Source organism: Mesoplodon bidens, assembly GCF_964165515.1.
Source record: "Mesoplodon bidens genome assembly, chromosome: 2".
NCBI lineage: Eukaryota > Metazoa > Chordata > Mammalia > Artiodactyla > Ziphiidae > Mesoplodon > Mesoplodon bidens.
This window is the reverse complement of record NC_138177.1, coordinates 15,646,878-15,718,966: the sequence shown is the minus strand read 5'-3', so window position 1 is coordinate 15,718,966 and position 72,089 is coordinate 15,646,878.

The window sequence follows — 72,089 nt, the reverse complement described above, 5'->3', positions numbered from 1 at the left end:
TGAGATGCTGGTGGTCCCTGTGCTGTGGAGAACTAGGAACTGGGAACCGGAGGGGAGCCACTGATCCATTTCCACAAAAGAAAGCCAAACTGTGGTCAGTTACAATGATTTTTGTTCACTGCCGAAAGTCTGGACTAAATGTGAACTGGTGACTCTGAAGTAGGTGACTCCATGGCCCATTACCAGTCCCCTGAGATGTGTAATCCACTTTAAAGATACATTTAAATAGCCTACTATGGGAAATGTAGTCAGCAAGCTCAGAGATACGCTTCCATTTCAGAACTCTCAGAAATGCACTTACAGATTTAAGAAAAAAAAAATCTTTGCAAGAAGTAAAATGCGCATGAAAGAGATGATTCATTGTATTAGAGCAATTAAAACATTGGCTCCTGTTTGCATCCATCATCCTCCTGAAATAAAAATATATTGGAGAAAAAGCTATATTTACCTGGAGATACAATTTAAAAGATAAGGAAGATAAAAGTCCATTTTTCTGAAAGAAGTAACTGAAAATCTGCAGTACGTTATAATTCAGGCAGAACCTCATCATTATGGACCAGGAGCCTGAGTGAGATCATTGTGGAACTGGAGCCAGAGTAAGCACAGTCTCTACCCAATATTTTTTTGAGGCACAAATGTAGCCAGGAGTGAGTCATTCAACAGGGTACCTCAGAGGTGCAGCATCGTGGATATAAATGGGCAAGACTTCGGTACCGGAAAATCCGTCACCTTAACCTTGGATGTGCCGTCATCATCTCCTGGTGAGTTCACAGAAATCAACTTCCCCGATTCTGGTTCATGCCTTAGGCCAGGTCCGCGCTGCAGTGATGCTTCGCGTGACTCAGAGAGGACTCATAAATCTGACGATCTCTGCTCCCAGACTCCAAGTGATATAACCTTTCCTTCTTGAGTTACAAATACGTTATATAAAAGTAACATGGGAAATGGTTACTCTGTGTCGACTTTGCTCATTGCCTTCCTCTGAGAATGTGCCAGGGAGGAGAGAACTGGGAGACTTTGGTCCTACCGAGGAAAGGTAGGAGAAGCGGGGTGGGGTGGGGTGGAGGGAGGGATGGCTTTCCCTCACCATGTTTGTTTATCCAACATGTGTCGGTAGGGGGTGCCAAGAAGAGGGTGGGACTTAGGGAAATATAGTTGCAGTCTCTTGGGTCTAAACATAACTAATTTGCAGAGTTGTCTTAAAGGGTGAATGAAATCATTCATACATTCATTCACTAATCAACTGTTCACTGAGTCTCTACTAAACTGCCTTAGAACCAAGAGTGAATAGTATGAAGTCACTGCCCCCCTGGAACTCACATTCTAGTGGGTAGAGCTAGAGTTAAGAAGCAATTGAACAAATACATATTTACAATATCAGCAGGTGGGTGATAAAGCAAGGTAAGGAGTGAGAGGAACCAAAGAGTGGTGCTACTTTTTTTTTAAATTTATTTCTTTGAAGTATACTTGATTTACAATGTTGTGTTAGTTTCTGGTATACAGCAAAGTGATTCAGTTATACATATATACATATATATTCTTTTTCATATTCTTTTCCATTACAGTTTATTAAAAGGTATTGAATATAGTTCCCTGTGCTGTACAGGAGGACTTTGTTATCTATTTTATATATAGTAGTTTGTATCTGCTAATCCCAAACTCCTAAGTTATCCCTCTCCCCCTCTTCCCCTTTGATAACCATAAGTTTGTTTTGTATGTCTGTGAGTCTGTTTTTGTTTTGTAAATAAGTTCATTTGTGCCATATTTTAGATTCCACATATGAGATAACATATGGCATTTGTCTTTCTCTCTCAACTTACTTCACTTAGGATGATAGTCTCTAGGTCCATCCATGTTGCTGCAGATGGCATTATTTCATTTCTTTTTTATGGCTGAGTAGTATTCCATTGTATATGTGTACAACATCTTCTTTATCCATTCATCTGTCGATGGCCATTTAGGTTGCTTCCATGTCTTGGCTATTGTGAATAGTGCTGCTACGAACATTGGGGTGCATGTATCTTTTCCAAATAGAGTTTTCTCCAGGTATATGTCCAGGAGTGGGATTTCTGGATCATATGGTAACTCTATTTTTAGTTTCTTAAGGAACTTCCATACTGTTCTCCATAGTGACTACACCAATTTACATTCAAGTGGTGCTACTTTAGACGTGGTGATTAGGGGAAGCCTCTGAGGAAGGAGGTGCCATGATGCAGTGACCTGCTGCGTAAAGCAAAGAGTATAGGGAAGCATCTAGCACAGTGCTTGGCAGGTGGTTAGTGCTTAATCAGTGGTCACTGACATTATAATTCCTATCATCATTATCCTGAATAACAATGGTGGCTGCGTGCCCTTTCAAAATTTGGGGAGCCTGTAAAGTCTTATAGGAAGCTTGGTTTAGAGCGTATGTATAATGGAATTCTCTATCTGTATATATCAAGATGTTTTATTTTCAGTTACAATTTAACTTTGGAGATAGCTAATAATGTTTAAAGGAAAATCAACAAAAGCTGATTGTTCTGTGTGGTTAAATATCTTGCCATTTTTCCCCTTCAGTACCATTAAACCTATCTTGCTCACCTACTTGTGTCAGACACTGCGCTAGGCACTGGGGAAACAAAAACATAAAACTGAGTCTTCGCCTTCAGGAAGCTTAGAATCTTAATGTTTTCCCTAAAAATTCAGGACTCATGCACTCCTTGTTTGACTGGAACCTGCAGGAGAGTTGATATGCTGACAAGGCTCTGCAGAGTTTAGAAAAAACAAGTTGCATTTGAGTGTTAACTTTGATGTTTGTTTAGTTCTATAAAATATGTAAGAGGCTTTTCCATTAGCGAGTAAGACTTTCAAAAAGCTTTCAGAATCTCATGTCACAAGTCGTCGTTAAGTATTCCTAAAGGGGAGTCACAAAGACTGACAGCTCGGAAACTTAGCGCCGTATGTGGTTTAGGATGTGTGGCCAAAGCGAAGCCCCCATTCCCATCTTAACTGAGGTCATGCAGGGCCAGCTGATTCATTTGGTCTGGAAAGTCCAGACTGCATGGGAATCTACAATCCACTTGGCAACATTCTATTATCCTTTGGCCTTTATAAGCAGCATATCACACCCTGTCTGGGGAAAGTTAGGGATGAAGATCTCAGCCTAGGTATATTTCAGTGATGGAGTGAAATGGGATTTGGGAAAAGTGATTTACACCTGAGAGACACATTTGCGGTGCATTAAGTGGCATACATAAAACACACCTGGAGATTGCTTTCCAGAGTCTATTTTTGTTGTGAGTCTATCAGTTTACTTTGGGACCAAACATGGCACCTACCCAGAGAGGCCTATACTGATTCTGTTACTGAACCAAACTTGAGTCCACCCTGCATGCAGTAAAGCCAGTCTACGGACACCAAGTTGTAGTGAAGGAAAGTGCAGTATTTCTTACAGGGCGCCAAGCAAGGAGTCAGGTACCTAGTGCTTAAAAGGCCCGAACTCCCTGATGGCTTTCAGGGAAAGGTTTTTAAAGACAGGGTGAGGGAGGGGCTTTCAGGGTGTGTGATCAGCTCGTGGACATTCTTCTGATGAGTTGGTGGTGAGGTAAGTGAGAGTCAACATCATCAATCTTCTGGTTCCAACCGGTCTGGGGTCTCCATGCTTGTGGGCAACATACAGTTAGCTTCTTCCACCTGGTGGTGGTTTCAGTATCTGCAAAACCGCTCAAGGATATGGCTCAGAATATTATCTATAGCTCTTAAGGAGGAACTAAAGGACTTTGTTTAATGGATAAACTATTATTATTTTGTCTTGCTTGACTGTTTTCCTCTGCTTCTGCATTTTCTCATTTCTCTGCTTAAATTTATTCTTTGGAACTTGGGGAAAGCCTGGGAGGCTAAAGTTCTTCTACAGACAAGAGGCAGGCGGAGGACATGGTGGGGGGTCTGTCCTGGGAAGGCCCCGTAGGGTCCTGCTCGGTTACAGCTTTTTTTTTTTTTTTTTAATTTATTTATGGCTGTGTTGGGTCTTCATTTCTGTGGGAGGGCTTTCTCTAGTTGTGGCAAGTGGGGGCCACTCCTCATCGCGGTGCGCGGGCCTCTCACTATCGCGGCCTCTCTTGTTGCGGAGCACAGGCTCCAGATGCACAGGCTCAGTAATTGTGGCTCACGGGGCCAGCTGCTCCGTGGCATGTGGGATCTTCCCAGACCAGGGCTCAAACCTGTGTGTCCTGCATTGGCAGGCGAACTCTCAACCACTGCGCCACCAGGGAAGCCCCTCGGTTACAGCTTTTAACCACTGCTCTTCACACTCTGCCTCCTTTCTCTGCTTTTTGCTCTTCAGGGGAACATTTTGTTCTATTCAGCTACCCTACCCTATCCTATCCTACCCAGTCCTATTCTGTAGTTCCCTATTAGGTATGCACTTGCATATTCCTTGGCTGTCTCTCCCATTAGCTGTGTAAGCCTTGTGAGGGCAGGAACTTCTTGTTCACATTTGTATACCCAGTGCTTGGTGCACAGTAGACTCCCTGTGAATATTTGCTGAATTCATGAGTTGTAGCAATGATGGCTGATGACAGCAACAGTAACAACAGTAAAACCCTTAAGGTTCAGGAGAGCAGTCAAAACTCTGTGAAATCAGAGCAAGGTTTCTAACATTTGTTTAGATGGCAGAGAACTTGACGCTCTGTGGAGGACCACATGATGTGGTGATGCATGAAATTAACTATCTTTCTAAACTTGATCGTACGAAAGCAGTACTGTGGCCGAATGTTAAAGGAACTATAGGGACAAGGCTAGTAAGTTGTGTTTCATTGATTGTTTTAAAATATGTATACTTTTATTAATTTTTTTTTATTTTTTGCAATTTGGATAAGGGGTGTTATTATTCAGCTTTAACAATAAGACTCATTGATGCAGATTGCAAAACATCCATGTTCTGGGGTGTGGGGTACACACTGATTCAACACACCTGCTGTTTTAGAAACATTGTCTTTGCCTTTCACGCTATCCTTCAGGTTATATGCTTCACTGACACTATGGACAAAATCTGGATGGTTTGACCTAAGAGTAGCCCCATGTTGGAAACATTTCCAGTGACATTCCTTTGTGAGTTCAGATAATTTTAAGAGAATTGTTGGATATAAGAGATTTTCTTAATGTTACTGTAGATTATTTACGTAGCTTGTTAATCATCCAACTACTCCAATTACTCTTTCAACTAAGAGTCATTATAAAGGGCTCAGGATAGGTCCTCTCCCCCTGAACTTCACCCCTGCACACACCATTCACCTAGGTTAAAGCCAAATCACCTTTCTCGGAAAGTAAATTTCAGGAAACTGTTCAAACATCTCAGTCATAACTGTTACAGAAGAACTTTCTTCTCACCAACTCTTTCCAGTGGAGGATGTCTTGTAAACATCTACTACTGAAGCACAGGTAGAAACCCATGAAAAGCAAGACACCCTGCCTGGAAGCAGAAAACTGCAGGAACACCTTTTACTTCTGAATATGAAGGACAGTGTGAGCCATTGCTGACTTAACTGGGTATAAATGAATAATGACTGGGAATGGGACACCACATGAAGGAAATCTGGTGCTGGATTTAAACACACACTCATCTATACATGTCATCAAAGATTTGAGTTGAGTTTTTTGATTGGTGGTATCTTTGAAACCACAGTTTTACCTATTGCATAAAGATTTTAACTGGAGAAAGGGTGATACATTACATAAATCTATAAATCTCTTTGTGAATAAAAAGATACTCATATCTGATGTTTATTTCATCTCATTGACAGAAATTACCCACTCCTCCCTTTTCAGACAAGTCATTAAATACAAACAGTAGACACTCAGGTGGACAAGAAAGACTCCATCTGCAACTTCTGCCTTTCACGTCTCATGGCAGAAGTGTGATTGTTGCCCTTCCAGTTAAAGGGCTATGGCTGAGGGGCTGCCGTTTCCTCTTAGCCTTCACGCTAGCAGAAGAGAAAACTTGAAGCACTGCAGAAACGCATAGAAGGCTTTTTCTTGTTCTGTATGCACGTTTATCTTCTCATTCATTTTTGTCTGAATAAGTATGCATAATAGACGTTTCCCTTGAGCATGTGGTAAATTACTAGGGATAAACAGGAGGGCTGTCCAGAAGGGTCTGATCCTGTTCTCTGAAAGGCACAGGTCAGCTGGGAAGATTCCAAGAGTAGCCAAGTGTAGAGACCAGAATCGGAGCCAGGGAAAGGTACAAACATGAGGTTACCAAACACAAAGAGTTACCCAAGAAGAGGAGCCAGGTATCAGGTGAATAGTCAAGCCATCAAATCAGAGCCCGCTGGATCTGAGGGCTGAGGTTCTCAAACAAAAGGGCAGCAGCTAAGAATGAGGCCAGGGCTTCCCTGGTGGCGCAGTGGTTGAGAGTCCGCCTGCCGATGTGGAGGACACGGGTTCGTGCTCCGGTCTGGGAAGATCCCACATGCCACGGAGCGGCTGGGCCCGTGAGCCATGGCTGCTGAGCCTGCACGTCCGGAGCGTGTGCTCCGCAACGGGAGAGGCCACAAGAGTGAGAGGCCCGCGTACCGCAAAAAAAAAAGAATGAGGTCAGAACCAAGTGCTAGCCAGACGGGGAAGCTGAGCCCCGTAAAGCAGGCAGGAGGTGGGAGACAGTGGGCTTGTTGCCTAGTTCCTGTGTCCACGGGCACAGGCATAACCTCCCAGCCTTGAAAATTACAGTGAGGAAAGCAAAGGGCAGGTATGAGGGATCGTGGGCAGAAGTCGGGGTGAGATTAAAAAATGGTCTTTCACAGGTGGTCCAGAAAGTCTTTACAGTTTTCATGGAATCCCTATATCCTATTGCTGAGTCATTTCCCCCCTGAGTTTCTTATTCAAACAGAGATAATGATAGACACATATAGCCCTGGAGTTGATTATAATAGGTAATGCAGTAGTAATTATGCAACTCTGGGTGTGTCTTTACTTTCTTCCAAATGTGTTTTCTTTCTAGAGGCTTAACTATCTCAGAGCCTTAGTTTGAATTCCAACTGAAACAGACTCCAAGACAAAGATTCAAGGGCAAGTAATTTATTGGGGAAGCAATCTCAGTAGAAAGGTGAGGAAGTAAGACAGAGAAGAGAAGGCAGCCACTAAAGATTTTCATTATCAAGGAAGTTATAACTAGAGCTCAGTCCTGCTGGGAAACTGGGAGGCCTCAGAGGGATCCCTGTGATAGGTGATGGAAATGGAATATTTGTACACCAATGCTCCTGTCACTCATTGGTCAGGGCTGCCATAGGATGTTCATCCCCTGGTACATCACCGCTGCCATGCAGGCAAGCAGGCAAAGACCATCATGGCAGCCAGAGAATGCCTCTTGGCAAAAAAGCCCCCAAAAATCTACAGACGATGGCAGTTAAGCCAGACTATATGGAATTGGTAAGGGAAGGGGTATGGGCAAGGTGGCCTCTGCTATACCCAGGGAGTGCTTTGGCTAACTGTCCTGGTCTTAAGCTCATATAGCAAAAATATGGTAGATAGGAAATGAGTATTCTCATCAAACTCTTGACCTGGACTCGCCTGCTGGGTCTAGATGGAAAGCTTAGAAGAAACCTTCGAGATTCCTTCACATGCTTTTCTCCCCTGAAATTAGATTTTCCCCTTAAAGAGGAAATAGGATTGTAACGGAATCACATATTTTATTAAAGCACACACTCACTGAGAAGTTCCAAACCTTTAGCGCTGGAAAGATATTTCCAAGCAGAAAGGGGAAGCTGGACCAGACAGCTTGTAATTCAGTCATCAAGGGAGCAACCTGGACTTTGAAATGTTTGGAGAACATTCAACTGCTTCCTCCTTCTCCAGCCTGGGTCTGAGGGTGAAGTTTCCAGCATATTCCTCTGAGTCTTACCAGGCTCTTCCAGGGTGTGGAGGTTCTTTGAGGGAGGCGCACCTGTGAGGTCAAGAATCTCTTTACCAGGGGTCCTTTCCTGCGGTGGGTGGGAAAAACCAGAAGGTGATTTAGAAAGCTGTCCAAAAGGTCTTCTTGCCCTACCCCATCAGCCTCTGGTACTAATAAATAGACTTTAAAGTTCAGAATTGTCTCCAGATCTCTCCAAGTGATCTTTTAGAGATTTGGTTTTGTGAAAGTAGCCTTGGGATCTGGAGCTGTCATAAAAGGCTTCCACCCTGGCAAACGCCACCATGATTCTGAAATTCGACTCTCGCTTTTGCCCGTGAGGAAGCCGTTGTAATAATAAGGAATAATCGTTACAGACACTGGTGATTTGTATGAAATTTTTCTTGAGTTTATTATTTAATAAAGAACATTCAGAAATAGGCAAGTAAAAAACGTCATTTATGTCACAGATGGAAAAGCCACATATATGTATTAATGGAATTCATTCACTGGTTTATGGACCCAAACTTCTCTTGGGACTCTACAAATCCACATGCATATAGACCCCTCTCCATTTGACAGGAATGCAGATTAGACACCAGATAGTATGTGTGACTAGCCCAGGATTATTCAGAATTCTCTAGTGGGCTCACTAAGGGACTTTCTTTGGTAGCGTAGAGCTTAGAAACATTTTGAAGGAAGAGAGCTCAGAGGTCTGCGGCAATGTTGGTTGGTTGTGCTTTTGCTGAACAGACGATTTTAGAGACACCTGGGCCATCCTCTCTGCACAAAGAATCTTTGTAAACGTTTCCTCTAGTCAGCACTTACCCATTATAGGAATGGTTAAAGTGATCAGGTGTCCTCCCCCAAACAGATGTTTATTTCTGCCAAAACTCTGTAAAGAGCATCCAACTTGAAGATGTTAGAGGAACAAATACTTGCAGCTGAAAGGTGTACTCGGCTTGTTAAGACTTGGCCAGATAAACCTTTTATGTTTAGGGAGTTATTCTGCATGAAGCTACTGCCTGGAGAGTGTGTGCGGGTCATTCCCTACATAGTGTGGATGCAGCTTGGGGATGAGAAGGTCTTAAAGGGGTGGTAAGGATTTATTTTGAGCTCCCAGTTCTTCCAAAGAAAAAATATACAGAAGAGTATATTCCTGCCAGAGGTTCAGAGAAACCTGGACATAGCCGTTGTTTCTTTTGTTTCAGGAAACAAAGCAGGAGATTTGCCGGAGCCCTACGCACGGGAAGCTCTAAATGTGGTCATGCTCTTTGGTTATTTATAGCCCATGGGCTCCGCCCACCCTCCCTCCTATTATCTCCCAGCCCTCTCCCCCCAACCATGCCATATTTAGATCTTAAGCATCATCTTCAGACTCTGTGTGACCACAGCAAGGTTGTGCCTCTGAGAAGCATGGCAGGATATTTTTTTGTTGTTTTTGGGAGGTTTTTTTGCCTAGTGGAGGAGACAACCATTGGGATATTTTCACCTTCTGGGGGATAAGGCTTGGCTCTGTGTAAGAAACCCAACTAGCAGGCAGGATCTCTTTGACGTTATTTTATAGAAGGATGTATTTTTGTCACAATCTGGTATTTGTTGCAAAAAAGCACTGCTGTCATATATTACCAACTTTTTTGGAGTATATTCTTTAAAAAATGGATGTCTATCCACTAGAGAGGCATTATTTTATTCATATTTGGGTAAAATAAAAATTTTAGTTAACAACAACAAAATTTTTCATCCAGAAAGATCTATGATACCTGAAAAAGGAGATATTGAAGATATATCAGGTAATATCAGGAAATTACCAAAACAAAACAAAACAAAACAATACCACTGGGTTTGGTACTAATTTTAATAATAGCTAAATAAGTGCTAAGCGTATTTCATGTGTTACTTTGTTTTATCACCAGGTTACATACCAGGTGTGTAGTAGCATTCCCATTTTACAGATAAGGAAGCTGAGGTTTGGAGAATTAAACAACCTATGTAAGGTCCCTGAGCTGGCCAGGTTTCAGACTCAGGTGGCCTGACTCCTGGGCCAGTGCTTGTAACTATTTTCCTAATGCCCTTAAATGCAGTTCTCTGATGTCTCATGTTATCTTGTGTGTGTGAAGGTAGAATTGATGATGATTGTGACCTAGGCATCTGCAGGTCACTGGAAAGGCCAGTGCATGTGATGTCACCCATTATAAAAACAGAGTCCTTATTGCTCATTAAACTCCAGGTCTTGATTCAGAAATATCAGCAGAGCCTCTTTGTCTGTTGCTTATGGTGGAACAGAGTTCTCTCCTACATTCTCTTGCTACTGAAAGCCAGTCATATGGCTGAAAAGCATAAGTTTGCAAGCCACAGATCGGTTTTAAGTAAGGTGTTCTTCTGCTATCTACGATTTTATTCCATTAGGATAATTTCCTTTCTTTCCCTTTTCTCCTGAAAGCACTTTATAAAACCACAGCTCTGCAGAAACTGCCCCTGTCCCCCTTCAGTTGCATCCCTGTCCATGAGTACAGCATCGGGATGAGCCGACACTCTCTGTATGGCCGGAGTGGGGAAGGATACACTCCAGGTATGGCAGGGGGAGTGGGGGAGGGCTTTGTTTATGGGGGATAAAAAAAAAGCAAACAGTGAGAGATAAGTTCTCAGGTCTTCTGTTGAGACCAGCATATCGTTGTCCATCTAGGACAAATAACTTTAGCCTTGTCCCTTTTCAGAGCTGAAAAAATACTCTTTTCTTAGAAAATACCCAACGGACACCTGCGTGTTTTCTCTCCAGCGAAAGGTGATACTGTGGGGTTTGTATTAAAGAATTTAACATTTCACTGTCTTCTTCTTCTTCTTCAAGTGGTACTGGGTGTAGCTAAGCTGTTGCAGACTTGCTGTCAAGGGTGCATGTTTTAAAAAAAACACCCGTTTTCTTAAAACCGGGGCAAAATCCTGGCGTTTTTAGGGACAGGTTTTCTCTGAAGGAGGGAGGAGAAAAATATGGAGAATAATGAATTCATCAAGCTGAAAATGCACGAGGCAGTGAAGCGCTCATGCTTCAATACACGCCAAATGGAAAGAGAGCTCCCATTACTGTTGAGATGCGCAGACACAGCCCTGCTAATCGCTTGGTCATGCTTGGGAGACACTAAGTCGTCACAGGCCGTGACATGGTGAGAACAGGGTGCCAGGGGTTTGTTGTAAGAAAAAATTGTTGATTTAACATCCATAACCAGCAGCATTGCCTTCCCCGACCCTCATCCTCAGATGGCAAGCCTTAGTGGGAAAAATGCTTGTGTGTCTGTATGTTTAACTCTTTAGGTTCAAGCCAATTGGAAATCATATGGGAGGTAAAAAATTGTGGAGTAAGTGACTACTTGAACTAAGAGATTAATTTCTGTTTATTTCCACAATTTGCTGTTTCTTATATATGTAGGTGTATAGTATTCAATGTAAAATCATAATAGTTAACATTTATTGAAGAGTTGATTTCGTGCCAGGTACTGTTTTGAGTTATTTACCTGTCATGAGGCTGTCCTCACGACAGCCCTAAGAAGTAGGGACCAGAATTGTCTCTACTTTATAGAAGATAAGTAGCCTGCCCAAGGTCACATAGCTAATGAGTAGTGGAACCAAATTGGGAACTGAGATTGTCTGACATCGAAGCCTCTACTGTTGACCACTGTGCCTTGTATTCGATTATGTCCTTTGAGAAATCCAATGAAACCAGAGGACAAATTAGTCAAAGGGACATAGTGTACTTTTTCATTCTTTCAACATACATTTTACCAAATATTGTGCTTATGGTAGAGTGGAAAGACAGACACACCTGTAACTCCAACGTAATGCTGTTCCTGCTGTAATGGAAAGGTGCATCGGGGCCACGGTTGGCATGGAGGAAAAGTCAGCTCATCTTTGGGAATTGCTTTCATGGGCACGGCTATATAACCAGTGACTAGCATGTTATCTGGCTAGATCTTACTAGGTACTCAATACATAGTATAGTCAGGAAGGGAAGCAAATACATAACATTTGAGCCGAGACTTTATGGGTTAAGAATAGTTTTCCTATGGACAAGGTGAGAAAAGGCATTACAAAACGAGAGAAGAACAGGTGTAAAGACAGGAGAGCACCGGGGATGTTTTGGAAACTGTGCTGGTTCTATCGAGCTGGAGTACAAAATGGAAGATGGCTGCGTGGAGGCAAGAGAGGAAGCCAAGACCGTTCACTTAACAGGCAGACTTGTTATTGATATTGTGTACCATGCAATGGGCTGTGGGTGTACCTGGAGGAGTGAGGGATACCACTGAAGCCATGTGAGACTCTGGAGGAGTGGTCCAGTTGAGGTTAGGGAAGCAGTGCCTTGGATGATGGATTGAAGGGTTGAGGGAGTGGTCAAGAATGGAGTCTATTGGAATAGTCTTGGATAAGATCATGTGGGTGTGAACTGGCATGGTGCCTGCAGAGTTGGAGTGGTGGGATATGCTTAAGCACTCTTCAGAGAGACTGGTCATTCATTAGATATGAGGAAAGAGGAGATGGGAGGAACTGAAGGTTGATTTCTGGTTTGAAAAAAAATTAGTAAGCCATTAATTTTTTTATTGAAGTATAGTTGATTTACAATATTGTGTTAATTTCAGATGTACAGCAAAGTAATTCAGTTATACATACATATTTTTTTCAGATTCTTTTTCATTGTAGGTTCTTATAAGATATTGAATATAGTTCCCTGTGCTACATGGTAAATTGGTGTTTATTTTATAATATATACAGTGATGTGTATCTGCTAATCCCAAAGTCCTAATTTATTTCTCCCCTCCTTCCTCTTTGGTAACCATAAGTTTGTTTTCTATGTCTGTGAGTCTGTTTCTGTTTTGTAAATAAATTCATTTGTATTATTTTTAGATTCTACACATAAGGGATATCATATATTTGCCTTTCTGTGTCTGACTTACTTCACTTAGTATGGTAATCTCTAGGTCCATCCATGTTGCTGCGATTGACATTATTTCATTCTTTTTTATGGCCGAGTAGTATTCCACTGTGTGTGTGTGTGTGTGTGTGTGTGTGTGTGTGTATGCCACATCTTCTGTATCCATTCATCTGTTGATGAACACTTAGGTTGCTTCCATGTCTTGGCTATTGTAAATAGTGCTGCTATGAACATTGGGGTGCATGTATCTTTTTCAGTTAGAGCTTTCTCCAGGTATATGCCCAGGAGTGGATTGCTGGATCATATGGTAGTTTTATTTTTAGTTTTTTAAGGAACTTCCATACTGTTCTCCATAGTGGCTACACTAATTTACATTCAAGTGGTGCTACTTTAGACGTGGTGATTAGGGGAAGCCTCTGAGGAAGGAGGTGCCATAATGCAGTGACCTGCTGGGTAAAGCAAAGAGTATAGGGAAACATCTAGCACAGTGCTTGGCAGATGGTTAGTGCTTAATCAGTGGTCACTATGGTTATAACTCCTATCATCATTATCCTCAATAACAATGGGGCCTGTGTGCCCTTTCGAAATTTGGGGAGCCTATAAAGTCTTATAGGAAGCTTGGTTTAGAGCACACGTATAATGGAATTCTCTATCTGTATATATCAAGATGTTTTATTTTCAGTTGCAATTTAACTTTGGAGATAGCTAATAATGTTTAAAGGAAAATGAACAAAAGCTGATTGTTCTGTGTGGTTAAGTATCTTGCCATTTTCCCCCTTCAGTACCATTAAACCTTTCTTGCTCACCTACTTGTGTCAGACACTGTGCTAGGCACTGGGGAAACAAAAACATAAAACCGAGTCTTTGCCTTCAGGAAGCTTAGAATCTTAATATTTTCCCTAAAAAGTCATTAATTTTATGAGGGTTATAAAAAATGGAACAGATTTGGGTTAAAAATTGTGCATTTAATTTGGTCAGGTTTGAGCTTCCTTTGGGACATGTATCTGGAGGTATCTGTAAGACAGTTGAACACACACGACTCAAAGTTAGGCAACAGAGCTGTGTTTGGACAAGACCCATGAGCAGACATGGAGGTCATAGCTAGTGAATTTTACTAAGCAAGGTTATCATTCCATGCATGGTGGAGTAACACAGAGGGCAGGCATTAGTATTACACCAACAAGCAAGACAGAATAGGGTTTAGTAGCCGATAGACGGGGTTATTAAAAGGACTTCATGAAAGAAGAGATTTGAGACTAGAAAGTTAGACTTTAACTGGGTGGAAAGAAAAGAAGGGGAAATATTAATTTTGTATGGAAAAGTCCTCAGGTTTAGCAAAGTGATGTTTTAGAAGCTTCCCTTGGGAGATACCCATTTCAAATACTGGATTGTTTGGTTCTGGAGGGTGCTTTAGGAATTACTTTAAAAAGAAGTAGGGCCTCAGTGAAACACATGCATGTGTGTTAAATCACTATTCAACCTTTCTCTGAAATTGGACAGCTGACTATGTGTAATGCGTTGGTAACGGTTTTCCTCTAAAACAAAATTTCAATTTTCATCCCAATTATGAAACATTTATTATAGTTCTTATTATGGTGCCAGTCATAGTTCTGAGTACTTTACACCTATTACCCATTCAGTTTTCACAACACTCCTATGAGGTAGGGACTCTTATTGTCTCCATTTTCCAGATGAGGAAACAGAGGCACAGAGTTTGAGTGATTTGACAAGTGGCTGCTAAGTGGCTGGTTCTGGACTTTGAATCTGGAAGTTCTGGCTCCACTACTTACTTCACTTAGTATGATAATCTCTAGGTCCATCCATGTTGCTGCGAATGACATTATTTCATTCTTTTTTATGGCCGAGTAGTATTCCATTGTGTGTGTGTGTGTGTGTGTGTGTGTGTGTGTGTGTGTCTCCCTGATACCATGACCAGAAGACCGAAGAATCTAAGAATCCGGCTGTGACCGACCCTCTCTTGAGAACACCAAGTGATACTTATGCCTGGCAAATCACAGGCTAGTGGGACTAAGTAATACTGTATTGGGATGTAAGTATGGTGCCAGATCCCAAAGCAGAACTCTGGGAAGTCCAGAGGAGAGGATGATTGTCCATAAGCCCAGTCCTGAATCACACCTTTACCACCTTCAAGGAAAGGCCCGTGCGGGACGTCCCCACCATGATCTGAGGGGCTGGAGGAAGTAGTGCCAGAGAAAGGGGAGTGCTAGAGGGGCTTTTCTGTTATCAAAATCAAGCAGTCTAAGCTACATCTTGAGTATACCTGGCTAGCTCCCAGGAGAAGAGGAAGGAGGGAAGGGAGAGGGGAAGGGAGAGAGAGCAGGGAAGTGACTTCTCTTCTCTAAGGTGGGCTGGCTATTCAGACCTAACCAGTAGAGGAAAAGAGGCTCCAGCCCTTGTGTACTTGGTCACTGTGGCCTTTACCCACGCTGAGTGTTTCACCTCTTTAAGCACATAGCCTAATCAGCCCCAGAAAAAGATGGAGGAGAGAAGAAGACAATAAAGGAAAAAGACTTTGGACTTCTTCAAAGGACACAAATGGCCCACAGGTCTCACTTCACCACTGGCTACACAGAAAACAATTCCTTTTCAGTGCAAGGTAGCTGTACATTAGGGAAGCAGCTTGGGGTTCATGCACCAGGATGGCTCTTTCTGCCCTGTCATCAAGGAGATTGGCAGTTAGTAGCCTTGCACACAGCGTTGGGGAACTGAGCCCAATGGGGGGCTGGCCACGGGGTCCAAACTGTGGATAAAGATTAAAAGATGGATACTGGATGTGCCTTTGCAGAGCTGAGCCCACGATGTCCAGGAGATCTTTCTTGATCCTGGTAAAATTAGTGTAGCACATTTGAATAGATGCCATTTTATTCCCTGTGTGAGAAGAGTTGAAAGATGTGGGTTTTAATACCAAGTTTAACTCTAACTGGCTAGCACCTAGCACACTTGTTCTGTGAAGGCCAGATGGTAAATGTTTTCTGTTTCTATTCACCTCTGCCATTGTAGTGCAAAAGCGGCCTTAGGTAGGTACGTAAATGAGTGAGCTTGACCGAGTCCCAGCAGAACTTTACTTTAAAAAGCAGGTGGGGGATGGGAGGATGGAAGATGGGAGAGGCAGATTTGGGCCGACTTCATTGTCTTGCCATCCCTTGTTTTAGGCAAATGACTTGACTTACCTAGTGTCTCAGTCCCCTCATTCCTCCAGTTGGTTGATTATTCTCACCCAGCAAGTCAGGAGGTTGCAAATACCTGGCATAATAAATAGTTCATGAAAGAAGGAAGGCTGGATGCAGAGGTGCCAGCCAGCTGTGGGACCTTGGCCTTGTACTTACTCTCAGTTTTTGAGGACTTTTTCAGCTCTCACATTCTATGTAGAAGAGTTTGAAAAAGTGCTTTGCAAATATAAAGTAAAATCAAAGCCATAAGTGTCGCTAAAAATTTCTTTAAAAAACTAGCCCACTTCGGACTTCCCTGGTGGTCCAGTGGTTCTGTGTTTCCAGTGCAGGAGACATGGGTTCGATCCCTGGTCGGGGACGTAAGATTCCACATGCCTCGCAGTGCGACCAAAAAATTAAAAACAAAACCAAAACCAACCAAACAAAAAAACTAGTCCACCTCATTCCTTAGGTTATAAAGCATAATCCTCACTGGAAAATTAGTTTGTGTACTCTTTAATTTGTAAGAATTTTTCCTCCTAATATCATTAGGTTGTATTAGAACTTGACTCTTATGAGCTTGACAGATAAGATCCAGTTCCCTAGCAGGAGGCAGAGGAAATGTGACGGTCTGGAGGATGGCAAAGAAAGTGTCTCCTAAAAACATTTAAGCCAATAATGCATACTTGCTTCAATAGTATTCCCAAAATTTCTCTAAACAGTACAAGAAACAGACGTAAAAGAAAAAGAGATGACATTCCATTGCCTTTAACCCTTTTATGAATATAAATGTAAAAAGTACTGAACATAGTATAGGACAGATAATGATTCCATCTTCACTCTAGGTACTATATCCTCTGGGGTCCACTGTGATTAATCTAATAGAGAGAGGGGGTAGCTCCATATTCACTTATTTCCCCTCTAGTGCACTTGATTTCAGGCAGGATACAGAATGGGACGTGCCTACACACTCTCCTTCCTTATGAAAGTCATAAGAGTAATAAGGAAGAAAGACAGATTCATGTGAGTCCAATCCATCGTTTAAGCACAAAACAAAACACAAAGCTCATTATTGAAGAGTAATAAAAATGAGTCTATGTGGCAGTTAGGTTCCTACAAATAAAAATTACCACCAACGCTGCCGTGGCCTGTCTTTGTGAAATGAAGAGATGAATGCTACCTTTGTTCAGTGAGCCCATAATTAAGAGGTGTTTAACACTGAAGGCTATTGCTTTAAAAAGATATTGCTGTGTAAATGTCAGACCAGGGGAGACGCTGGGTTATGAAGGTTACAACAGCCAAAGGTAAGCTTAATGAAACAGCCAATGGCACTGACATGGTTTAGCGATTCAGCCAATAGCTTAAGCATTTACAGCCTCATGGAGTAGCATCCTAGTTTCTTTCCAACTTCTTTTTATTTTAAGCTGGGAGTGTTGGAGTGGATGGGGGAGGAGAGTCATCTGTGTGGTGTACACACACACGTACATGCCTTTTTAGGAGCATTTGCTCCTTGGATATACTGAGGGATACTTATATATAGCTTAAAGTAAGTATTAATTTATAGTTATTAAAGTGATTTTTATTTTGCATATTTGTACATCTTCAGTACCTAACAATTTCTTCATACTTTTTTGTATTAGCACTAGCAATTTTGTTGGATACACTTTTCCAAGTAACTTGGATTGGATGTTTCTATTAGTTGGTGTTAGATAAATTGCAAGACATGCCCTGAAGTAGACTTCATCCCTGCGAGAACTGCAGAGCAAACAAACTTCCAAAAGATGGTTGGCTCTCTCATGGAGATCAGTCCTTTTTGCAATATTTGTTGTAGGGTAAGATGATTTGATGTTGAGCTTTTGGGGTAGGAGGTTAAGGTGATCTGTCCCAGGAATCTGCTCCTTGAAATGGAATATCTAAAGAATCTTACAGGGGATGGCATACAGTAGATGCTCAACTAACATGGTGCTTTCATATTGAGATACCCTCCTTATTCCATCAGTTGCCTGTTTTTGAATCTCTTAGGTTAAGGATAGCTCTTTGTAGTCAAAGAGACTAGATCCCAGGCCTCTGTGTCTCTGGTATCTCCCCTCAAGGCTTAAACATGGAGCAGCAGGATACAGAAAGGTTGAGTATTGAAGTGAGTAGTTTCAGAATTCTGTATGTGCCTTTTTAATGAGCAATGCGTATTTCCAACGTGTCTGAGAATCATTGATTTCTCTGACTAAGTAGAGACCAGAGCCAGAATAAAAGAAGGCCCCCTCCAAGATCCTCCTCCGAATTGCAGGACAACCACATCACTATAGAAGAATTTATGGCTTCCATCACGGGAGCTCACCCTTGCTCCAGGCTTTCTGTGCTTCCTGGTTTGCTTCCTTTGGGATCTTGCCTTTACCAAAAATTAAACAGAAGTTGCCTTTTTTGTCTCCCCTTTTCCAAATCTGCCCTTGATCTGACCATACTGTTGTATTAAAAAGGTGGTAAAAGAGTATGGAAAGAAGAATGTAGAACAATGATTATTCCTTGGATGATAAAGTAATCTGGTCTCATTTCTGAGTCCCCACTCAATGTTTGTTTTTATAAAATACATCTGTAAGGGCAACTGTTCTGAGTATATTACCCAAGATTCCAAGATGATAATTAACTAGCTTTGCTGCAGAATCGGTAGGAGGAACAAAAATATACATCTGCTGACTAAGAATGACACAAATTTGTTAACTAAAACAGATAGTCTTGATAGTTTAAGCAAATATCATATGGTGTTTAAATCCTATCTGCGGTTCTTATCTTTTGGGGGGAAAAATCTATAAATTACTTTTTAAAGTATGTTGGTAGCCTGCTGAGAAAATTCTGGAAAAAGAAAAGGAAGGGTAACCCAGAAACTGCCCTCCCTGTCCTAGGAGGGGAGAGAAAAGAGAAAGAGAATGATGGGGGGGGAGGGAAAGAGACCTGTGTACCTCGTCCAGAGAAAGTAATTGAAAATGCTAATTCTGTGCCCACAGACTACAACTTTGAAGGACAGGCCCTTGTCATTGGACTCCTCGAGAAACAGCAGAGCAGAAATAAAAATAGATCATTGACCAAAAATATCCCTTTCCAACTGAGAAGTTTTAAAGTGCTGCTGCCCATTTTTCTGTTTAAAAAATTATAAACCAGCTCTTTTATTCTTTACCATGATTTAGAGAGTAATGTATATGTGGCTTAGGAATAGAACTATTATGAATCTCAGTTTACAGAATGTTGAAATATTTTTACGGCTGTTCTTTATCTCTTTGGAAAAAGGAATTATCGGCAAGGGTCAAGTTCAGGTTATTGTCAAATCAGGAATTTCAGAGGCTCAAGTCAATTAGCAATTTTTGGAAAGATGAACATAGATGGAAGTTACCTACTTTTTTCTTTAAATAAACAGAAATGTTAATGATAATGATTGCAATTACAGTAATAATTCCTTTGCACTTTAAGCTCAAGAGTCACACTGGGGTTTATAACCAGTGGGGTGGGAATAGTCACGGCAACAGAGTTTTGGAAAGTGCACTGATCATATAGTACATTAAAAACTAGCCATATGTTGCCTGGTACTTTCATAGGCCTACTGGCTCATGAGAAACAAGGATGTTGTTAGGAACTTATGGTTACCAAAGGCGAAAGCGGGTGGGGAAGGGATAAATTAGGAGTTTGGGATTAGCAGATACAAACTACTATATATAAAATAGATAAACAACAAAGCCCTACTGTGTAACACAGGGAACTATATTCAATATCCTGTAATGAACCATAATGGAAAAAGAATATGAAAAAGAGTATATATGTATGTACAACTGAATCACTTTGCTGTACAGCAGAAACTAACACAACATTGTAAATCAGCTATACTTCAGTAAAAAAAAAAAAAGAATGTTGTTAGAAGGCAGAGCTGGATTTGGAATCCGTTCCTTCTTTTTTTTCTTTCTTTTCTTTTATTCTTTAACATATATTTATTGATCCAGCACTGTTCTGGGTAAAGAACAGGGAATGTGAGAGACAGAGCCTCTGCTGGCATAGAGCTTACACTCTAGTAAGAAAGAGAACAACTGAGGAAAGATAGCAGACAGTATATGCAATGGAAAAGAATAGAGTGAGGGGAGGAGGGTTGGGATTTGAGTTTACATAGGGTGGTCAGGGAAGACTCCATTGAGGTGACATTTGCAAAGAGACCTGAAGCCACTGAGGGAGTGGTTATGTGGATGCCTGGGAGGGGTGATTTCAGGTGGTGGGAACAGCAGATGCAAACATTCTGAGGAAGGGTGGTGCCTGGCATGTTCCAACAAAGCAAGAACAGCCATGGGACTGGAGTGAAGAGAACTCAGGGAAGAACAGTGAGACGGGGTGTCAAGGGAGACACGGGGGTGGGGCTCCGTGGTCATTTAGGTCACTGTCATGGCTATGGCTCATACTCTGAATGAGATGAAGCCAATTACAGGATTTTGAGGAGGAGCATGACATGATCTGACATTTATAGAGGATCCTTCCAGCAGCTGTTTAGAGAAACCAGGGCAGAGACTGAGAAACTCCCTAGGAGGCCGCTGTTACAATGCAGGGAGAGGTGACAGTGGCTAGGACCCTTGAGGTCCACATGGAGGCAGTGGGGGAAATGGTTGGGGGGTCTCTGGATATACTTTGAAGGTAGTGCCTACAGGACGTGTGATGGCTTAGATGTGAGGTCGGAGAGAAAGAAAACCTTTGAATTGCAGACTCTCATTCCACAACCATCAAAACCTTAAACAATTTCTCGCTCTGATATCAACTATAACAACAAAAACATATATGTGCATTGGACTGAATTTAAAACCTAAAATGCTTTTATTTATATTATCAGTAGGTATTCATGCAGTAGGTATTCATTCATCTTTCGGACTAACAGAGGCCCTGTGATGTTAAATAATCCGGCCCGGTTTATATAGCCTGTCAACGGCAGAGTAGACTCTTAAATTCATCTCCTGCAGAATTGCTCTCATAAAGATCATCTTCCTTATTAAGTGCTGGGACCGTAGCTTATGGGGTTCCAGCATTTCAGTTATCCAAAGGGTCCTTTGAGGAGTTGAGTCAGTGCAAAACATCTCAAATACTGTTGTTAGGAGTTATTATAGTATTGAAAATATATAATCTTTTGTGTATGAAGAGAGAGGTGCTGACCTACAGAGAAGAACATTTGGCCATGCACGTAGCATTCTTTTTTTTCTGGTAACTAGCGATTAATTTACCCAGTTTTGGCCACTTACTCTTCTGTAACCAACCCATCGTCCATTATTTGCGGCTTAGAGATGCCTTCTGAATTACTGGAATAGAGCAAGACTAATTAACCTAACCAACAATTAAAAATATGACTTCAACCCCTGACAGGTTGCTGACCAGCTGACTAACCAATCACAGTTACAGTCTTTTACGGATGTGGACAACTGGCATTGTTTTAGCATATCAAGTGCTTTGGCACTTGCAGAAGTCAACTGGCCACATTTATTGATCTGATGGATGGATCCAAGGCTGAAGAGCAAGTTGGATGATCTATTAATAGACAATAATATAAATAGAAGAAAAGCCCTACCAATTGAATTCATCAGAGGTAATAATATCTAAACACCTTAACCTCAAATCATTAGTCTGGAATATCTCAATCAATATGGATTCTCTCAAAAATCAGCTTGCTGCTACAAATATGATTAATAATTCACAAGTTATAGGGCTTCAGGCTAGAAAACGTGAGCGTAGCTGAAGGAAAAGAGGTAATCTCTACCTCAGATAAGGTTTCAATTAAAAGAAGAGAAAGTCTACAAAATATAGTTTAAAAATTTTAGGTGAGACATGACGATCTTTTATGCATGTGTGTTTTGAGCTGGGTGTCCTACTGGGGAGATATCAAGTTAGTTTAGTTTCCTTGTTCACTTTCAGATCAGAGATATTTAGCTCTTTTCCTGAAGATCATAAATATTTTATTAAAATAAACCATAGCAGATTTCTGTTTTACTTACTAGATTAAAAACGATAATTTAAAATGGCTAATGACTGATGTCAAATCATACAGACATTCTTCTCTGTAGTACTAGAGAGCAAGGACATATGAATCTTATAAGGCATTTTGGTAACTGTTTCGAGCCTTTTCTGTTTTATATCAGAGAAGGTGATATCATTTTGTAAATTTTGCCTTTGGAGTGGTCCTTGCCCAGAGTCATCAGTTTGCATTGCGTGAATTCCCAGTCCTTGTAATTCTTCCTAACATGTCACTTTCAGGACAAATCTGTTCTCTGAAAAGATGTTTTGAAGCCTGGCTTCATGAGAGCTCTCCCCTCTCCTGCAAGTTTACAGTGTGGGCTACAATGGCCAGTGGGTTTCCAAGAGTCAGTGGATAAGAGTGAATTACTAATAATTCTTATAGGTCGTGTTTTGATTCTCTTCACTCTCCATTCTCCATCAAGAGTCTTCTGTCCCAAGAATCTCTTTAAACTGTTATGAGAAGAGACCGTTGTTTATTTTTGTTGTGGTTGTTTTTCCCTCGAACAGCAATTTTTGCAGCCTCTGACTAAAATGTTCTTCTACATTATTTTATAATGGAATAGATAACTATTGGAATGGGGGTTGCCAGGGTCACTGCTGTACACCCAGGAGAATGTCCTGTCGCCTGAATGACTTGGTTCTGCCCTCACCCTGGGCCACACCCCCATGTAGGGCTGGGTGACCTTTCTGTCTATTTGCATAATCTTCCTTCCTTGGATTTATTCTCCATGCCTGGGTCAAAAAATGGGGCTCATTAATAAACATTTATTGAGCACCAACAGGGTATTATATTCCAAATATATTCCCTTCCCTGTAGACTTGGAATCCACAATTTTAGCACCCAGAGTCACCTCTGCCCTGATTTTGAGAAGAGTAAGTTATCTAAGCAATTGAAAGGACATTCAAATATTTGTGAACTTCAAAGGGAGATAGTCCTTCGTCTAAAATGTCCTTTTAGATGGTCAAAATTTCCAAATACTCCACTTGTCCAGGAAAGTCCAGTGAACTGTGAGTTCCTGGGATGCAGATAAGCCCTGATAAGGTTAAAAATATTAACACTCATAAGGTAATAATTTGATTATCAAGTTAAAAGCATCTGTGCAGTTAGGTGTGAGGACTGTAGAGAGAGAAAAGAAGAACCTCATAAAAATTAAAGAACATCGTCAAGGTCATTGGCATATAATTTTTAAAGTCATCCGAGCTAGGTGTCGTTGTGCTAAAAATTCGATCAGTAGGCAAAGTTGAAGAAGACACTGTGCTGTTAGGATGTGCGAAGCTTTTTACTGAAGCATGATAAATAATTGAAAATGCCTTTAGGAAATTCCTGTTTTAATGGGAAAATACTTTGTCATGCCGTTTTTCAATTAGAATTCACTACTTCAAATTGGTTTATCATTTAGCCAACTGCACATTAGATTTTTAGTGATGCATTTTCTCATCTTCATTTTTATGCGTGGATTTTCCAGTTGATAGTAAAACTTCTGGTGGCTTCAATAACATTTCTAGTAGTGGTTCCCAGTATTTTTCTGATGAACGCAATACCCTAAGGATTAAATTAAAAATCACCATCAGTGATGATTTTTGAACCTGATCGATTGAACCTGATTTTGGTGAAAGTCTATAAGATTGTAGCAGTTCAAATTAGAATCTGGGGTAGGGAATAGGATACATTTTAATTTGAAATAAAGAAAGTGGTGATTCTTTTATGTGCCCATGCTCCTTCCCTTCAGATTCAAAGGAATCCACACATGTCAGTTTTGAAAGGCATTCTCCATTTCAGATTTAACATTCTTGTTTGCAGATTTCTATAGAAGAGCCAGTAGTCTAAAATGTGCTTCCTGAAACATTAGTCAATCAGTTATTTAAGTATTTCTTAAGCACTGAATGTACACTCATCTTTGAATTAGTTCAGGGGCTGCAGTCAATAGAAACGTAAAACAGATCCTCTATCTAATATTTTTGTTTTCAATTTGTTGAAGGAAAAGTCTAACCAAAAATAAAGTTCCTTGGTCTTCATAAGGGAATTCAACATTCCTTCATTTGTTATTTAATGAGTACCTCAACAAGTGGGTTACTGCTGTCAAAGAGATTTTTTTGTTTACGTTTGTTTGTTTTGACCCCTTCCCATTAGCCTATATTCTACGAGGATAGAGAACTTTATGTTTCTAACTTATCCCCAGAGCTTAGAATAACAACTGGCACGTGGTAGAAATTTTAAATATATTTGTTAAATGAATGCATGAGAGATTGAGTGAATGATTAAGTATGTGCTTAAGAAAGATTTCTCAAAATGACAGGTAGTCTGAGGTCTGAAGTTTCATTAGGGGTTAGCCTAAGAAGAGGACTTGAAGAGTAAAATTAGAAGGAGCAGATTCCTTGCAGGAAAAAAAAAAAAAGTGGATGGTAATTTACCTTAGCATCCCCCAAAATGAAATACTTAGGTAGAAATCTAACATACTAGGTAAAAGAACTCTGTGAGGGAAACTACAAAGGTCTGATAAAAAGAAATCAAAGAACTAAGTAAAAAGAGAGACATCCCATGCTCATTCCTGGGGACTCAGGAAAATGCTGGAATGAGGAAACCAGAGCCAGAATCTCGAGCACGTGAGAGAGGAGGGGCAAGGAAGGAGACTGTATCTCAGGGCAGCTAGGTATCTAACTCACAAGTGAGCCTGCACCCATGGAAGGCCTACATCTTCCCAGATAGGAGTGGCAACTACTCTCTGATCTCCTTCTCCCCGTTTCTATTTGCAAGATGACTACTGGGAAGTAGAGATGGAGCCAAGGACTTGTGAAGAGTGCAGATAACCAAGGAAGGGTGAATCCTCACGTTGTTCACAGCATCAGAATAGAAACTGTGGGCAGCCTGGGCAACTCGCTGGTGCATTGTTTGAAGCACAGTTATGAGAAGCAGTTCATCCTTGGTGGAGACTTTTTGTTCTTCATCCTAACTCTTCCCCTATGATGAGATTTCTATGAAATCTGCGGGTCACTGATGAAAGAGGAAATGCAGGCCTGTCTCTAGCATTTTCTGGGCTAGGACAAGAGTACAAATGGAGGCCCATGTACCACAATTGTTTGAAAGCTACAAATCAAGTTAATAAATTGTTAAATAAAACATCTTCTATTGTTCTATCTTGAGAAATATACCTTCACAATCCTTTTTACTTAAATTGTGGTCCACATGCCAACAGTGTCAGTATCATCTCAGAGCTTATTAGAAGTACAGACTTTCAGGCTCGACCTCAGGTTTACTAAATCAGAATCTACATTTAATAAGACCTCCAGGTACTTTGTTAGCACACTGAACTTTGAGAAGCACTGTTCAGAATGACCTGAAAGGCCAATTCTAGTATAGAACCCACAGATTTCTTGGAGTACTGCCCCAGAACGTGGCAACATGACAAGAACTGTGTCTCAGCCCCGAACCTCTATCCCGACCCCCTCCTTTTCCCACCCCCAGCTTCTTCCAGCATCTCAAGGTGCCTTGTCTTCAAATGAATGGATACTCCAGTAGACACAATCATATCCCTTTAAAATAGCTGCTCTTTGGCCTCCCCTCGGGCCCAGAAACATACCATTGGCAGAACACTCAGCCATTGTGAGGATGGATTCCAGCCTGAAGTAAGCTTAGGAACATTGGGGTAAGGGAATCCAGAATCCCAAGACTTCGAGGGTCTAGAGGTGGAGACTGGTCACTAGGGAGACACATCCTCCTGCCCTATAGGCTTCTCATACTGTAGAGAAGGGCACAGCCAGAGAAGGGGCCATTAAAGTGCAGGGCCCAGGTAAAAGCTCCTCTTGCTCTGGTCTAAGAGTAGGAGTAGATAAATGTCTCTCTCTTTCTGCGTATAAGATTATTGTGGTGATGGCATTTGCGCTCGAGTGTCTTCATCCAAATCAGTTGATGAATAGATGGACATTTGCATTAGAAAACTCATCTACACGTTGAAAACGCATGCAACTGTTGAAAAGCATCCAGGGTCAAAGAACACCTGAGGGGTTGACAGCTCTAACTGAGGTCTGAGTTTCCTGCTGTTGGGGATGGTTTAGAGGAAAATGTATCCTTAGAGACTTAGGACACTGACCCGGACACAGTGAATCTGAGGAGGGGGGCGGAAGGCATATGTGCAGCTTTTCAGTTGCATAATATTGGATGTGTCCATAGCAAATTTAACTTGCATTTTCACAGTCAGTCAAAAAATCAGCTTCCTGAAAGGTATTTTGTACCCTCTTTCAAAATCTGACTCTCCATCAAATGGAATTTCTTTCAAAAAAAAAAATGTAATGAAATGTGATTAGTGCAGACGTCTGTGAAATTAATTGTACTATTAAAATCCTATTGGGTCTTTGTTTATGAAATGTGTTTTACTGTATTTGAGGTTTAGGGAGGCTTGTTAATGAGGCTTTCAAGATTCATGGCCTCTTTTCTATGGCTTAATTTAGGCTCTATATCAAATATGTAAAATAACATTCTATCTTCCCACCACCTCTGTGGATCATACATTTTGTTATTATTTCCCTGCCAGAGTTTTTTTTCTTCTCTTCTCCTTTTATAAATACAGAACTACTAACAGTAGGGACATTTTTAATCGAGAGAGTCATTATCTAGAGCAGAAAGGAGTAAGTTTGGATGACAGTATTTCCTTCCAGATCTACCTTCAGGGTTGGGTAGACACGTACTGACTCACATTCGGGGTCAGCTGCCCCCCTCACCACTCTGCATCCTCACCCATTCTACATGTATATTCCATCAGGTAGTGCCAGCACCTGAACTCCCCAGGGCCCATCATTCAGTTTCTGTGGGTGGGAGATAAATGACTTGCTCAGCAGAGCTGCCCATGGGGTACAAAAATCGAGATGATCAGACCACATGGTCCACTCTGGGGGGAGATAAGACTGCTGGTGACTTAAGGAACCATCCAGTGCTTTTTGATCCTCTCTCCATTTCATCACAAAGCAGTTAAGCCCATTCCTTATCTCTTCCACAAGGAATTCTTAGCTCCTGTGATCTGTTTTTCTCTTAAACTCCATTGTACCAGTGGCTTCACCTTGTTCTAAGGATAAAGGCCAAAATCCTGAACATGGCTTAAGAGTCCTGGTCTGGTCTGGCCCTACCCACTCCTCTCACCTCATTTCACCCCAGGCTCCCTGGCCTGTGCATCTGCCCAGCTGCTTTCTTTTAGATGCTTGGACTCATCATTTTCCTTTTGTCATAGGACCTTTGCACCTGCTCTTCTCTCTGCTTAGAAATCTCCAAGTCCTATGTTTGCTAGTTAATACTTACTGTGTCCTCAGGTATCTGCTGCTTCTTCTCATCCTTAGGTGACCCTACTTGGGTGCTCTGAGTTGGTCAAATCCCTTTATTGTAGACTTTCAAGGCACTTATTTTCAAGAATGTGGCTTTGAGTAATATCTGCCTCTCCCACTGCACTGACACTCCTTGAGGGCAGAGACTGTCTGCTTTAGCTTTTCCTCTGTCTTCCTAGCACTTACCACAGAACCCTGCCCAGAGTGGGCCCTTAATGTCCCTTGTGGGAAGCATCAGAGAGCAGGATGATTCTTCTCTTCCCTGGATTGCCCCAAGGACAGCCCTGCATGTTTAATATTTGGCAAAATTCCATCCAATTACTTTTATCGGTTGGTGGCTCATTTAAAAATGCTTTATTTGGGGATAATGGAGGGGGACAGACAGATCTTCATTCAACTTTTACAAGCGGGAGTAAGCACATGCTTTAGAATTACACAGTTGGATGCAGTTAGATTCTTTCAGGTCCCAGGAAACATGGTAGTAGACTGACTTTAGAAAACTGAACTGGATAAGGAATTTTATTAACTTTGAGCTCAACTTTTATCCGACGTGGCACCAGAAGGTGTCACATACTCTGTCACTTTATCACCAGGCAAGTTTGTTTTAATTCTCTCAAGCAGTAGTGGTTTTACCTCGAAAGTAACTCTGTTCCCTCTCTTACAATCAGTGTCACAGTCAGGATGCTTTTCCTGCTGCCTAATAGAAATTCCTCTTGCTATAATTTAATAAGCCCATTTCCTCTGTTCTTTCCTTGGGGAGAATCTATTTTGATAATTATTCTTTTATTTATTATTTTTTTTCTGCGGTACGCGGGCCTCTCACTGTTGTGGCCTCTCCCGTTGCGGAGCACAGGCTCCGGGCACGCAGGCTCAGCGGCCATGGCTCACGAGCCCAGCCGCTCCGCGGCACATGGGATCTTCCTGGACCGGGGCACGAACCCGCATCCCCTGCATCGGCAGGTGGACTCTCAACCACTGCACCACCAGGGAAGCCCTATTTTGATAATTATTCTTTAAATAGATGAATCACATTTACGTAGTGACGTACGGTTTACAACGTGTTTTAACTGTGTCATCTCATTGAATCTTCCAATAGCTCGGAAGGTTGAATATTATTTCCTGTCCTCTCACAAAGCAGCCCAGAGAGAGGATAGAACTTGTTCACGATCACATGGCTTGTCCATGACACAGATGGACAGTTGGCTCTCACACTTAGGTGTTTGTGTTTTCAAACCCCAAGTTGTTTTCACAATATCAGGAACCACCATCTGTTTGTGAGAAGAGTGAGATTCTACCTAGTTTTTCCTCTGGCTTATCACCATCTTCTTATACTAATGTATATGTTTTCTCAGTTGCTGTTTTCCACACCTGTGTTTATTTTCACTGTTCTTTTCTGAGCTCTAAGTTTTCAATGTATAATATTGGTTATATAGACCTAAAATAGAGTGTCTTTGAAAAGAAACTTTCAAATGATAAGATTTCAGTGATTCCTTAAATAACATACTTCTATTCATACATTCTGGTATTGTGCTGGCTTCTTTTTTTTTTTTTAATTGAAGTATATTTGATTTGCAATGTTGTGTTAGTTTCAGATGTATACAGCTAAGTGATTCAGTTATACATATCTATATTTTATTCTTCAGATTCTTTTCCATTATAGTTTGCTATAAGATACTGAGTATAGTTCTCCATGCTATACAGTAGGACCTTGTTGTTTACCTATTTTATATATAGTATATAGTTTGTATCTGCTAATCGCAAACTCCTAATTTATCTCTCCCCTCCTCTCCCTTTTGATAACCATAAGTTTGTTTTCTGTGTCTCTGAGTCTGTTTCTGTTTTGTAAATAAGTTCATTTGTATCATTTTTTTAGATTCCACATATAAACGATGTCATATGGTATTTGTCATTCTCTGTCTGACTTACTTCACTTAGTATGATAATCTCTAGGTCCATCCATGTTGCTGTATGGCTTTGTTTTTTAATGAAAGGATTTATTAGCCTAACAATGACTTTTTTGTATTTAGCAAAACAAAAACAAAAACACACAAAAAAACCAAGCAAACAAAAAATCAAAAACAAAAAAAAAAGAAGGTACCTAGTTGTGGGAACTCAAGATTTAATGGATGAGATGACAGATGCCAGACTTGACAGATTAAATATCTAGTTTGAGACGTGCATTCACACCCCTCTCTCTGCCATACTTTTAGGTGGGAACACGTTTTTAAACATTTACAGACAAGGGGATTTTAAATACTTAGTAATACTAAGCCCTGTCTTCTTGGAATGAAAACAGAGAAGAAATCAGGAAAAGTCAAAGACTTTCCCAGACATCCCTAGTTGGGAGGAAAGGGCCTCGTCATCCACATTCAGTAGCGCTTGGACAGCACGCTGTGTGTTGCCCATCTATACTAAGAAGGCTGCTCCCCCAGATTCTTGCAAACCACTTCCTTCTTCTCTTGTTCTTTTCATTCCTTTGTGTTTATTCCATAGTTTAAAACTAGAACAAAGCTTAAAAATTGGACTTTTCTGTTTGTGGTCAAAAAGACAGTAGAAAGCACTGACAATTTTCTTTAGTTGGGCTGTATAAATTATGTCATGTTTGACTATTGTTTCAGAATCATTAAAATTTTTATTAGGTAAAATAATTGCAATAATGATCTTGTAACAAGAAGCAGGCAATTCTTTTAAAATGAATAATCTGTACTACAGATTATGTCACAATTTATTTCGTGTATAGATATGTGTGTGTGTGTTTTTCTCGTTTAGCCAAATGCTTTTCAGTAGCAATTACTTAAGTGTCAATGACCTTCTGGTTCAATTGAATTAAAAAACTTAAATGAAGTTTTACTAGTATCACTCTTTGCTGTCATACAGGTAATTGAGAACATGATCTATGATACAACAATGCCACCTATAGTTAGCAGCCTTTGTTTAAAGCAAGGTAAAACTTTATGTGTACTGAAACAGAAGACAGCCTAAAATAAAAGTCCGTTAGTCAGAAGTGTTTATGGAGTCCCTAATTTTCTTTTTTTTCTTTTTTAACATCTTTATTGGAGTATAACTGCTTTACAATGGTGTGTTAGTTTCTGCTGTATAACAAAGTGAATCAGCTATACATGTACATATATCCCCATATCTCCTCCCTCTTGTGTCTCCCTCCCACCCTCCCTATCCCACCCCTCTAGGTGGTCACAAAGCACCAGGCTGATCTCCCTGTGCTATGCGGCTGCTTTCCACTAGCTAGCTATTTTATGTTTGGTCATGGATATATGCCCAATGCACTCTCTCACTTCATCCCAGCTTACCCTTCCCCCTCCCCGTGTCCTCAAGTCCATTCTCTATGTCTGCATCTTTATTCCTGTCCTGTCCCTAGATTCTTCAGAACGTTTTTTTTTTTTTTTTTTTAGATTCCATATATATGTGTTAGCATACAGTATTTGTTTTTCTCTTTCTGACTTACTTCACTCTGTATGACAGACTCTAGGTCCATCCACCTCACTACAGATAACTCAATTTTGTTTCTTTTTATGGCTGAATACTATTCCATTGTATATATGTGCCACATCTTCTTTATCCATTCATCTGTCGCTGGACACTTAGGTTGCTACCATGTCCTGACTATTGTAAATAGAGCTTCAATGAACATTGTGGTACATGACTCTTTTTGAATTATGGTTTTCTCAGGGTATGAGCCCAGTAGTGGGATTGCTGGGTCATATGGTAGTTCTATTTTTAGTTTTCTAAGGAACCTCCATACTGTTCTCCATAGTGGCTGTATCAATTTACATTCCCACCAACAGTGCAAGAGGGTTCCCTTTTATGGAGTCCCTAATTTTCAGAGCACTAGGAAGAACTAGACAAAGACATAGTAACAGTAAGGTAATCAAGTAGTGACTATTTCAGGGAAGATAGGACTATAATTAAAAAGGAAATCCTTAATAAGAAATAGATAAATGCATTCTAAATATCTTCTGAGAGTTGTGGCTTCTCCATTTATTTTCTTTATGGTATTCTTTGATGAAAAGATTTTCTTACTTTTAGTTGATAGAATTTATCAATCTTTCTTTATTGTTGACACTTTTTGTGTTGTCAAAAATATTTTTTTTTCTAACTGAAAGTCATGAAGGTATTCTCTTATACTGTCCTTTAAAAATTTTAGAGGTTTGCTTTTCATAGTTTTTAAGCCATCTGAAACTTGCTATTGTGAATATGCACTATAAGGTAGGATTCCTTTTCAGGATAATCAGTTGTCCCAGTGCCAGTTACTATAGTTCATCTTTTCTCCACAGATCTGCAATTTACTTTTTTTAGATACCAAATTACCATCTTGTGTGGTCCTGTTTCTAAGCTCTCTGTTTGGTTCTGTTGATTAATTTGTCTATCCTTGTATAAATATCATACTGTCTCACAGTAGCTTTATAATATGTTTTGATGTCTACAGAAGAAGTCAGCAGAAGGCTGGACAAATAAATTTGGTATATTCATAAACTGAATATGATAGAACAGTGAGATCAATGACATCATCTGTGTGCATTAACATAGATGAATCATAGAAAGGTAATATTTAATGAGAACACATAAAACAACCAAAAGGGACTATATACTGCATGATACCATCTCGAAATGTCACGTAGAAATAAATCTAAACAATATATTATTTAGGGACAGATTCTTGTGGTAAAATTTCCAAGGAAAACAAAAGGAATGATATGCACACAATTCAAGATAGTGTTTACTCCTGGTAAGGAGTGGAGCTGAGTGCGACTGAAGAAGGGTCCTTGGATAGCCTTATCGGTTTTGGCATTGCTTATTACTTTGCTCCCTTCCTTTCCTTCCTGTGAAAGAAGGTTCGTGAAGGTTCATTTTATTATGTTTCATAATTTACATATATGATACATATATTATTTTATATTAACTATTATAAAAATAAAATTGAAAAACTATAAAAGTATGTACATTGTGATAATTTTATAAAAGCATATGCGTATTAAGGGACTGGAATTGTTACCTTTTCTCTTCTTTAAATGCTGGCTCTGTGATTGACTACCTATAGAATCTATCTGTGTAACTTTTCACTTTGTTCTAGACAGTCTATTTGGTTCATGTGTTATTCAGCCTCATAAAAAAAAAGTCATGGATTTTTAGCGCTGAGTTTTAAGGTTTTTTTTTCTTTTAAATATATAATTGCAGCTTTTTAAGTAAACGTACTTGAAGACTAAAAATTCATGTGTTTAAATTTGCAAACAGTCCAAATATACAGTCTTCTCAATACTTTTAACCAGTAAAAATTTGTTCTAGGATCTGGAAATACAGTAGTGAACAGCATGTTTGTGGAGTGAATGGACATACGGCAGTGAACAAAGGCTCTGTGTTCTCACAGAGCTTACATTTTATTAGTGGGAGATAAATAATGAACTAAAGAGGGGAAGGAAGGAAGGGAGGGAGGGAGAGAGGGATGGAGGGAGCAGAAAGGAAAGGAGGAAGGAAGAGGAAGAAAGGAAGAAACAGAAAGATGAAAGAAAAAAGACAAAGGAAGGAAGGAAAGGGAGCAAAGTGAGTAAAAAATAAGTTTAAAAATAATCATATATATATATGATTATTGTATATGATTCATATATGTGTATCTATATGAATTCTACTCAGCCATAAAAAGGAATGAAATAATACCATTTGCAGCAACATGGATGGATCTAGAGATGATCATACTAACTAAAGAAAGTCAGACAGAGAAAGACAAATATCATATAATATCACTTTGTGTGGAATCTGATACAAATGAGTTTATTTACAAAACAGAAACAGACTCACAGACTTAGAAAACAAACCTATGGTTACCAAAGGGGAAAAGGAGGGATAGGGATAAATTAAGAGTATGGGATTCGCAGATACACACTACTGAAAGAGACAAACAACAAGGTCCTACTGTATAGCACAGGGAACTATATTCAAAATCTTGTAATAAATTTTAATGGAAAGGACTATGAAAAAATACATATATATATATATATATATATATATATATAACTTAATCACTTTGCTGTGATTAAGAAACTAACACAACACTGTATGTTATACTTCAGTGAAAAAATCACATCTTAATGCTAAATATTATGGAAAAAATAAAACTAGATACAGAGAATAGAGAACACTGGACATGTGGTTACTTTTTTAGTGGGAATATTCCAGAAGTTACTAAAAGAAGTGAGAAACTGGGCAGGTGGGTATCTGGGACAAGAAACTTCCCACAGAGGGAACAGCAAGGATGCTCTGAGATGGTCCTCAGTTGTTCGAGGACACAGGAGTCTGCAGTGGCTGGAGCAGAGGGAGGGTGACAGGAGGTTGCAGGGTTCCTTGAGGGCAGACTGTGTTGCACCTTAGTGGGTGTTGTTAAGATCGTAGCTTTTATAAAGTGAGCTGACATACTGTTGAACTCTGAGCAGAGGAGTGACAAGATGTGACTTAGTTTTAAAAGATCACTTTAAGAGTGAGCAAGGGCTTCCCTGGTGGTGCAGTGGTTGAGAATCCGCCTGCCGATGCAGGGGACACGGGTTCGTGCCCCGGTCTGGGAGGATCCCAAATTCCATGGAGCGGCTGGGCCCGTGAGCCATGGCCACTGAGCCTGTGTGTCCGGAGCCTGTGCTCTGCAGTGGGAGAGGCCACAACAGTGAGAGGCCCGCGTACCGCAAAAAAAAAAAAAAGAGTGAACAAAAGACTTGAATGGACATTTCCAACCATAGGCAAACCAACAAGCACATGAGAATTTGTTCAAAACCATTAGTTATCAGAGAAAGGTGAGTTAACACCACAATGAGATACCACTTTATACCCACTAGGATGGCTAAAATTAAAATAAACAACAAAAACAACAAACCCGATGGACAACGATGAACTGCTTAGAAGTATGCAAAGCAACCTGACCTCTTATCCACTGCTGGTGAGTGTGTGAAATAGAACAATCACTTTGGGAAACTGGCAGTTTCTATGAAATTCAAAATTTCTATCCTGTGACCCAGTAATTCCACACCCAGGTATTTACCCAAGAACAATGAAAACATGGGTCTAGAAAAAGTTTGTACAGAGTGTTTGTGGCATCTTTATTCATAATGGCTAAAAACTGGAAACACTTGTAAATGTCCATCAACAAATAATGAATCAGTTATGGTATATGTATACAGTGGAATACTAGTCATTAATAAAATAACATGAACAACTAATACACTCAACAGCATGGATAAATGTCATAAATCTAATACTGTGTAAAAGGAAACCAGGTGCAAAAAATAGTGTGTAGCATCCATAAGTTTTGGTCATGATAACATCTGAAATAGGCAAAACTAAGCTTTGGTAATAGAAATCAGAAATTTAGTTGCCTCTATTTGGAAAGGAATCGACTAGAAAGGGACATAAGGGAAATTTTCTGGGATGATGGAAATAATCTATACCTTGATTGAGATGGTTTTAGGGATGTATACATTTGTCATAATTCATCAGTTCATACCCTTACAATCTGTTCATTTCATTAGAGATAATAATTAGTAGCAGTACTTTAATTTAAAAAAATTAGTATCACTCTGACTTCTCTGTAGAGAGTAGATTGAAGAGGGCAAGTGTGAAAATAGGAAGACCAGTCAGGGTGCCACTGCAGTGGTCCTGGAGAATGATGGTGGTGGTGTGGATGAGGGTAGTAAGGATGAAGTGATGAGAACTTGCCAGCCTCTGTATATATTGGGTTGGCCAAAACGTTTGTTTGGGTTTTTCCGTAACATCTTACGAAACAACCCAGTCTTTTGAAGGAAGAACCAAATGGATTTCGTGAGCAGTGTTAGAGAAAGAAAGAATCAAGATGTCTCTAAAGGTTTTGGTCTGAACAACCAGAAGATGGAAAATACTGGGGACGTATACATTTTTTTTTTTTACATCTTTATTGGAGTATAATTGCTTTACAATGGTGTGCTAGTTTCTGCCTTATAACAAAGTGAATCAGTTATATATATGTTCCCATCTCTCTTCCCTCTTGAGTTTCCCTCCCTCCCACCCTAAATATCCCACCCCTTTAGGTGGTCACAAAGCACCAGGCTGATCTCCCTGGGCTATGCGGCTGCTTCCCACTAGCTAGCTATTTTACGTTTGGTAGTGTATATATGTCCATGCCACTCTCTCACTTTGTCACAGCTTACCCTTTCCCCTCCCCATATCCTCAAGTGCATTCTGTAGTAGGTCTGTGTCTTTATTCCTGTCTTACCCCTAGGTTCTTAATGACATTTTTTTCTTGAATTCCATATATATGTGTTAGCATACGGTATTTGTCTTTCTCTTTCTGACTTACTTCACTCTGTATGACAGACTCTAGGTCCATCCACCTCATTACAAATAGCTCAATTTCGTTTCGTTATATGGCTGAGTAATATTCCATTGTATATATGTGCCACATCTTCTTTATCCATTCATCCGATGATGGACACTTAGGTTGTTTCCATCTCTGGGCTATTGTGAATAGAGCTGCAATGAACATTTTGGTACATGTCTCTTTTTGAATTATGGTTTTCTCAGGGTATATGCCCAGTAGTGGGATTGCTGGGTCATATGGTAGTTCTATTTGTAGTTTTTTAAGGAACCTCCATACTGTTTTCCATAGTGGCTGTACCAATTCACATTCCCACCAGCAGTGCAAGAGTGTTCCCTTTTTTCCACACTCTCTCCAGCATTTATTGTTTCTAGATTTTTTGATGATGGCCATTCTGACTGGTGTGAGATGATATCTCATTGTAGTTTTGATTTGCATTTCTCTCATGATTAATGACGTTGAGCATTCTTTCATGTGTTCGTTGGCAGTCTGTATATCTTCTTTGGAGAAATGTCTGTTTAGGTCTTCTGCCCATTTTGGGATTGGGTTGTTTGTTTTTTTGTTATTGAGCTGCTTGTAAATTTTGGAGATTAATCCTTTGTCAGTTGCTTCATTTGCAAATATTTTCTCCCATTCTGAGGGTTGTCTTTTGGTCTTGTTTATGGTTTCCTTTGCTGTGCAAAAAAAGCATTGAAGTTTCATTAGGTCCCATTTGTTTATTTTTGTTATTATTTCCATTACTCTAGGAGGTGGGTCAAAAAGGATCTTGCTGTGATTTATGTCATAGAGTGTTCTGCCTCTGTTTTCCTCTAAGAGTTTGATAGTGTCTGGCCTTACATTTAGGTCTTTAATCCATTTTGAGCTTATTTTTGTGTATGGTGTTAGGGAGTGATCTAATCTCATACTTTTACATGTACCTGTCCAGTTTTCCCAGCACCACTTATTGAAGAGGCTGTCCTTTCACCACTGTACATTGCTGCCTCCTTTATCAAAGATAAGGTGACCATATGTGCGTGGGTTTATCTCGGGGCTTTCTATCCTGTTCCATTGATCTATATTTCTGTTTTTGTGCCAGTACCATACTGTCTTGATTACTGTAGCTTTGTAGTAGAGTCTGAAGTCAGGGAGCCTGATTCCTCCAGCTCCCTTTTTCTTTCTCAAGATTGCTTTGGCTATTCGGGGTCTTTTGTGTTTCCATACAAATTGTGAAATATTTTGTTCTAGTTCTGTGAAAAATGCCAGTGGTAGTTTGATAGGGATTGCATTGAATCTGTAGATTGCTTTGGGTAGTAGAGTCATTTTCACAATGTTGATTCTTCCAATCCAAGAACATGGTATATCTCTCCATCTATTTGTATCATCTTGAATTTCTTTCATCAGTGTCTTATAATTTTCTGCATTCAGGTCTTTTGTCTCCTTAGGCAGGTTGATTCCTAGATATTTTATTCCTTCTGTTGCAATGGTAAATGGGAGTGTTCTCTTGATTTCACTTTCAGATTTTTCATCATTAGTGTATAGGAATGCCAGAGATTTCTGTGCATTTATTTTGTGTCCTGCTACTTTAGCAAATTCATTGATTAGCTCTAGTAGTTTTCTGGTAGTATCTTTAGGATTCTCTATGTATAGTATCATGTCATCTGCACAGAGTGATGGCTTTACTTCTTCTTTTCTGATTTGGATTCCTTTTATTTTCTTTTCTTCTCTGATTGCTGGGGCTAAAACTTCCAAAACTATGTTGAATAGGAGTGGTGAGAGTGGGCAACCTTGTCTTGTTCCTGATCTTAGTGGAAATTCTTTCAGTTTTTCACCAATGAGGACGATGTTGGCTGTGGGTTGGTCATATATTGCATTTATTATGTAGAGAAAAGTTTCCTCTATGCCTACTTTCTGCAAGGTTTTTATCATAAATGGGTGTTGAATTTTGTCGAAAGCTTTCTCTGCATCTATTGAGATGATCATATGGTTTTTCTCCTTCAATTTGTTAATTTGGGGTATCACGTTGATTGATTTGCATATATTGAAGAATCCTTGCATTCCTGGAATAAACCCCACTTGATCATGGTGTATGATCCTTTTAATGTGCTGTTGGATTATGTTTGCTAGTATTTTGTTGAAGATTTTTGCATCTATGTTCATCAGTGATATTGGCCTGTAGTTTTCTTTCTTTGTGACATCCTTGCCTGGTTTTGGTATCAAGGTGATGGTGGCCTCGTAGAATGAGTTTGGGAGTGTTCCTCCCTCTGCTCTATTTTGGAAGCATTTGAGAAGGATAGGTGTTAGCTCTTCTCTAAATGTTTGATAGAATTCACCTGTGAAGCCATCTGGTCCTGGGCTTTTGTTTGTTGGAAGACTTTTAATCACAGTTTCAATTTCAGTGCTTGTGATTGGTCTGTTCATATTTTCTATTTCTTCCTGATTCAGTCTTGGTAGGTTGTGCATTTCTATGACTGTCCATTTCTTCCAGGTTGTCCATTTTATTGGCATAGAGTTGCTTGTAGTAATCTCTCATGATCTTTTGTGTTTCTGCAGTGTCAGTTGTTACTTCTCCTTTTTCATTTGTAATTCTATTGATTTGAGTCTTCTCCCTTTTTTTCTTGATGAGTCAGGCTAGTGGTTTATCAATTTTGTTTATCTTCTCAAAGAAGCAGCTTTTAGTTTTATTGATCTTTGCTATCATTTCCTCCATTTCTTTTTCATTTAATTCTGATCTGATCTTTATGATTTCCTTCCTTCTGCTAACTGTGGAGCTTTTTTGTTCTTCTTTCTCTAATTGCTCTAGGTGCAAGGTTAGGTTGTTTATTCGAGATGTTTCCTGTTTCTTGAGGTAGGATTGTATTGCTATAAACTTCCCTCTTAGAACTGCTTTTGCTGCATCCCATAGGTTTTGGGTCGTCGTGTCTCCATTGTCATTTTTTTCTAGGTAATTTTTGATTTCCTCTTTGATTTCTTCAGTGGTCACTTTGTTATTGAATAGTGTATTGTTTAGCCTCCATGTGTTTGTATTTTTTACAGATGTTTTCCTGTAATTCATATCTAGTCTCATAGCATTGTGGTTGGAAAAGTTACTTGATACAATTTCAATTTTCTTAAATTTACCAAGGCTTGATTTGTGACCCAAAATATGATCTATCCTGGAGAATGTTCCATGAGCACTTGAGAAAAATGTATATTCTGTTGTTGTTGGATGGAATGTCCTATAAATATCAATTAAGTCCATCTTGTTTAATGTATCATTTAAAGCTTGTGTTTCCATATTTATTTTCATTTTGGATGATCTGTCCATTGGTGAAAGTGGGTTGTTAAAGTCCCCTACTATGAATGTGTTACTGTCGATTTCCCCTTTTATGGCTGTTAGTATTTGCCTTATGTATTGAGGTGCTCCTATATTGGGTCCATAAATATTTACAATTGTTATATCTTCTTCTTGGATCGATCCCTTGATCATTATGTGGTTTCCTTCTTTGTCTCTTCTAATAGTCTTTATTTTAAAATCTATTTTTTCTCATATGAGAATTGCTACTCTAGCTTTCTTTTGGTTTCCATTTGCATGGAATATCTTTTTCCATCCCCACACTTTCAGTCTGTATGTGTCTCTAGGTCTGAAGTGGGTCTCTTGTAGACAGCATATATATGGGTCTTGTTTTTGTATCCATTCAGCCAATCTGTGTCTTTTGGTGGGAGCATTTAATCCATTTACATTTAAGGTAATTATCGATATGTATGTTCCTATTCCCATTTTCTTAATTGTTTTGGGTTTGTTATTGTAGGTCTTTTCCTTCTGTTGTGTTTCTGCCTAGAGAAGTTCCTTTAGCATTTGTTGTAAAGCTGGTTTGGTGGTGCTGACTTCTCTTAGCTTTTGCTTGTCTGTAAAGGTTTTAATTTCTCCATCAGATCTGAATGAGATCCTTGCTGGGTAGAGTAATCTTGGTTGTAGGTTTTTCTCCTTCATCACTTTAAATATGTCCTGCCACTCCCTTCTGGATTGTAGAGTTTCTGCTGAAAGATTAGGTGTTAACCTTTTGGGGATTCCCTTGTGTGTTATTTGTTGTTTTTCCCTTGCTGCTTTCAATATGATTTCTTTGTGTTTAATTTTTGACAGTTTGATTAATATGTGTCTTGGCGTGTTTCGCCTTGGATTTATCCTGTATGGGACTCTCTGTGCTTCCTGGACTTGATTAACTATTTCCCTTCCCATATTAGGGAAGTTTTCAACTATACTCTCTTCAAATATTTTCTCAGTCCCTTTCTTTTTCTCTTCTTCTTCTGGAACCCCTATAATTCGAATGTTGGTGCGTTTAATGTTGTCCCAGAGGTCTCTGAGACTGTCCTCAGTTCTTTTCATTCTTTTTTGTTTATTCTGCTCTGCAGTAGTTATTTCCACTATTTTATCTTCCAGGTCACTTATCCGTTCTTCTGCCTCAGTTATTCTGCTATTGATCCCATCTGGAGTATTTTTAATTTCATTTATTGTGTTTTTCATCATTGCTTGTTTCATCTTTAGTTCTTCTAGGTCCTTGTTAACTGTTTCTTGCATTTTGTCTATTCTATTTCCAAGATTTTGGATCATCTTTACTATCATTATTCTGAATTCTTTTTCAGGTAGACTGCCTATTTCCTCTTCATTTGTTAGGTCTGGTGGGTTTTTATCTTGCTCCTTCATCTGCTGTGTGTTTTTCTGTCTTCTTATTTTGGTTATCTTACTGTGTTTGGCGTCTCCTTTTTGCAGGCTGCGGGTTCGTAGTTCCCGCTGTTTTTGGTGTCTGTCCCGAGTGGCTAAAGTTGGTTCAGTGTGTTGTGTAGGCTTCCTGGTGGAGGGGACTAGTGCCTGTGTTCTGGTGGATGAGGCTGGATCTTGTCTTTCTGGTGGGCAGGTCCACGTCTGGTGCTGTGTTTTGGGGTGTCTGTGGACTTTTTGTGCTTTTAGGCAGCCTCTCTGCTAATGGGTGGCGTTGTGTTTCTGTCTTGCTAGTTGTTTGGTATAGGGTGTCCAGCACTGTAGCTTGCTGGTCGTTGAGTGAAGCTGGGTGCTGGTGTTGAGATGGAGATCTCTGGAAGATTTTTGCCGTTTGATATTAGGCGGTTCTGGGAGGTATCTTGTGGACCAGTGTCCTGAAGTTGGCTCTCCCACCTCAGAGGCACAGCACTGACTCCTGGCTGCAACACCAAGAGCCTTTCATCCACATGGCTCAGAATAAAAGGGAGAAAAAGTAGAAAGGAAGAAAGAAAGAAAGAAAGAAAGAAAGAAAGAAAGAAAGAAAGAAAGAAAGAAAGAGAAAGGAAGAAAGGAAGGAAGGAAGGAAGGAAGAGGAAAAAACAAAATAAAGTAAGGTAAAATAAAGTTATTAAAATAAAAAATAATTATTAAGAAAAAGATTTTTTTTAAGAAAAAAAAATGGACGGATAAAACCCTAGGACAAGTGGTGACAGCAAAGCTATACAGACAGAATCTCCCACAGAAGCATACACATACACACTCACAAAAGAGGGGAAAAGGGGAAAAAACAGTAAGTCTTGCTCTCAAAGTCCACCTCCTCAATTTGGGATGATTCGTTGTCTATTCATGTATTCCACAGATGCAGAGTACATCAAGTTGATTTGGAGCTTTAATCCGCTGCTTCTGAGGCTGCTGGGAGAGATTTCCCTTTCTCTTCTTTGTCCGCACAGCTCCCGGGTCTCAGCTTTGGATTTGGCCCCACCTCTGTGTGTAGGTTGCCGGAGGTGTCTGTTCTTCGCTCAGACAGGACGAGGTTAAAGGAGCCACTGATTCGGGGGCTCTGGCTCACTCAGGCCGGCGGGAAGGGAGGGGCACGGAGGCGGGGCGAGCCTGCGGTGGCAGAGGCCGGCATGACGTTGCAGCAGCCTGAGGCGTGACGTTGTAGCAGCCTGAGGCGCGCCGTGCGTTCTGCCGGGCAAGTTGTCCCTTGATCCCGGGACCCCGGCAGTGACGGGGTGCACAGCCTCCCCGGAAGGGAGGTGTGGATAGTGACTTGTGCTCGCACACAGGCCTCTTGGCGGCGGCAGCAGCAGCCCCAGCGTCCCACGCCCGTCTCTGGGGTCCGCGCTTTTAGCCGCGGCTCGCGCCAGTCTCTGGAGCTCCTTTAGGCAGCGCTCTTAATCCCCTCTCCTCAGGCACCAGGAAACAAAGAGGAAAGAAAAAGTCTCTTGCCTCTTCGGCAGGTCCAGACTTTTCCCCGGACTCCCTCCCGGCCAGCCGTGGTGCACTAACCCCTTCAGGCTGTGTTCAGCCGCCAGGCCTCTCCCTGCGCTCTGGCCAAAGCCCGAGCCTCAGCTCCCAGCCCCGCCCGCCCTGGCGGGCGAGCAGACAAGCCTCTCGGCCTGGTGAGTACCGGTCGGCCCGGATCCTCTCTGCGGGAACCTCTCCGCTTTGCCCTCCACACCCCTGTGGCTGCGCTCTCCTCAGTGACTCCGAAGCTTTCCCCGCCTGCGCCACCCGCAGTCTCCGCCCGCGAAGGGGCTTCCTAGTGTGTGGAAACCTTTCCTCCTTCACGGCTCCCTCCCACTGGTGCAGGTCCCGTCCCTATTCTTTTGTCTCTGTTTATTCTTTTTTCTTTTGCCCTCCCCAGGGACGTGGGGAGTTTCTTGCCTTTTGGGAGGTCTGAGGTCTTCTGCCAGCGTTCAGTAGGTGTTCTGTAGGAGTCGTTCCACGTGTAGCTGTATTTCTGGTGTATCTGAGGGGAGGAAGGTGATCTCCGCGTCTTACTCTTCCACCATCTTCCCTGAGCCGACGTATAGATTTAGTAGGGTAGGGGTAATCAGTACCCATTTTTGAAATGTTACTTTTGAGATACATAATAGACATCCAAATGAATTGTCTAGGAAGTAGGAAGGTGGATCAGCGAGTCTGAAGTTCAGAGGAAACATCTTGGCTAACGTCATACATTTGTGATTTGTCAGCATATGTATAGTATTTAAAATTATTGAGGCCAGCTGTGACCACTTAGCGAGTGAGTGTAGAAGAGAAAAGAGGTCCAAGGATTTAACTTCTGTAACAATTAGGGGATGAGGAAATGAGGAATAATCAACAGAGCAGTCTCTGAGGAAGTAACCATTGAGGAAGACAGCAAAAAGAAAGAGGTATCCCCCAAATTTAGCAAAGAAATATAAGAATGTAACCGAGCCTTTCCACTTCTAGGTTCTTTGGAAAGACTTTCTTTTTTAAATTTATTTATTTATTTTTGGCTGCGTTGGGTCTTCGTTGCTGCATGTGGGCTTTTTCTAGTTGTGGTGAGCGGGGGCTACTCTTCGTTGGGGTGTGTGGGCTTCTCACTGCGGTGGCTTCTCCTGTTGCGAAGCACGGGCTCCAGGTGTGTGGGCTTCAGTAGTTGTGGCTCGCGGGCTTAGTTGCTCCACGGCATGTGGGATCTTCCCGGACCAGGGGTCGAACCCGTGTCCCCTGCATTGGCAGGCGGATTCTTAACCACTGCGCCACCAGGGAGGTCCGTCTTTAGAATGACTTTTATCTATTGCTTAGTACTTTCGGCATCACAGTGATATGGTTCTTTTCATAATCTGTCTTCATAATCTTACACTCTTTATCACCTTTAGGGTTGAAAGTATAATTTTAAGATAATTGCAGGATACTAGGGTTTCATCTGGTTTTGTTGTTTGTTTATTTTGTTGTGGGTTTTTTTTTTCTATTTTAAATTTTGGTTTTGTTTATTCTTTGATTGAACGCTTTGGACAGATAAGTGATTGGCACTAGTGACATGCCAGTGTGACGAGAGTCGCACCCACATCTATCAGCTTTCAAAATTTTATGATTTATTCTGCAAGACTTGGCCATTTCTGTTGTCTGTAACTGCGTTGTCAAGCATGTGACAGGCTAGCTTCTATGTACACAATGGCTTTATTTCCAGAGCAGCACCACTGGGCAAGCTTTTTTGAAGGCATTTTAAGAGATTCAGATTTAAGTTAGAACCAACTCCATATGCTATTGCCAATGCAAATAATTCCAATGAGGTGACAGTCGGAGGAACAGCTAACTTCACACATGCTCAGGCAGGATCACTACTGAGATGTCATAACTTACTCCTCTGCCTGTCAGCTGGCAAGTACCTGAATTGAGAAAACACAGCTCAGGTTTTAACACGAACCACACCCACTTATAGATGACACCCTTGATATTCTGCAGTGTACATCAGCTATACATATTTAGAACCTGGTTAGACAGTCAGAACATTGTTCACCTGGTGGAATGCTCAAGCCATGATCATTGGCTCATTTTATATAAGGTCCCCTTATTTACACGTGCCTTGATCAAGTAATTAGGAACTTCTGAGTGCATTATATTGGAAATTGCACAATACATTCTGCCCTTGTTTACTTAGAACAGGCCAAGATTCATTGCTGTTAAATTAAGCTGTGAGAAGTAGAGTAACAATTGAATATCCAGAGTACAGAATAAAGCAAACTGAGCTTGGCTTTGATGGCCCCAATGCAGGCATAAGGATTTTTTTATTGGGTGTCTTCACAGAACTTTCCTGAACACTGCCTCCTGCAATGTATGATTACTTCTTCAATGGAGAGGGGCTGTATGGAGGTTTTTAATAACTCAGTTATTGCTTATGGCACCATTTATCCATGTTGCCTTGTAATTAAAAAGATTAGCGATGGACTTGCATTAAAAGTCCATTATCTCATAATTTTAGAAAAATGTCCAGAGATGAGATATTACAACGCAGTCTTACAAGCTAAAGAACCAAATGACAATTAATTGATATTTAGAGATAATTTCTCTTTCCTTGAACAATTAAAAAATAGAATTGGGCAGAGCCTATAGAGAATCTGAAATAATGGTAGTAAAATCTAGTGTCTTGGCTGTTTTTTATTTTGCGGAGGCTTTTTATTTATTTATTTATTTATTTTTGGCTGTGCTGGGTCTTCGTTTCTGTGCGAGGGGCGAGCAGGGGCCACTCTTCATCGCGGTACGCGGGCCTCTCACTGTTGCGGCCTCTTTTGTTGCGGAGCACAAGCTCCAGATGTGCAGGCTCAGTAGTTGTGGCTCACGTGCCCAGTTGCTCCGCGGCGTGTGGGATCTCCCCAGACCAGGACTCAAACCTGTGTTCCCTGCATTAGCAGGCAGATTCTCAACCACTGCGCCACCCGGGAAGCCCTGTGGAGGCTTTTTAATGTTTTCCTTCTTACTAGTCTTATGATTTTTCCCCCACTGCCCCTCAAATTGATAAATCATTAATGATGGACCATATTATTACTTTTAGTATTTATAATTTTATCTGTCCAAAGGGCATGGCTTTATTCATTTATCTAAACATTTTTAAAATATGAGGTGAAAGAATAGTTGAGCCACATTATTTCAAAATAACTTTGGCCATCTTTCTACTTTACAAGTGGAGCCTTTGCCGGGACAGCTCCTAGATTTATGATGACATCACACCCTCTCAGAGACAATGTTATTATGTCACCGAACCTCAAGTGGGGAGCTCAGCGTTTATGGGCCTGGAAGAGCAGGCTTCAGCTCAGAGAGAGGGGGCAGGGCCGAAAGTAAAGATGGTGAAGTCAGGGCAGAGGGGCAAGCAAAGAAGAAGGAGAGGCGCTGGCGAATCCTGAAAGATGGTCATTGGCGTGAGCAGAAATTTCACCCTCAGCATTTTCATATTGTGCTTTGGGAAATGAAAAAAAAATTAATGAAGGAAAAAAAAAAGCCAGCAAGCCTTTAAAACTTTCCTCTATTTCATTATTAAGAAAAGCTTCGGAAAACAGAGGGGTTACATAAATGAGAGCAGGTGCGGTCGTGCAGAGGTAACTATTCAGCATATGTAAGTGCAGTTGGAAAATCACTGTCTTGCAGAGAATCCTCGAAATTGGTCCCTAATGGCCTTGGTTTTTGTCATATGGTCTTGTTTTAAGGCTAAAATTGCATTGACATGCCTTTAGCGTGCATGAGATATATGGATAATTATTACGCGTGCTGAATACCTTTCAGCAAGGAAGAGCCAGGACCTCCCTGATCACTGGAGCTACCGTTTCGCCCGGCTGTCAGAAAAGCTCTAAGCGGCCAGTTCATCACCGTATTTATGTGGAAGAGAAATGGAAATGTGCCTCTCTGGTTGGGTGTACACGCCCACATACATGTACATACGCAGATTGTGGACAAAGCAGAGGGCTGGGATGTGTGTGATTGTGAGGCCACGTTTAGAGAAACAGTAGCGTTCCTGGAAATGAGGGGTATGAAAACAAAATGGTGAGTTCTGTAGAAAATTGATGACTCTTGGTGGTGTCCATGTGCTAGGAGCTGGCACCAAAGCCGTGCCAGGGATGATTTGGGGGCTCAGTTTGAAATGGTGCAGGAAGTTTAAAGTTATTGATGTTAGGAGCTGTCAAGTGAGCAAGAAATATTTATGGAAGACCAATGATTCTAGATACACTAAAAGAAAAATACCTTCCCTTCATTCATACGTCCTTTTTAAACAAATGTTTAAAAAGTACATATGTTTTAAAGTATGTGTTTAAAAGTACATATGTTTAAAGTAAAGTGTATGTTAAAATATATGTTAAAGTATATGATAAAGTATATGTTAAAAAGTACAAATGTTTTGCATGCTCTCACGATTCTCTCAGAAGCTAGATATAATGATAGTAACTAAAATTCCAGCTGTCCTTGCCGCTGAGAATAAATTTCATGGCTGTTTAATAGTTGCCACCATCACCCCTTCTGGCGAGGCCATCAGGGGAGGGTGCCCTGGGCGGGTGGTGAGAACGAATCCAGTGTTTCCTCCTATCCGAGTGGGTGAGATTCAGGGCTGCACTAAGATCCCCAGTCACGAGCACACAACTCACTCATCACGAGGGTATTTATTATGGATCCTGGCCTTGGGAGGCTATGGCTTCCACTTTCCATGCAGCCCTTTGCAATATAGGGGCAATGAACTATGAGGGCTGCTCTCTCTTCCATAATGAGCCTTGAATTTTGGGGCCAAAAGGGAGGGGAGAAACAAATCACAATTTGCTGAAGAGCTCAGAGGAAGTCTCATGTGAGAGCAGACACGGGTTTGAGGGGACAAGGCTCTGAGCTGGGAAGTTTTCTGATTGTGGTCTGCAGTTTGCCACTCTAAGCCCAGTAAGCGTGAATATGTGGAGGGGATGATGCAAGTTGGTGGATCACGTAATTAGCCAGTCACCTCAGTTGACCTGCTGATGGTATTTTGGTTGTTTTGACGCAGGATGTATATTGTAAGGTAAGGAGTAGTCAAAACCTTAAGAATGGAGGTTTCTTTGTAACTGAAAGAAAAAGAAGGGAAATAATAGCACAGAATCTATTCTATGTACAATAATAATAAACCTATATATACATATGTATCATTCATTCCTGTGCAAAAATATTTAATTGAAAGGATGAGAGAACCTGGAACAAGTATTTTAGCATATTTAGTACCAGTTTTTATTTTCAGTGTGTATATAGTGATACGTGGCATCACGATACCCTTCATTATGCTATACCACATGGTAATTAAATCTGGGATTCTAGGGCAATAAGACATGAGAGTCACACTATTTTGGTGCTGTTCGTAACTTCCATTTCTACTGAAAAACGCTAAATTAGTAGCATTTTATGATTCCTGATTTAGCTCTTTTAATAAGAAAGGGAAGCTAAAAACAGTCCGACCAAGCAGCTGAAGTCTTATCACAAGCCGGTAAGATCAATAAGCTAAAAAAGGATGAAAAGTTTTTGAGTGACAGCTTAAAAATGGAAAATTTAAATATATATCACTGCCTTTTGCTCCATTGTGTCATGCGTAAAGCCCGTTTTGGCAGTACATTTTTAAGCAGTCAAGAAAGTGATTTATCAGTGTCACTGGATTTGTGTTTATGTTCCATGCTGTAAACTATGCTTATAGCAATATATCTGTATTAAGGCATTAATACTAGGAGTGCTACCTAAGCTTAACATTACTAATATTGTTCAAAGCATAGTTTATTGGGCTATAAATAGTTACATCAGTATTGACACTTGCTGCATTATCTAAGTGCCTGGATAACTGTGTCTGATGCTTATATACTGTCAGCATGTTGCTGCTGACAGTATATAAAACATAAATAGTGACCACGAGTGCTATTTCATGGCTACGGTTGGTGTTTCTACCTGCTTTGGTCTGCAGAGAAGGAGTCCTATGCGTGCAGAAACGTAGCTATATTCTCCCAGGGTTTATTAGAGGGATATGATGAGAGGAAAACCACATCTTGATTTTAAACATTCTTATTTCATTTGACCACTCATTTTATGTCACAAATAAGAATACATAATCATGGTCCACAGTAAGGGAAGGATAGTTAACAAATCAGGAGTTGAGTTTTGGTTTAACTTTCTACACCCAAGCTATGTCTTTACCTTGATACAAAACTGGTTGCTATTGATTCATTCATTTAACAGGTTTTAGTTGAAGGTTGACTACTGTCTTAGTCTGTTTGGGTTGCTGTCACAAACTACCATACATTGGGTGGCTTATAAATAAGAGAAATTTATTTCTCACGGTTCTGGAGCATGGGGAGTCCAAGATCTTGGCTCAGGAGTCCAAAATCATGGCTACAGCAGATTCAGGTCCACGTCTTAGATGGCTGTCTTTTTACAGTAACCTCACATGGAGGAAGGGCAAGGGAGTGCTCTGGCCTCTTGTAAGGGTGCTAATCCCATTTGGGGGGGCATGTGTCCACCCTCATAATCTAATCATCTCCCAAAGGCCAAACATCATCACATTGGGTGTTAGGATTCAACATATAATTTTCAGGGGGACACAAACATTCAGTCTGTAGCAACTACTATACAGTGGACACTGTTGCCATAAAAAGTATATGTGCTAAGTTTGATTCCTTTTGTTAAAAATCAAGACAATATTTCAAGTCTCTTTGTATTTGACTGTACACATTCTCCTTTATTAAAGGCTGTAAACAATGAAAACGCTCCTTTTTTTTTTTTTTTTTTTTTTTTTTTTTTTTTTTTTTGTGGTACGCGGGCCTCTCACTGTTGTGGCCTCTCCCGTTGTGGAGCACAGGCTCCGGACGCGCAAGGCTCAGCAGCCATGGCTCACGGACCCAGCCGCTCCGTGGCATGTGGGATCTTCCCAGACCGGGACACGAACCCGTGTCCCCTGCATTGGCAGGCGGACTCTCAACCACTGCGCCACCAGGGAAGCCCGAAAACGCTCCTTTTTTTCCCCCTAATTTCAAAGTTTATTGACAGCTTTTGTTTGGGTTCCAGAGTAGAGAGAAATACACAGAAGAATCTGGAACATATTTGTTTGATTCATGCTGTCCTGATAATAGGGAGGTGACAGACGATCTGATTTCTGAGATCATTTAGACATCCCTGATTTAATCTGTTTCTTTTTTTATTGCTAGTTTTACAAAGAAATGGTATCAAGAGTTGAGAAAATGGAGAAAAAAAATCATACTGCATATCCTCTTCTAAAATATCAGTTGGTTCTTTTTGCTTGTTTGTTTTGGGAAAATGGTCTTTCTTAAGTTAAGAGTGGTCTTCAGGAGACAAAAAATGGTAATGTAAGTCATGAATATGCTAATTTAGCCAGGTGCTCCTAACTTTACTTTGCAAAGGCTAATGGCATACATTAAATTAAGGTTTGAGTTCATTAGAATTGGGAGGGAATAGCCATAGCTAGTAATGTATGCCTTCATTCATTCAGCATCCTTTTATGGAGCACCAGCTATGAGCCAAAAACTATGTGGCTCTTTGGAGAATAAATGATAAATGATGTCCATTCCTTATCCTAAGGACACAGTCCAATGATGTTGCCTTTTGCTAAGTTAATCCAAAGAAATTTGGAAAAGGTTTTTTCCCTTAACTAATAAAAGACAGGAATTAAATGCATGAAATGATAATGATCAAACCCATTTTTGTTAGTTTGTAATTTCTTGCTAGTTCTTGCTAGTTGTTGTAGAATATGATAGAAGCAAGTTCACTGAAATGCTAAGATATTCACGTACTTCTCCTACCTCTTTTGCCTCAGATATCTTATTCCTTGGAACTGATTGGATGGTGACAAGAAGGATACCAGTTTGGGTCACCCATAAAGGATAGACAGCTAGTGAGTGATGTAAGATATTAATCCTAGGTGTGATAGCGATGCCAAACATCATGAATCTTATTAAGAATGAAGATAAGCAAGCATTGACTTCTCTTGTCCAGAGCAGACGGGGGAGCTAGAAGAAGGGGATTTTCTCATCCAAAATACGACAAATATATGCTCACCTTTTCAAAGCCATTAAAGTTTGTGCCTTGAGGACACTTTTCATTCTCCCTTAAGGAACTTTTAATATCATTGGATTTATTTTGTGGTAAATAAACCTGCATCCTTTGCACGTTTGCCAGTATTGGCTATGTGGTTAATGCAGAGGAAACAGAATAGGGCAGCCACCAGGGAAGTTTCCTTGCTCTCCTTTCACCCACTTCAGGAAGGAGGGAGCTGGTGGAGGATGTGGCTGGTGAAACAGCTCAGCTCCAGAAGCCGGTAGAGAACAGGGAGCACCTTAAAATTCTAGACCTTCAAGATAGTTAAAGACGTTGGGAAGTCAGGGTGCTCTGGTCTTTTCTGGTTGGTCCGCTGCCAGCATCCAGCAGCTCTGAGCCCGGGATAGATACCTTCTTCCCCCAGAGTCTGCCAGAGTTCCATAAAGAGCTCAGAGCATGGGAAGCGTAGGTTATGTTTCTTTCTTTCTTTTTTTTTTTTTTGCGGTACGCGGGCCTCTCACTGTTGTGGCCTCTCCCGTTGCGGAGCACAGGCTCTGGACGCGCAGGCTCAGCGGCCATGGCTCACGGGCCCAGCCGCTCCGCGGCATGTGGGATCCTCCCAGACCGGGGCATGAACCCGTGTCCCCTGCATCGGCAGGCGGACTCTCAACCACTGCGCCACCAGGGAAGCCCCTGTTATGTTTCTTAGGTCCTAAATACATCCTTGTAAAAGTGCACAGGACAGTGGTGGAGTGAAGCCTAACAGTCCAGGGATCTGTGAAATCCAGGGGTTTCTCATCAATTCCTCACTGCCTCCTTTGTCAGTTGAAATAACCAGCTTTGGTCTAAGAAGCAGCTAAAAACCTTATACAAAGAGCTTGTAAACAAACACCCACTTGAACCATCTGGTCTTGTAACACATACAAGTGATTAAGCTTCAGAGCTATGATTGTTAACTTTTTTAAAACACAGCAATTCCAAACACCCCCAGTGGACTCCTTATACAAGCTTACAGGGAGGAAAACCTGAGCTGCTTTATATAGTAAATAATATGGGGAGATTAAAACAATTTTTTTTAATTTCCCTACTTTCCTCCCTCCCTCCCTCCTTTTCTGTCTTCATCATGAGCATTAGAGAAAGAGAAAACCTTAAGATACAAACATATGGACTAAAAATACACTTATAGTTCCACTAAGCCTACATGGTCAACGACTTAGAATGGCTCCTTCTCTTTAGCTTAATTATTATTTTTGCCCTTGATAGAGACAGAAACTTGCATGCTTGAGTGTATGTGTGTGCATGTGCACACAAGGGGGTGTCTTAGTTCCTTCTAGAATACATTAAGCAATCTGGACTATTTGCAAGTAATGAATTCATATTTTTTGTTCCTAATGAGTGAAGAAAGTCAGGTCAGGGGGAAATGAAATATGTTAAGAGTCTCATTTTAATTGTATAATATCGACACTGTCTTTATAGTTAATTTCCTTACAAGGCGAAGGGCATATGGATTGAATTCTTCATATATTTCTAACGTGGAAATGATTCTAAATTGGAACATTTCATTTAGGTGACATCACTAAAGGGAAAAAGAATAAGCCGCACATGGGACCACAAGCACGTGGAAATAACACACGTTTCTAGCCATTGACTGTTGAAATGAACAATACATAGAACCCAAAACTCTTAAGTGAAATAAAAACTCTAAGTGAGAAATCAGTATTATATTAGGACTCCTATTTCTGTCTTCTCCATCTTGACCAGCCCTCATGCCTAGATTTATCACATCAGCTGGGGGGAAGAAAGACAATGGTTGAAAGAAGAGTTGAAAGAGGGTTTAGTTAACAGCGATGGTGACTGGTGAATCAAACAAACCCTCAAATATTAAATAGTTCAAATAGAAGAAAACTTAATTGTTCTCTCACATTTAAAGTTCACAGTGGGTATTCCTGATTGGAGTGAGTCTCTTTCTGGTGGGGATTTGAAGGTTGAGCTCCTTCTATAATCTTGCTCTCTGACTTCAGTGGATGGCATTCAGGGTTGTCCATAGCATCTGCAAAAGCCCCCAGAAAGGGAAATACTGTGGCAAGTATTGGTGGGTGTGGTTTCCACCCAAGTATGGAGAGGCTTCTGTCACTTCTAGTCTCTTCCCATGAGAGAAACTCAATCACATGACCATACCTACCTGCAAAGGTGGCTGGGGAGTATGGTCTAGTCTTGTGCCAAGGAACAAGAGGTGGTGAACTTCTGGCTAGCATCCCCCAAAAGAGGGAAAGAGAAAAAGAAAAAAAGATGGGTGCTGACACAAGACACTCTATAGTACCTTTTATTTGCATAGAAGAAAACAATAAATTAAATCCTTTTTCAGTGATGTGCTGATAAACTGTCTCTCTGTTGTATATATACATATGTCCATTCTTTTTTAGATTCCTTTCCCATATAGGTTTATAGGTTATTACAGAATATTGAGTAGAGTTCCCCATGCTATACAGTATGTCCTTGTTGATTATCTATCTTATATATAGTAGTGTGTATATGTTAATCCCTAACTCCTAATTTATCCCTCCCTGACCAGCTTTCCCCTTTGGTAACCATATGTTTAAAAAACACCTGAGTTGTACATTTGCTGATTTCCTTGGTGTAGATACTCCCGCCGTGGGTGATTTCAAGCTACCAACGTGAAGTCACTCAATGTGGATTTGAGAAGAGAGGTACAGACTGCTCTAGCAAGCCGGAGCAAGGCAGTCTAGCAGGGCATTTTACTAATGAATTCTGAGAAAACACATCAGAGGCAGCCCATTTGTGGGAAGGAAGTGAGTGTGCATTTTCCCTTTTGTATTTGACACAAGGAAAGGTTCACTTCAGAACGGATTTATCATCGAAAAAACCATCAATGTGATGATGTATTCCTATCAAGAACAGATGGGGTCGTACCATTTTTGAGTTAGAGAAAAATAGCACCAAGGACACATGGAGTCCAGGCTGAGCATCTGTACTCAATCCTGGGTCGCTCTCAGGTAAAACTGAAAGCTTCTAGAACAACTTTCCAAGGAGTGGACCAAGACGTCAGATGCCACTTCTGGAATTTCATATGATTGTTCCCGTAATTGTTTTCCAAAAAGAGGGAAAGATTTTGGACATGGAATGAATAATGGTGATAACAAAAAAGAGATGCCAAGGATGTTTCTTTGGTTTCTGTCTGTAACTCAGGTTGGATGGTGGTGTCATTCCTTGTGAGAGAAGCAAAGGACTGGTATGAGCTGGTTTGTGTTTTAAGAAAACAACTTTGAAAATTAAATGGATGCTCAGCTCTCAGTCGGCTAATTAATTAGAATTGTTAGTAACAGACCAGTGGCTGTATATCCTTCTGAAATTTTTGGTTTCTGCTTGTCTACTTTTGCTGTCCAGAGAATCAGGCCATATAATGATCAGTTTGATTCTGTCTTGCCATTCAGCTTTATCCATGCAGGTGTGGTGCCCTTGAATCAAAGGCCAGTGGCCCAGATGGAGGATCAAGACAATGTAATGTACTGGGCTTTAGCCCAGTGGTTTTTGCTAAGCGTGTGTCTGTTTTCAAGTGTTAAAGTCTTTCAAGTGTTAAAGATACAGCACCTCTTGAACTGATGGTGTAGTCTGAATCTATACTGTAAAGGCTCAGGGTTTCCTGTTTGATACTTCTTGCTTTGTTTAATTGGGAAGGTTTATAAAGACATCACTAAGGGCTTCCCTGGTGGCGCAGTGGTTGGGAGTCCGCCTGCCAATGCAGGGGACACGGGTTCGTGCTCCGGTCCGGGAAGATCCCACATGCCGCGGAGCGGCTGGGCCCGTGAGCCATGGCCGCTGAGCCTGCGCGTCCGGAGCCTGTGCTCCGCAACGGGAGAGGCCACAACAGTGAGAGGCCCGCGTACCGCAAGAAAAAAAAAAAAAAAGACGTCACTAAGAGTCCAGTCTCCATACTTTTTATTTGGAACACAAGCTCAGGCAGATCAAAACCTAAAAACAAATTAAATCTGTGACTTATTGGTTTTAGTTCGTTACTGGCTTATTTTAGGTCAATCACTATTTTTGGAAAGTACTAAAACTGATAATGACAGACTTAGGTATTGAGGTTTCTATAAAAGCTAATGCAGTCACTTAGTAAATAATGAGCCCTTACAGGGAACAGCTCTACTACTCCCATATTTTTTAATAATGGTGAGAAGTGAGCTCCTCTGAAACTAACTTTCCCCATGCCAATCTACCCTATTGAATTTTTCTCTTAACTGTAGTCTGCCAAAAAACAGGACTAGGGCTTGGCACACCAGTTTTGATCAGACCAACCATCAGAATCATAATGTCCTAAGTACAAAGCTCACTAATTGAATTTCATTAGCTGGACTGAAATATAGCAGCCAAGACAGAGAACACTGTTGGCTGCTTTTTATGAGGTCCGGAGTCCAAAGTCATTTTTTAAATGTGAGTGATGCAATTTCTTGTATCTTTCATTTAAAATGCTGCTTGGTAAACAGTGTTTCAGATTAGTGTATTTGTAATTTAAATGAAGACAATACATCAAGCTGAATCTGAAAAGAAAGGAGAAGTTTAGGAATGATTCATCCCCCTTTTTGTGTGATCTACTGTAGAAAATAATAAATAAATAGATAAGGAGAGGGGGGAAAAATGGTTTGTGGATTTTGGAGACAAAATTGAACTATTTCTAAAAGGAGTCAGTCCCAATAGCTAAATCTTTGTTTTCTTCAAGCAGACTAATGCATTCTGCCTAATTCATTTTTTATTTTCTCTCAGGGTCTGCTTGCAGATTTGCCTTAACAAAGGAAGCATCACATTACATCTTTTAATAATTGATGGCTCTCAGTCAGAGCCAGCTTGAAGGAAATTCTGAAAATAGGTACTGATTGAGCAAATGCCTTCTTTCTCCCCCCATCTCCCTCTTCAGCACGCCCCTCTCATCTTTTCCATCCCCTTTTGCTTCTTTGCCTCTGTCTTGACAGGTAGAGGCTGATGATTATCGTTTGGGGTTAGGTTTTACCTACTGCTTGCTCTCCCTTGTTTATTTCATGTTATCTATTTTATTAAAGACAGGGGGAGCTGTTAATTATAAGCCAAGTGATAAATGTTATGGCATAATCACCACCAGAGACAGTTTGTTGGGAATGTAAGAAATTGGACCTGGAGCTTGTACTTCTCAATTCAGAGTGTGCTTTCTCCAAGGGTCAGATTACCCCGGAAGCTGGGTCAGCTGTGGCGTTGCCCAATTCCAGCTCTTCCTGCGGGTTCAAATACTGTGAGCTGATCCATGTTTTTCCCCAGAGAGAGAAGGCCATCTCCATCTTACCTCACTCCTGGGGTCATTAGCCATTGTCTATGACTCGGAAAAGCCTTTACGGCTTTCAGACAGCTGTGGTCTGTAGAACCTTAGACTGGTCCACAGTGAACCTGGCTTCCTGTTCTGAAGTTACCTGTCCTTCCAGGGCTTCATTTTCCTCACTGGTGACATGAGGACTTTGGAGTGGACCATCTTCTAGATCTCTGCCAGGAATGGCGTTCTTGCATCCTCCCCCAGGGGAAGTTGCACTCCATTTGATTTTGACTGTGTTAACGGTACTCCGAGTTTGAGTGAATGGGCTATGTGTTCCCTCACATTTCATCTTCCTCTTTCCTTCCATTATTTTTCTTTTCTCTTAGTTTTTCACATTTCTTCTCTTCTGCTACTTATCCTTACCCCTTTCCCTTTCTGCCTTTCCATGTTTCTAGGGTTAAAGTGGAAGAAAAATGATCAGCAATGTGCTAGAATCAAGGATCTTGGTCACTTATTTTAAAAATATTATGTCCTTTTTACAGAAGAGCTTTCTCCTTCAGAAATTGCATCAGAAGATAGCCAGTATTAATGAACTTGTGAAAACTAACTGTAGAGTGACAACCATAGGGACATCTAACTCTGGAATTCTAAGCTGGAGTTCAGTTTAACTGGGGGAAAGCCGTACTGTGTATCCATCACTGAAAAAGCTGTATCTGTTACATTGCTGGATTATTATCCATTTTCAAAACTATATCAGTCTCTGACCTACTCTTCCTTTCAAGGGTCATTTTTAAATACCATGTTAATTATATTGTTCCCTGTTTCTCTTTTATTATAGCAAGCTTGGTTGTATGTGTATGTGTGTGTGCGTGTTGGGGAGTGGGGTAGGGTTTGAAGTCATCTTTGCCCCACATCTTCCCATTAACCAGTAACTTGTTTGTATATCCTATGCCTGCCCAGGATAATCTTTTCTGATTGCTTTTCTAAAAATCTTGAAAAAAATCTTCAAATAATCCAACTTATTTAGAACCACATGAACAACCTATGGCAGGGAATCTGGAAAGCTTAGGAATTTCTTCTGTTTATCATCTACTATCTGACTGTGTACTAAAGTCATATTCAGTTGGATCAGTGGAACTATTTTTGTTCCCCCCTTTAAAAATTTTTTGCCATCCATTTATGTTTTGACAGTGTAGGATGCACAGGCCTTGGTATCTGTAAGTAGGTTACAGGTGACTCCTCTAGTAAGACATACTCCTAAGGTTTTGGAATTGAAAATGTGCTTTTGATCAAGGATAGCCAAGCTGTTAATCGTTGGGTCCCACTGTAGTGCCACCATGATTCATGAACATTATGTGATAAATGGCTTCTCTTTTTAATGGAATATCCATTCTTAGTATTTGGGACCTGAAGAACAGATCTCTGTCCCTCTGAAGGTAGAGAGGTAATTCCCCATCTTCTAAGGACATGACTGCAACAACCCAGAGTCTGGTAGGGATGGGGGTGGTACCAGTCCTCTTGCCTTGGCATCAGTGTCTTTGTGAGTAGAGAAACTGGTAACTTGGTTCTCTGGATTTCCTTTAAAAATATACTCTGGATTAGGGAAAAAATCCAGATGCTTCCTTCCCCAACCATATACTATGCAACCGTGGTGGGGTGGCACCATTCACATTATAATCCGTGTGAAAGATGCCCAGTGAAGCTGTGCAAAGCAAAATCTATGTGAGTATATCTGGTAGTTTTCCATCCTGGAATGCATTAATTTTTTTGTCAGTTCATATGTCCAATCTCAATAATGAATTGGGTATAGGCAACTCCTAGTTTATAAAACAGCAGTGTCCTAGTGTACATTTTAAAACTGGTTGCTTGTAGTTCAGAGTATTTGCAAACAAGAAAAAAGAAATGAGATACATGGTAGTGAGTTTCTAGATTCCCAGAAAAAGTCTCAGTCATGCTGTAACTCAACTTCTGAAGGTCTGCAACAGTCTTGCTTTCTATTCTTTAGTACATTATCTACTATATTGAAGAAGAAATCTTCCACCTGGGTTGGTTGTCACCATTTAAAGTGAAATTGATCTGGGGAGGAGTATATTGAATTTTGTAGTAAGAGGATACCGTTGAGGTAATAGGAGCAAATCTCACATACCCTTCTCGTGCCCATCTGTCTTCCCTCACTCCCAGTCCCTGAATGGTACAGAGCCTGAAATGGAATGGGCATGAGGGGTTTATGGCAAAAATATGCAGAAACTGGGGCGGGAGAAGAGCAGTCAAAGAGCTAAGTTCTAATTCCTCCTTCACCCCTACCTCCCGAGAACTCCCAAATAGCAAGACCCCAGTTGCCCGTGGACAACTAGCTCATGTCCCTTTGGGCTCCAGATTCTTCCGTCAGGAATTGTAGAAGCACTAGGCAAACATCTTTTCTCTTCTTGCAACAACTCCTAAAGGTTTTGTGCATGTCTAAAAGGGAGGTGAGTGGCGGGACTTCCCTGGTGGTGCAGTGGTTAAAAATCCACCTGCCAGTGCAGGGGACATGGCTTCGAGCCCTGGTCTGGGAAGACCCCATATGCTGCGGAGCAGCTAAGCCCGTGCACCACAACTACTGAGTCTGCATGCCACAACTACTGAAGCCTGTGTGCCACAGCTACCGAAGCCCACGTGCCTAGAGCCCATGCGCCACAACAAGAGAAGCCATCGCTATGAGAATCCCGCACACCGCTGCAAAGAGTAGCCCCCGCTCACCTCAACTAGAGAAAGCCCGTGCGCAAAGACAAAGACCCAACACAGCTAAGAATAAATAAATAAATAAATTTATTTAAAAAAGGGGGGGGGTTGAGTGGCTAAGGTAGTAATTCTTCCTCCCCAAGACTTTGAGAGCAGGGTCCCCCTGACCCCTGACCTGAGCGGCCCCTGCAGATGTGGGAGGTCACAGTAAGACGATCCTGAGTTGAATGCCTTTGCTCAGAGTTGAGTGCTATACGTGGGGTCAGAGGAGAACCTGTTCCCAAAGCTGTTACTAACAGTGTGAATGTCAGTTTGAATTTTCATTGATTTCAGAGGTGGGCTTTGACCAGCTATGTATTTTAAATGTTAACTTGAAATCACAGCCACATCGGTCATGACCATTGGAATGATTACCTGGACAGTAACTTATTATCTGATGAATCAGCACCTGAAGGATTTTTGTTCCTTCAGATCCTTCTTTTGTACTTCTGGAGTCCTAAGCTTTCTTTAAAAAAAAAAAGTAACAACCTAAATTAGTTTCCCTCAGGCATCTTACCCTGTAGCGTCACTTGGGTGGGTTCTTTCCCAATGCTTTGTTATACTTATACAAATTGCAGGTTTTTAATAAGGCCTCCTGTGTTCACAGTCCTAGAAAATAAATAGAGTTGGATTCTCACATTCGAGTCATCTTGCCTTCTTTTTCATTTATGAGTATACCAAATACACCTATTTTTATTTGCAGAGCATCTTCCTTTTTTTTGGGGGGGGGAGTTCTTTTTTTATTGAAGTATAGTTAATTTCTAATGTTGTGTTAGTTTCAAGTGTACGGCAAAGTGATTCAATTATATACATGTATCTTTTTTCAGATTATTTTCTGTTATAGGTTATTACAAGATATTGAGTATAGTTCCCCGTGCTATACAGTAGGTCCTTGTTGTTTATCGATTTCATATATAGTAGTGTGTATCTGTTCATCCCAAACTCCTAATTTATCACCCTCCCCACTGATCCCTTTGGTAACCATAAATTTGTTTTCTATATCTGTGGGTCTATTTCTGTTTTGTAAATAAATTCATTTCTATCATTTTTTTTTAGATTCCACATATATGTGATATCATATGATATTTGTCTTGCTCTGTTAGCATCTTCCTTTCTTGATTCTAGATGCTATCAAATTCCAATCTGTACTGGAAGCCTCCTTGGTCTCTGGGCTTAGTTGATCTTCAGCTCTCCCTCTATGCAAGAACTTTTAAAACGATCCCTTTGTTTTCTCATACTCTAATAGTTTCTCTTGAGCATGAAAGCAAATGATCAAAGTTTGATTCCAGTTGCTTCTTGTGGTCTTAGGGTATTAAGGAGAAGTTGAAATTGAAATCTCAATCTTGTTTAATTGTCAAGCATTTTACTTTTAACTTCATTCTTTAAAGAAAAGGGAAAAAGCTGTGGGTTTGAAGGGTGTCTTGAGTGAATACGATTTAGAGCCCCTCTGAGAATCTTCTAATCACAATACAGGCATCTCTTTGAAGTGTTCACTCCCCAAAGTCTATGGTTACCACATTCATGCGTCAAGGGGTGTGATGGAAATGGCCTGGTGCCATCAGATTAATGAGTTTTCCCACAATTTTTTAACCGAACAAACTGCATGAGAGTGTGCACCAAACAAATTGTTAGGGCCTTTCAGTTATCTGTTGGTCACAACCGTTTTTTTTTCTCCCTTCTCCCTTCCCTAGGCTGCAAGTCTGACACAGAATTCCCCTGGATATCCCAGGGATCCCTGTGTTGCTCTGAACAGTTTTCTTTTCCATAAGGATAAAGATATGAGAGGTATTAAGTTAAATTATATGGAATTGCCATTTTTGTAAAATATTGGCAGTTTCCTGAGTTTCAGTCTAATAGTTTTCCTCTGATAAACATTCTACCAAAAACAGCATTTTGAAAAAAAGCATATTTGGTGAAAATCCACTGTGGGCTTATTTAAAACTGAAGCTTTGAGTTTTTCCAATCAGGAAACTTGTCCTCTACCTGCTTCCTTTTTATCTTTTTTTGAGGATCGGAGAAATAAGAAACAAACCCCTCTGATTTGAAGAAACTCGAATATTTTGAGACCAAAGTGCAATAAGTAAAGTCCCTTGATCCCTGTGATAGAAGAATTTTTTTTCTGAAAGTTATAAATGGGTGTTATAATGGAAAATGCTTTCAAACCTTAACCAGAGCATGCACTATAAATAAGAGAGGAGCGGAAGATTAATAAATCTGATAAAGCTGAGAAGGAAGAAAACTTAAAATAAGTAACGAGGACTGTCCCTTAGTGGGAATGTTAATACAGCCCTGAGTATATATATATATAGGAAAATCAAAGACTTGCAGAAGGCAGCGCAGGCTAAGTCATAGCTATTAATGCGTACTTAACTCTCTTGCCTGGGAGATTTTATTAAATTCAGCAGCCAAGAAAACTGACCTCACTTTTTGTTTGTTTGTTTTTTTTTCCTTTTTTGGGTTGGATCCTTGCTCACGTCACACAAATGAATAGAGCTGACAATTTACTGGTTCATCAGTGAAACAATATTACATTATGAAGATGTAAGGAAAAAATCCTACGCTAACGTTGTTGCAGTTTGAAAGGTAAGCTGTTCCCTATAAGATTAGGAGACATCAATGTTCCTTTAAAACTTACAGAATATAATGCCATGTGTTATATGCTAAAGACTTAAGTGGCCTCTTGACATCTTTGACTGTCCCCGTGGTCCTGGCAAGGATTTCTTTAGTATGTGAAGAGGCTCCCATGTTTCCCTCATTCTGTCTTTTAAAATGCAAAAACATCATTTTGAAGCTTTTCGCGTATTTTATTTTATGGGATATTCTGACAAATGGGACTTTATGGAGTGTGTGTTGCAATGATCATGTGATTCTTCCTGAAAAGTTTTACTCTTGTTTTTGTTAATTCCCTGTATTGGCCACTAAGCCATGGTTGTCAGGGTCAGACTGTTTCTTAATTCTTGTCTTCTGGTGACGCGCAAGAAGTGAAATATTGTTGTTCTTTCTGTCTTGTCCTGTACTTAGGATAGGAAACCGTCTCTTTTCAGTTCTACCTCCCGTGAACTTACTAAAAGTTCTTGGCATGCTGTCGGTTACCAATTGGATGCCTAGTCCTTTCCAAATATATCTAAAGGTTAAGTCTCCTTCACTCCGTTTTTGAAGGAAAGGCACCTAGTGCCTACTTTTCTAGGCTGTCATCAATTACTTAATTGGTCTCCTAAACCCAGGTCCTCCCCTTGGATCTATGAACCCCTTGGTAATGTCTGTCATATGAGTATCACAGTACGGAGGGGTTCTTAAACTGGAAAGTCTGTGCTTCCATCAGACATCCAAAGAGGTTCACATCTCAGGAAAGGAGGCAAACCGCTGCCCTGCGTGGTTAGCTCCTCCAAGGCAGATCGGTGAGTCATCCGTTACCCTCTTCCCCCATCTGCTGCAGTACCAGAGGCAGAGCAAGGGTGCAGGAAATCATGCTCTCCATCCTGCCTGGTATTGAACCCCCTGGAGTCAGTTGGATTTTCTGAACAGCATTCAGCAGATTCCTGCTTCCATGCGGAAAATAGCGTTTCAGAATTGAATTACCTTTTTCACGACACCCAAGTTGCTTCGCTTGCAAACTGAGAATCATTTAGGCAATGGGAGAGTACTTTTCCATGTGCCAAGTGGGTTGAAATGCATCTGGTGTTTTCTCTGCTCCTTCAGGTCCAATGACCATGTAATGGAGTTCTGGCCCCAAATCATTCAGTGACATGAGTCTGGGATGTCACCTGTTGCTTTGTGTAACATTGGTTTAGTTTTACTTATTGGTGATACTTCAGTTTGTGCTTTTGCGAAACTGCAGGTGTGCCCTGCTTTAAGAAAACTGGAAATTGCCTCACATGCATGCTTAGGATGGATGCCTTTGCATGAAGGGACGAGTGTTTGCACTCTAAAAATAGGTTGGCTTTATAAAATAATTTATCACAAGATTCCTTTAAATAACTAGCTCTCTTAGAGCATTTAAAATATGATTTGATTTGAAAAAATCGATGTCCACTCACTCAATTTTTCAGCAACGTGCACCTGCTTTGTAACGCGAGGGAGAAGACGGGGAAAAATCAAGCAACGAGGAATGAGGGTCTTAAGTGAGCTGAAGAGGAATTAATTTTAATTTAGAGAAGAATTTGCTTTTCTAAAGTTTCCCAGGGAAAACACCTTCACCTTTATCACCTCCAAAGTACATAAGAGAAAAAAAAAAAGAGAAAAGAAAAAGCAGGTCAATTTGAGTTTGGAAAAAATAAATCTACTTTTTCGGCGGGTCGCGTTCTGCATTATGCCTGTGTGTAAAAGTAGGTTTGCTTTGATCCTGACTATTAAAAGTTTATTTTTAAACTCAGCCTGGGCAGGAATCCAGCGATGCTCTTTGCCCCTTTAGTACATCCTGGTTTCAGGTCCGTAGCCTGGCGGAATGCAGCTAAGCAGCAGGAAATAGTTGAAAAGTGTGGAGACTTGATGGGTGCTGAGCGGTTTTTTTTCCTTCCCTTCTTCCCCTCCATTTTTGAAATTCAAATTGAATGCAATTTTCAGCTCATTTGAGCCAGAATATACTGTGGCTGAGCTTCAGTGGCTCTTAAATTCAAACTCACAGGAGAAAACAGATATCATCTGTCACAGAGGGTGGGAGAGAGGACAGTCCTGCATTTTATTCATGGGAGACGCAGCTCTAGTAACTAATTCAAACCCTTCTGACTAATCGACTCATCATTCACCAGCAAACTTATCAACTAATCAATGAAACCTTGAAGACACCCATCTTATGAGGTCTGGGAGCAGTGTCCCCCTCCCTGTAAAGAAGATAATTGTTCAAGTCTATTTTTGTATCGTTGGGATTTTAATACCTTTTTTGCAAACTGAGCCAGAAGATGATGGCAGTCTTTTCTGCGGCCCTTCCTCACTGTTTTTATTGTTTCCATCTTTAATGTCTTTGTCAATGCTATTTATTTATGACTGAGAATTAGCAGAAAGCTTACTGCTGGCCAAGTGTGGCCAACATTTTTAGTTTTTTTTTCTTTACTAAACAGACTGCCTGAAAAATATTCTTCTTTCTTGGGGCAAATGTTTAAGTACCAATTAAAAGAGAAAGATCCACTTATGTACAGGGTGGCTGTTTCAGGATGTCTTGAGAATGCCTGTCAGGAAACTGCTGCCCCTGGGTGTGTGCCCAGGGAATCCAAATGGATTTGGACACAGGATAATCTGACGTCTCTCCTCTGATTTCGGAAAGGATGTGATAAAGCAATTCTGGTTCTGAAATGTAGCTTTTATGCTTTACCACTGGTGCTTATCTTTGACTGTTTTAGTGTTAGCTAAAATTTCCATGGGAACACGAAGGCCATCAGCTTTCTCTTGCTTTTGTTGTTGTTGAGGTTCATGAGAGACAAATTAATTATGATGCTATTTCAAAGTAAGGAGTAAAACAATTAGATCTCTAAATACTATCGTTTCTAATGAAGTTAGTTCATAGCCCTCAAACTCGGAGTTTAAAAATGTTTTGCAGTAAGTGTATGATCAGGCCACATACATTTATACTCACACCTGCGTGCAAGCACATATGTGTGTGTGTGTGTTTTACATGTCCCCAAGGTCTCCTAGAATGTGACAGCAGGAATTTCCGGTCATTTTTACATTAATAAAGGCATCAACCACTTTACCCTGTTAGTAGCAATGTGCTTATGCTTTAGGTTTCTGATAGAAGGCATTTATTTCACTTCCTTTATAAGAAAGAAGATCCTGAATTTTTAACCTGTTTTCTCACTATTATACCCTAATATAACTACCAGGACTATATTGTTTTTTCTTTCTATAAGAAACCAAAAACCTACCTTGACAGGGAATCCAACGTTTTAGATAACTATTAAATTAGTTAATAGAATTTGTTTTTCTCCTAAAATATCTGATCTCTTCAATTTACAAGTATTATAATTACTGAGTGCTTACTATGTGCCAGACATTCATTGGGCTAAGATTTGCAAATATAAGATGGTAGTTCTCTGGCCTAAGTGAGGTAAGACATTGGAGATGGAATTTCAGCCTCCATTGGCTGGGAGAAGAGGCTTGTAAAGGTACCCAGGTTCTCAAATGATTCTCAAATAGGCAGTCCCCTCCTTTTCCCCGGTTGATAATCACTGGTATGAAACAAATATGATCTAATTTGGAGGTGGGAGAAAGGATGATACTCAAAATAGTCAGTGAAAAAGATAATAAAGTATGCACACTGGGGTGCTAAACGTACAGTGTTCCTTAAAAATGTTTATGGCATTGGGCAAGGGAAGGACCATAGGGGTGCTGTCCTCCTGCACTGTAGGATGGGTAGCCCAGGGGTCAGTGGAAGCAGCAAGGAGGACCAGCTCAGGAGGGAGGCAAAGGTGGAGTCAAAGGGAGGACGCTTGAGGGAGGGGGCTCTTTGGTGTGCAGGAGCCTGCCCATCCCAAGACAACTGAGCGTTACATTTCTAGGAATTTTGTGAGCCAGTTTTTCATGAAATATTGTGAAAAATTAAATTATATAAACTTACAGTAAAGCAATTATCTTAAAAATAAAAGTAGTAAATACTCAGAACTTACCTCTGGGGATGGGGCTAAAGAACTGGGAAGTGTTGAGTAGAAAAAAATGTCAGAAGGTTGGGTTACATAAGGAGAATGGTTTCATCTCCATGGAGAGCAGGGCATTAAACTAGCCAAATGGTTTGTGGGTGATTTAGAAATCCTTGGGAGCTATTGACTAGTTTTAATACTTTTAATTATTATTATAGCATATGTTCACTCTGGCAAATTTGGAAAATAGAATAATAGCTTACATTTCTATAATGCTTTCTACGTGCCCCACACTTTTTTAGTGCCTTAAATATAATAAATCATGAAATCCTGGAAATAGCCTTATAAAGTAGTTGCTAATATCCCATTTTAAAGAAGGGGGAATTGAGGTACAGAGATGTGCAGAAGTTTGGCCAAATACAGGAGCTTTGATTTGAGGGCAGATGCCCCCATCTTGGAGTTGGCTTTGCTGTACTGCTACTTGATGCAGCAAATGCCTACCAGCATAACTCTGCCGCCTGGAGCATCTCTGAGAAACTGGACCAAGAGTGGGATCATTTAGGAGGGAGATGGGGACTCTTTTAGTTGTAGACAATTAGGATTTGAGCTGCAGGGAATCTGAGGCATGAGGCTCCCATAGCAAATCAGCCTGGAAAAGGAGTGATACCCGAGCCAGAGACAGACAACCCTTGTGTGTGGTCGTGAGAAAAGGTTGGTCATTACAGGGATGAAGCATAGAAAGAAGAGCCTTAAGGAAGACTAAACTTCAGGAAGAACAACAAGAAAAAGAGGCAGTGAATGAGAGAATGAACAAGTAGAAAGGGAGGGGGAGGATGAGAGCCATAAAGGACAGTGTCATGAAGATAAAGAAGGAGCATTTGGGGAGGAAGCAGTGAATGAACAGTGCCAAGGGCTTCAGGGAGATTTTATAATGGTGACCATATAATTTATTGTGCAAACTGAATCGCTTTGGGAGTGAAGGGGGGAGGAGTACTACTGATAGTCAGACCGGAGACAGAAATAACCAGCAAACAGTGACATAGGGTCAGGCTAGGCTTTCAGATACACAAAACTGGCAGGTTTCTAAGAGTTCATGATGGTCGAGAAAGGATTCTCTTTAACCAGCGTTTACTGAGCATCTACGATGAGGACTGCTAAGGGCTGAGGATAAAGAGACATATGGCAAAGTTAAAAAGTATTTTGTGGAGGGAAAAAGACAGAAACATAATCCATGCCTACCCAGTAGTCACTCTTCACAGTTTATTAATAGCTTTTTCTACGAATTCCAATGTTTGTAGAGATACTGCTCTAACTAGTTTCGTTTTCAACGAAAAAAGGCAACCATGCCACATACAGGTCTTCTGTTTACTTCTTAACATATGTACTCTTTTCACGAGTATGTATTTAGTACCCCCTTAGATGGACAGATCATAACACATATCCTAACGTATGTGACCATTTCCTTAGTGATACACATTTAACCCTTTTATCTTTTTTGTTTCCAGTAGTGCTATGTAATTTTTTTATTCTTGTGTTTTTATTCCTGTAGAATAGATATCTAAATTAGGATTGCTGAGCCAAAGTGTATCTACCTTTTCAATTTTATAAGAAACTGTCAGTGGATCATTAAAAAGTTACATAAATTATATATATACAACTTACACAATGTTATAAACCACTGTAAACATTGTATAAATGAACACATCTACCAGCATTGTATGACTATCCATTTCCTGGTTAGCCATGGTTCTATCAGACTTTCAAATTTTTTGCCAATTTACTATTGGGAAAAGTGGTGTCTTAGAGTTATTTCAACTTGCATTTGAAAAATTATGAATGAAGTCAAGCATCTGTTAATGATTTTTATTGGTCATTTGTATCTTTTTTAGTGAATTTGCATGTTCATATTCTCCTGGCAATTATTTCTATTGAAATCATCATCATTTTCCTTCTTTGTTGTCACTGCTTGCACACTAAGAATATTAACCCCTTTTCTCTTAAATGTGTCACAAAAATCTTTCCCTGTTTTATTTTGCCTTTTTATTTTGCTTCTGATGCTCTTTCATCTAGGAGAAGTAGTCAAGTATGTTTATTTTGATTTTTTTTTGTAGCTTCATCTAGCTTAGATTGGATCCGTCTCCAAAAGAAAGAAAAGCAATATTTATTTTATTCTAAATCTTTTTAAATTATTTTTCAGTGTGATTCTGGAGCCCTGTGCTCATAGACTAGTTGAAAAGATGGCTGCAGAGAATGGGTATTTCCATGTCATTCGGTTGGTGCTCTGCGGGATGCCCAAGTGTCATGGGGCCCCAGAGGTGGGCTCTTAGGACATTGGGCAGAGGGGAAGGAGAGGTGTGGCTGGGCTTCCCGAGGGGTTGATATCTAAGCTGAACCCTTAAGGCTGAGGCAGCAGGGGTGGGAGGGTTTCCAGCTGAGGGAAATGACAAGCCAAAGAGACTCGAAAACTTTGAAAAGTCGGAGGCTTTACAGAGCAGGGAAAGAGAGGCCCCGTGGTTTCTCAGGGTGGGTCAAAGGAAAGCATATTTTCAATATGAGGGGGGAAGTGTTTTCCTGAATTCTTTAAAATTTCCACAAAGAACAGTTATTAATTTTATGAGAAGAAGGAATTTTAAGCTGAAGGAAAGGAAACTCTAAGAGTGGGATTAAACAAACTAAATAATACATCAATACAGATAAGAAGCCCCTCCCCCCAAAAGTATTAGGGGTGGGACAAAGGGGGAGAGGGATCCTTGTTTGAAGATTAAAAGTATCATACATGTCCTCCTTGATCTCTTTGTGCCTTACTTTGGGACCAGCTGGTGACAGGTACCTCCTAACTGAACTTGGCCTCCAACCTCTCAACTTTCAAGCCTCACTGCGGGCCACTCTAGAATACAATCCTATTATCTATAACGAGGTCCTTCCTAACTAACTGGGCAGTTGAAATCTCCACAGCATTATCCCATACACACTTCTAGTTCTATTATACCGTTGTCTTCTTCTGGTCTTCACTTTAAAAAGTATAACTAGGGCTTCCCTGGTGGCGCAGTGGTTGAGAGTCTGCCTGCCGATGCAGGGGACGCGGGTTCGTGCCCCAGTCCGGGAAGATCCCACATGCCACGGAGCGCCTGGGCCCGTGAGCCATGGCCGCTGAGCCTGCGCGTCCGGAGCCTGTGCTCCGCAACGGGAGAGGCCCCAACAGTGAGAGGCCCGCGTACCGCAAAAAAAAAAAAAAAAAAAAAAAAAGTATAACTGCATTTCACAATATATACAAATATCAAATCATTATGTTGTACACCTGGAACTAATATAATGTTCTATTATCAAAGATATCTCAACAAAAAAACAGCGTAACTACTTGTGTGCTCCACCCACATGCTTCACACTTGCAGTTCCTTCTATTTGGGTTGCCCTCCATCATTCTTTGTCAGGCCTATTGAGATCCCACATATTCTTCAAGGCTCAGCCTAAACTTCACCTCCTCCCTGCAGCCTTCCCAGACCTCTTCAGCTAGAAGAACCCTGGATATTGAAATGTGTACTGGTACCATTTAAGACTCATCCTCCAACAACAAACTACAGTGATATAGTCCTCCATGTTCCTAACTAGATGAACATTTCCAGAAGGGCAAGAACCATATCTTACCTTTCTTGGCAGTTCTCAGGGCTTTAACATGGTGAAGTTCCATCCTCCCTAAAAAAAGACTGGAAGACCAAGCCCATCTGTAGAAACAGACCCATGGACCAGAAAGGCAAGGACAGATGAGGGGTGAGAGCGCCCACTGAATAAATAGAATGTCAAGTCACTTCCTGAAGATAGGGGTTAGGAACTTGAGGAGAGAGTAATTCTACGTAAAGCTCCGAAGGAAGTGAGCCTGGGAATGTACAGGGGACAAGCAAACGGATTACCTCGTATTCTTGGTGGACGGCCAAGTTGAAGGTAGACAGAGTGAACAGCTAATGAGCCACGTTCACATCTTCCTTCACCTTTGGTGACCAAAGAGTGATATGCTAACAGAAGAGACCTGAGACTATCTAAAGCAGAAAGAAAGGGGTGAGAAGAGAGTTTAAAGATGCAGGAGAAGAAGAAGGGTGCTTGCTCCAAGGGAGAAGTGAGTCAGAGAGAGGTTCTTCAGAGGGGATGTGAGTCAGAAAGGAAGATTACATAATACACTTGGCAGTGTGTTGTGAGTGAGGACAGTGGTGAGAAGGTCGACCCTGGACTGGGAGATGAAAGATGTCCAAGGAAGCCACGTGGCGCCTAATAATTTGAGTGACGTCCGGGTGACGTGTGGGTGGGGAGGTGTTGGGGCATGGGTCGCAGTTGCTCAGAGGACATTGGGAGGATGAGGGCGTAACGGGTGAGGCTTGGACAGAGATCACAGATGTAACACCTTCACCTCTGAAGAGCAGCCCCAGTCGGGAAGGGGGCTGGGAGATCTGGTGTAATCTTCTCGTTTGGTCTTTAGGAAAAAATGTCTAAAGCGCTTCATGTCAACTCCCAGGCCCCCCACGGTCCACTCTCTGCCTGCCTTTCAGGCCTCATCACCTGCCTCTCTGTTCTTTCTCTACACTCCAGCCAAGCCAATCTCCATTCTATCCCCTAAGCCTTATGTTCTTTCTCATTCACACCTATGGTTCTCTCTGGAATAGTCTTCTGTTCTTTTCCTAACTCCTCTTCAAACCCTAGGTCTCAGCCTAAAAGCATCCTTAAAGCATCCTCCCTTCCCCTTTCCCCACACACTAAGTAAAGCCTTCCAAACATTTCTTTCCTACTTCTTAACATTTGTGGGACACCTTGTTACTTCTTCACTGTCTCTTTTCTCTTCTAGATTGTGAGTTCTATTCAGTCTCATGTCCTAGCCCTGTACCAGTCACAGAGTAGTCGCACAGTAAACATCTCTTGAGTGAGTGAAGGAAGGAAGACATATACCTTTAAGTGATAAATTTTCACCACCAATCGTTGACCAGGCCCACCATGTGTCTTCTGAAACTAAGTACAATCAGATTTGATTCCAGTGTGACTTGAACATTCCTATGCAGATTTGGGAGACTGGGGGTTAATTTTTTCCTAATATTTTAACCATTTCTCAGTGTACATTTCATTGGCATTAAGTCTATTCACATTGTTGTGTAGTCATCATCACTACCATCCATCCCTAGAACTTTTCATCATCTCAGCTGTATTCATTAAACAATGATTCCCCATACCCACCTCCCCGCAGCCCCTGGCATTCACCATTCTACTTTCTGACCCTATGAATTTGATTACTCTAAACACCTCATGTAAGTGGAATCGTATGACATCGCCTGACTTATTTCATTCAGCATAATGTTTTCAGAGTTCATCCAGGTTGTATCATGTATCAGAATGCTACTCCTTTTAAAACTGAATAATATTGCATTGTATGTCTGCATCACATTTTATTTTTCCATTCATTCATTGAGGGACATTTGGGTTGTTTTCACAGGAGAGAAGTTTTTTGTTTTGTTTTGTTTTTTGTCCACGTGGCACGTGGGATCTTAGTTTCCCAATGAGGGCTCGAACCTGTGCCCCCTGCAGTGGAAGTGAGGAGTCTTAACCACTGGGCCACCGGGGAAGTCCCAGGAGGACAGTGTTTTAAATCTTGAGATGCATCATCTATCATGTAATCTAGTAGCCTGGCGGATGGTCGTTGGTGCAGAAGATAGTGTTTTCCAGCAGGGGAGGAAGTATAGATATTACAGAATCATCAAGTACATGGCAAAGTTAACAAAAATACCCGAGAACATGGAGATTTGAACAGGAGGGAGAGGAAATGTTTCAGTTGGACCATAGCAGCCTTGATATGAAGTGGGTGATGAAGAGGGATGCCATAAATTTCAAATGATAGTAAATACTGAGAAGTAGATTTGAGAGAGATTCATTTTTTCCCTCTTTTTATCAAGATGGAGGGACGGGATGAATGCAAAGGGGCAGAAAAAATGAGGCTTCATTTGAGAGGAGAAACTGGGGGAAAGAGGTGAAAGAAAGATGGAGGATAAAGGGGAATTTGGCCAGAGTGTGATGGCATTCCACAGGGCACAGGGGCAAGAGGTAATGGTGAAGGAGTGCACATCAAGTCTTAATTCAAAGCCATCCTACCGTCTTCATGTAGGAAGGAGATAGTGAGTATATTCTAGTTAATGACAGTCTGAAGACAGTGATTCCACAGCCACCATTAGGCACCAATCTCTCATGTTCAAGGCTTTCTTCTTTTCAACCAGACTAGTTTAGAAATCTTTTCTTCTTCTTGACTTTTCAGTAGCTGGAAGAGAATTATTCATACTCATTCCATCAAAATCTCTCACATGCCTGAATTCTTTCTCAGTTCAAGACCAGAACTGGATTAAACTCTTTTCCCTTAACAACTTCTTAGTTACAGTTTGCTAAGCCTTTAATGCCCTTTGAATTGTCTGCTCTTAAGTTCTCTTGGGTAAAAGTACAGTCGGCCCTCTGTATGCATGGGTTTTGCATCCGTGGATTCAGCCAACTGAAGATCAAAAATATTCCAAAAAATTCCAGAAAGTTCCAAAAAGCATAACTTGAATTTGCTGCACACCAGCAACTATTCAAATAGTATTCACTGTGTATTTGCAACTATTTACATAGCATTTACATTGTATTAGGTATTATAAGTAATCTAGAGATGATTTAAAGTATACGGAAGGATGTGCGTAGGTTTTATGCAAATACTATGCCATTATATGTGTGTGTGTGTGTGTACATATATATATATATATATATATATATTTTTTTTTTTTTTTTTTTGGCTGTGTTGGGTCTTCGTTTCTGTGCGAGGGCTTTCTCCAGTTGTGGCGAGCGGGGGCCACTCTTCATCGTGGTGCGCGGGCCTCTCACTGTCGCCACCTCTCCCGTTGCAGAGCACAGGCTCCAGACGCGCAGGCTCAGTAGTTGTGGCTCACGGGCCCAACCACTCCGCAGCATGTGGGATCTTCCCGGACCGGGGCATGAACCCGTGTCCCCTGCACTGGCAGGTGGACTCTCAACCACTGTGCCACCAGGGAAGCCCCGTGTGTGTATATATTTATGTATATTTTATATAAGGGACTTGGTATCCGCAGGGGTCCTGGAGCGAATCCCCTGCAGATACTGAGGGACAGCTGTACACCAGTGGGAATAGCCAGATTTTTCTCGTATCCTGTTTGAAGCTAGTGTTCTCCTTCATTATCTGGTAGGGCCACCTCATGGTGACAGTACCCAGTGTAGCACTGGCCTTGCCGTGGAGTGAGAGGTTGCCGTATTTTTGAAAGCAGCCTGATGAGAAGGAGCCCGTTGTGTACCATGCCCATCAAGCTCAACCTCCCAGCCTGGAGACGGAGCAAGGAACTCTCTGAGATATATTGTCGGCCCTCAGACTGTATTACCTTTTCGAAGTGTTATTTTTTTCTTTCTCTTCAGAAGTCTAGCTCCTTGGTCCATTTCAAGTTGCCTCTGATCTTCAATGGCTGCCCCTCAGCCCCTTGGATCCATCCTTCTGGAGAATCTCACTGGTCACTTTGCAGAGCCCCCTCAGGCCAAGAATACCTCCCTCACTTTGTTTCTCCTTAACCCTTGCCCTTCAT